At 36.7% G+C, this 72,089-nt stretch overlaps 3 protein-coding genes across 3 annotated transcripts; 1 reads left to right on the top strand and 2 right to left on the bottom strand.

The window, feature by feature from the left end:
* Positions 1-27,736: 27,736 nt before the first annotated feature.
* On the bottom strand, positions 27,737-31,021 carry LOC128863858 (protein sly1 homolog). The gene is made up of 5 exons (XM_054103231.1): positions 30,861-31,021; positions 30,540-30,699; positions 29,789-30,480; positions 29,021-29,730; positions 27,737-28,814 (listed from the first exon to the last, which is right to left on the bottom strand). Exons 1-5 carry the CDS (start codon positions 30,886-30,888, stop codon positions 28,485-28,487), a joined length of 1,920 nt encoding a protein of 639 aa, XP_053959206.1. The 5' UTR covers positions 30,889-31,021; the 3' UTR covers positions 27,737-28,484.
* Positions 31,022-33,661: 2,640 nt separating this feature from the next.
* LOC128863669 (out at first protein) lies at positions 33,662-54,665 on the top strand. The gene is made up of 4 exons (XM_054102936.1): positions 33,662-34,294; positions 48,408-48,521; positions 48,636-48,954; positions 53,158-54,665. Exons 1-4 carry the CDS (start codon positions 34,145-34,147, stop codon positions 53,433-53,435), a joined length of 861 nt encoding a protein of 286 aa, XP_053958911.1. The 5' UTR covers positions 33,662-34,144; the 3' UTR covers positions 53,436-54,665.
* A 9,552-nt stretch (positions 54,666-64,217) lies between these two features.
* LOC128864745 (E3 SUMO-protein ligase ZBED1-like) lies at positions 64,218-65,849 on the bottom strand. The gene is made up of 3 exons (XM_054104500.1): positions 65,755-65,849; positions 64,293-65,694; positions 64,218-64,236 (listed from the first exon to the last, which is right to left on the bottom strand). The coding sequence occupies exons 1-3, from the start codon at positions 65,777-65,779 to the stop codon at positions 64,218-64,220; spliced, it is 1,446 nt and encodes a 481-aa protein (XP_053960475.1). The 5' UTR covers positions 65,780-65,849.
* Positions 65,850-72,089: the final 6,240 nt, after the last annotated feature.

Below are 72,089 nucleotides of genomic sequence, written 5' to 3'. Positions count from 1 at the left end.
AAGCTGCAATATTTTGCAGCTACCTGATGGGGCTCGTAGGTAGGTAGGTTTGGCAGCCGCATCGCACATAGAGACAACGATGCCACTTAGACCACGGAATGGGTCCGTTGTGAGCCACGGGGGCTGGGCTACATTTCCCTCTCCATATTGAACCATCCTGAGCTTTTAACAAAGCGTAAAAGGTTGTTGATACCTAAAGTGTATAGATTATCTATATTCGTTAAGAAGTAGGATTTTAAAAATCGGTTCCTGCTTCTGGCTAGAGCTGGGCATGTGCAAAAAAGGTGTTGAATTGTTTCTCACTCCTTCTCATTTCTGCAGCTAGGACAGAAATCATGGGTGTACACGCCTAATTTCTTTGCATGATTTCCTATGAGACAATGTCCCGTGAGGGCCCCTCTTAAGATCCTGATTTGAAGTCTATTCCGTTTTATAATACTCTTGGACAGACGTATGTTTAGCCTTGGCCATGTTTGCCTTTCAATTTCACAGGTGTTAACGCTAATCCATCTTTCATTTGCAGAACTTATTAGTTCATCCTTTATAAGAAGCTTACAAGTTGCGAGAGGTATCTCCATAAAATTACTTATGTCTGGCATGCAAGTACCTTCTCTTGCAAGTTGGTGTGCCCTACAGTTCCCTGATATATCTCTGTGGCCTGGAACCCAGCGCGATATTGCTTGGCCATCTCATTTAGAGATTGGAGATCAATAGCGTTTATTTCCGCTTCAAAAACACTACAGTGATCCGGTAGTTTAAAGGATTCACTAATAAAAAGCTCTTCGCAAAATAACGCAAAATAACCACAAGAGCTTCCCCCTTGAGCATAATTGGACTTAACTGAGGGATTCTGTGTTTCCTAGAGAACAATATGAGTAGTGTTTTGAGTGGGTTGATTCCTAGACCACACTTTTCTGCCCACCTAGAAAATATATCTAGAGCATTTTGTATTAGCAATAACAACATCATCGGCGTAAGCTATCACCTTACAGCCCACCGATTCCAGTATTAACAGAAGTTTATTTACAACTGCGTTCCATAAAAACGGTGAGAGGACTCCACCTTGCGGTGTACTCTACTTACCAATCTCCTGAGCACCGATTCTCCTAGTTCCGCTTCAATGATTCTGCTATTTAGCATTTTGCCAATAAAGCCTATCAGTAATTGCCCCCCCTTCAACATTGTTAAAGGTCCCTTCAATATCAAGGAAAGCGGCTAAAGTAAATTCCTGTTTGTGCAGTGAACTCTCTGCCGTGTAAATAAGGTTATGTAGAGCTGTCACTACCGATTTCCCTTTCGTGTAGGCATGTTGTGACGTAGAGATAAGATTTCTATCTATAGTTAGGCTTAAGTGAAATTCTATCAACCTATCCAAAGTTTTCAATAGGAAGGAGGAAAGAGATATCGGTCTTAAGTCTTTTGGATGGTATGAGAGTTTCTACCAGGTTTTGGAATGAAAACAATTTTGACTTGTCTCCACTTAAGAGGCATATGACCGTAGGGAAAGCAACCTTTGAAGATTGCTAGTAGCCCGTGTGCTAGATATCCGGCGGCCTTTTGCAGTTCCACCGGGTAAATACCATCTGGGCCCGGTGATTTAAAAGGTTTGAAACTTTCGATCGCCCATAAGAGCCGATCCTCAGATATAGCATCTATTCTGACTTCACGACAGTGTACTGTATTTTCAATGTCATGCCCAGTAATGTCTGAGCAGCCTGGAAAATGAGTGTCGAGTAAAAGTGCTAGAGACTCTTTACTGGTTGTAGTGAAAGTACCATCACTTTTCTGTAGCAGCTCCCAATTTTGAGGGCTTCCCACTAAAATCTTACGAAGTCTGGAGGCCTCAGTTGCCCCCTCAACCTCTTCATAAAAGGACTCTTTACAAAAGGGCTCGTAACTTTTGTTAAAATTAAATAGAAATGGGTTGTAACCCGTAACGTGACTAAAACATGTGGAGCAATGTTTCTGTAGACCGCACATAGACCAGAAATTGATCCATAGTAGTGCCAAGTGTTTGTATGGAGAGTTTAAGAACTTTAAATTTTGTCTTTAATACACAGGTTTGATAATGTAAGTAGGCTGCTAATTTTTTTGATCTGCCACGCTTTCTAAGGATGAAATAAAAAGCAAAGAACAAAAACAAAATAAATTAAAATACTGAAAATATCTGCTCTTTTTAAACTGATGTCTGTATCTTAGATATATTTAAAGTAACTTATACGAATGGAAATTGGATTGGAAGTTCGCCTTCTATCTCAATCATACTCGAGTGCCGATCTATTGATGATTGATGTATTTCATCCAGAATGGAAAGAGGCCCCCTACCACGCACGTTTTACTACCCCATTTATACAGATAACCATTTAATATAATAATATATTAAAATTTAGATCTCAAAAATATTATCCAAATACGAATTACAAATATTGTTCAAAAAAGAGAGTTCTCTTCCTTTTACTACACTAACTTTTTCAGATAGTTTTGTGTTATATCGGGTGTTTTTTTTCAGAGCTTGAGAATATAAAATGATATAGGTTAGATTAGGTTAGCCAGGTTGCTTATCTAAGATAAGACCCTTGGTGGCTCTAAGACAAATTGTGATACCTGAATCTTCTTAAAAAGTGAGGAAACTAGCAAACTGCAAATTTCTCAGGTTTTCACAGAAATAACAAGCAAAATATTTGGCGTGGCCTTTTGAAGTCCAGGATATTCACAGAGGTGTTGTACCGACCCAATTTCTTCATTCAGTCAGTGCAATTTTTTACTACTTTTCCAATAAATCTGTATGATAAATCTAAAGAGTCTAATCAACAAAAATGCGACGCAAACCATGGTCACTTGGCTTCAATTCACTTGGATTCAATTTCCATGTCGAAGGGCAATAAGTTGAGAACGACGACGAATAGACCTTTCGGCGCTCTTCGCTCTATGAACTTCGCGAACAAATTTCTTTTCTAAGTGAATTTCCACAATGTGGATGCGTTGTTCTGGTGTTGAGCAATTCATGACGACTTGCCAAACCTTACTGAACAGAAGTGTCAATACAGTTTGCCAGTTGTCAAACAATAGTAATCGATATCGAATGTTCTCCTTCAGCTAAAAAAAAAACAAACTATATTAAAGCTTCACTAACAGCAACAAATGTTTTTCTTTCAGATTTAGAGTCAAATTACTTATAGTGAACGCTATCCTCGATATGTTACAATTTTTTTAAATAAGTATCTCGACTCTAAACGCCACCTACTGCGATCATTTTTTGCAAAAGAGCGATCCCATGTCAAGTGATCAAAGTACTTTGGACATTGTCGTCAATTCTTTTAAAAATTGGGTTGTTTGTAGGCAAGAGTTTAATAACTGAAAAATTAAGCGAAAAATGTAATAATTATGAAAAATTTTCATTTCATTTTTCAACATTTTCATAAACAAATTTTTTTGCTAAAACATTTTTTTTGTCAAAATTGTTTTCCTTAATTTTTCGAAGAAAAATATATTACAATATATTAAAAAAAATTGTTGGGCAAAGGATTATATTTTTTGTTAAAATTTTTTTTAGAAAAAAAATCGATTCCCGAAGCCTGGTGTTCAAACCGCAATAAAAATACAACGTCTAACTCTTAGAAATTTTGTATATTCACCCGGCAGAAGACTGTGGTACTATGAACGCGGAAGAGGCCCATACCCCTAGCTGGGTTTGCTATCAACCATCAATATACTCTTTATGTGGAATTATTCACTTATAACTATCCCTCACTATAACTATGCCCATATAATATTTACGCATTACAATCCAAAAAAATTCATTCGATTCACAAACATCAACAAAGAAAGCTAAAGCGGAAGTGGAAGCGATCCCAACCCTGTCTTCTGCAATGCAATTTCCCTCTAAATATACTCCATTGTTTGATTAGCCCTGTGGCACACTGCTCTGTGATGACACCTTATTTATTTAGTCCTGGGAGACATTTGGCTTTCCCTTGTCTAACCTTCGTCATAATGACGTTACGGTAGATCAAAAATAAATGTTTGTATAAAATTATCTACCTCAAATGTCACTTCAGTATCATCAATGTGTTCCAAAATTTCTTTAGGATCCTCGTCTTCCACCATTTCGGAATTCATACAATAAATGAAAAAATTATATTATATTTTTAATTTCCAAATAAGAAATGTATTAAAGCATGTTATTTTCAAGTCGGATGAAAGGCGAAGATCAAAGGGTTTTGAACATGAATTTATTCAATTATTTTTCGTGGTAAACGGCTGTAAAATCAACAAAGAAATAATGCATAATTATTCACTCTTCACTCCCTGGACTTAGCAATTAATATATGTATATGATATTCATCTGGTCGATCGTAGACTTACCATCTTACCGACGTGTTTATGGGGGTAACTCAGTACCTCAGCGGTGGACATTGCAATTTGCCTCAACGGCGCCTTTTGTATGTATGTATAATTGGCGCGTACACACTTTTTTGGGTGTTTGACCGAGCTCCTCCTCCTATTTGTGGTGTGCGTCTTGATGTTGTTCCACAAATGGAGGGACCTACAGTTTCAAGCCGACTCCGAACGACAGATATTTTTATGAGGAGCTTTTTCATGGCAGAAGTACAATCGGAGGTTTGCCATTGCCTGCCGAGGGGCGACCGCTATTAGAAAAATGTTTTTCTTAATTTTGGTGTTTCACCGAGATTCGAACCGACGTTCTCTCTGTGAATTCCGAATGGTAGTCTTTCACCAACCCATTCGGCTACGGCGGTCGCCTTTTACTATGCAATAAATATAATAGACAAATGACACGCTACATATTAGTATGGCGTTCCTTTTGGCTTGAGCAGGGCATTTAAATTTAAGTCCGCCGGCAAGAAGTCGTCCCATCACATTCCGTGTAGGAGTTAGCGCCAGCATCTTACCAAGTGCAAGTATTGTTGCCTCTCCTTCGTCATAATCGGGTAAAGAGTAATAGTAGAGTTTCAGTGTCTTCATCACTTACTCCCATCATCTTCACTATTTGTGTAGCAGAGCAGAAAAATGACTCATCCATAATTTAAGTATGCCCTGGATTTCAGATACTGATTCGTCCATAGTGCAGCGTGTTTGGTGGCGAAATTAGGATTTAAATTAAAAGTTTCTCCCAAACCGCTGAGCGTATAAATAAGGTGGGGGCCGCGTTAGCTTCCTTATTCGTGTGTGTTATTTAACAACGATGTAGCAATGGACGGGTGAACAACGTGCGTTCAGAATCGAAGCGTATTCAAGGCCAATCATTCTTGTGGTTTCTGTTCACATTAACATTTTCGAAGTTTAAGTGACGCCTTAAGTGAAGATTTGATTCGTGACGGAGCTGTTACGGACATCAATATTTGAATTTTTCCTCCAACTCGTCGCTACAAGTCTGCACTATAATTTGCGGCAGTCCATGTACAAGAGAGCGGCTTCCCTGGGACTTCCAAAATCTATTGTGCATGAACTATTGGGGAAGGATTTTACCCCTTTAATATTCAATACGTTAGCAACCTCATGGCTCCATAGTCATGAGAAATATATAGTTCTTGATCTTAAGTGGTTACCTCTAGCCTTTTGGAGATCAAAATAAAAACGTAAAAAATGTCAAGAATATTTTCTCATCACATTTGTTAAATATTAATACAGGGGTTTTAAAAATGTATTTATATTTGTAACACCGAAAGGTAGTAAGTATTAAGGTAGTAAGCAGTAAATGAAGCTTAGTTCATATACTCGAGAAATCCTCGCCGTACAGTTTATCTTAAGATTGGAAAGTCTTGTGTTTCATGTTAATTCAAAAAGATTCTTAAAGAGGAAGGTTTTTCAAAATCGGATTATATTTAATTCTACTATCAATTCTGAAGACTGCAACAAGTAGTGTTGCCACCTTATATCGAACATTTTGCTTATCAAGAAACATTTCTCAAAAAACGGAAAATACCTCACTATAAAAAACACCATACCATAATTTTCAATACTGAATAAATCACGAAATTGTAAAAAAACTTGTTCAGCTTACTTCTTATTATACTTAGGCCTATAAATAAACCAATTTTTAGGAAAATAGACACTATGCCCAAAATACTGGAACCACTTGACATAGAATCGCTCCATGGATTAATTTTGTGTGAGTTCAAAGATGCTACACTTCATGAAGTCAAACGCCCTTTAGTCTCATCCCCATCCTTTTTAATTTTCCTCTCAAACAACTACGAAAACGCCAATATACAAGCCATAGCGCTATCCAACATCATCCGAACACGGAGGAGATCGGCTTGAGCACCACTCGCACAATCTCATCAACAAAAGGCCAGCTAGCATCATTTTGTTTGGTGTTTTATTATTGTTGACCAGTCAGCGGGCGCAGCAGCGTCAACAACTACCACTTCGTCAATGGTGGCGTTGAGAACTCAGCGCCACAAAAACAAAATGAAACAGAAGTTATGAGATGTATGCTTGTGTGTACATAGATATGTATGTACTTATGTATGTGCATGTGCATATGCATAAAAAGAGCCACACAAATTGTTGTTGGAAGTGCTTTGAAATATAAAGGTTGCCCATGCGCAAACGATGCGGCAGGTGGGGGGACTGCATACTTGTATACATATGTACGAGTATGTATGTTTGGATCTGTGTTCGCTGCACTTCTCTGTGGCAACCATTGCGCGGCTCAAAGATTTGTTTATGCGTTTTGGTTGTTGTAGCTGAATTTTGGAATTCGTTCTGGCTTGTTAAGAGTTGTTAAGATTATGATATACAGCAGTCCGAGTCGATGATGTTATATACGCACACACGTATGACGCAAGGCACGGCGCATGCGGAGAGCGGCCATTATTGTGCACAGCAGGCTTGTGGGAAACCGTATTTGAGTTGGACATGGGAATGTGTTTTTTTTTTGTGGTTGCTGTTTCTGTTTTGAATATATTTTTTTCGAAATTTAATTCGAGTATGCTTTTTCACATTTGAATGAAGTGTATATGATTTGTATAACATTTGTATGTTTATCTGTATGCAACTTGTCCAATATTTACCCTTTCGACGCCCTGTTGCTGTTGCTCTGTATGCACATAGGTATGCTTCAGTTGCAACATATAATCGATTTATAATTTTTTTTCTGGTTATTGTTGCTATCGTCTCACCATCATTCTTTTTCCAAGCTTCGTTTATGCTGCGCGGGGTAAAAGGTGCTCTATGATTTGTTTGATCATTTCTTTTATTCATGTTTTTGTGTATTTTTTTTTTCTCTTCTACTTCCACTATTGGTTTTGGACCACCAGCGCTGCTGACCCCTTCAGCCCGCTTGCCATGTTTTATATTAAGCATTCTTTATTCCACTTTTGTTACCTTCATTATGTGTATGTGTATTTATATTTGTATTACTGCTATTGCACTTCTCGGCGTTGTTGTCTCCTCCCCTCACTCGGCACTGATTTTTATGGATTTTTTTGGCTTAAATTGCTCTTGTTTATGGTAACATTTAAATTGTGTGTAAGCGCCTGCGCCTGCTCTACCTATTATACGAATTGATAACCACGCAACTTTTATTTGTTGCTATATTTAAAAAAAAAATTTGTTTGGGGTTTTTGAAATTTATTTCCAGCTCCCTGGGTAGCCATTATTGAGTAAAAACATCTGTGGCATTAGTGTCGATGGCAGTAAAGTTGCTGCGCTGTTGCTTCTTCATCTTTGCGTTTTACTACTGTTGTTGTAGTTGTAGTCATTGCTGGTGGTTCATGAATAATCATTGGCCATCAACGGCATTTCATCGCCGCAATCACTCTTCACTGTTTCGTGCTTAAGTGTTAATTAAAAGTAATGTTGAAGTTGTACATTTTCCAGGAAATTTTTCATTTAGTTTTCTGAATGAGTGCTTTTTGGTTGATTTTGTGATGAGACTTTGTTGCTGTAAAAATTTAAGAGCTGCATAACAAAAGGACTCAATTCACATTCGTAAAAGCTATTGCGTCAGTGGGAACATGTTTTTTCCCACTACAAATTATGAGACAGCGATTTGGTGCAGTTTGAGAAGGTATGACAGGAAATAAACGGAATGTGTTTGATTGAGAGCATTTTAATTTAAGTTTTATATCTCAACCGAACGCCTTCGTTGCTAGCGCTGCTGAGCATTTATTCGTTGAACAATTTATTATTGTACAAATTTTTATGAAATAAAAAAATTAAAAATAACTTTATATTAGGTTAGGCACACCCATAGATGTGACAAGAACGATTTTGATCACCAAGAAAAAAATACATTTCTCCAGTTTGCCCCGCTTTTATTTATTTATTTGTTAATGACCTTTTAAGGCATAGAAAATACATATATTTAGTACCTTTTTATATTCAATCCGCCGATATGTTTACAGTTGTGATATAAAACATTTTTAAATTCATTGAAGCCATTATTCGTACGGCATTTTGCCTTATTGCGACAATTTGGTGGTTCAATAAGTAACTGAAAATAAAAGCAAATGATGCTGCTCCATGAAGCAATAATTAAAGGTAATGTAAGTTGCATAATTTTCACCCTGTGTCGACCACCTCGAGCTACTTAATAAATACGTGATGTCCTCTTGGAAAAGCTATTTTTTATTTCAGAGTAAACTCCAAATATAAAGTAATCAAAAACATAGAAATGAAAACTTTTTCTAAAAAATTATTTGGAAGGCAATACTCTTTTTATTGTGTCACAAAATATGGGCAAAAGAGTTTGTTCATATCGCGGCACTTCATTGTAACCAGGCGAAAAAAAAATATCACTTGCGACGGAGATTTTCAAATTCCCTTTCAAATGCAAGTGTACTCCAGTTTGCAATCAACATAGAAACGTTTTTCCTTGGCCAATTAAGTAGCGCCTTTAAGCGCCTGATATCCCATTTTGGCCAAATATTTTTTGTAGGAGACAGACTATCAATGCATTTGGTGTTGACTGAAGTGACAATGCAGCTTGTACCATGCAGTTTGTAGGTTAAGAGGGGTATACATACAATCTCCATGGCAATAGCGCGGCGAGTGGTATGTCACTGTGCCTTGGCACTCATGCAGAAATTGATGCAGAAATATTCCGCCATCCGTCAAGAGATGCCCGCCAGTTTTGAACATTGATGGAATTAATGGCAACCTCACCAAGAGATTTAATCCTCGCTTGACCATCGGATTGGTTGGACCCATAAAAAGTGTCCAACACCTAAATCGCGCCATTGATTAGTTGCGGCAAGCCGAGCAGCAGTGTTACCTGCATTATGTTTACCAACTAAATCTAGGGGAGGTAAAAAAAAAAGATAACTCAGAGCATAAGACGGTGTGGTTCTAAGAGCATCGCTGGTTCATATAAGCGTTATACGCCGAACTTTCTAGTCTCGTCGAGAGGCGTCCAGCAGACTATAATCCCATAAAAGATGATAGGTCTGATAACGGTCCTATACAATCAGTGAATATTCTTCGGAGAAAGAGCCCACCTGCGTTCTCTGACCTTTTTGCATGAAAATAGAGCTACAGTAGCTTTCCTTACTCTGTTCCCCACATTCCTATTCCAACTTAATTTCTGGTCGAGAATTACACCTAAATATTTAGCGCTATCGCCTTCTTCTAGCTTTACAACATATAATGTTGGCTTAAAAATTGTGGAATTTTGTATTTCCTTGAGAAGAGCACTAATTCTGTTTTCTGAGGGTTCACACCTAAACCGCTATTTAGAGGCCATCTATACAGCTTATTAAGAGCGGTATGTATTAGATCACTTAGAGTTGAATGATATTTAACACATTTGCCAACAACTATGTCGCCAGGTTCCACAAAAGAGGAGAAAGGACACCACCTTGAAGAGTTCCTCTGAAAACTGTGTGAGCGGTGCAAAAAGCAACTAATTTTAAAATCATTTTTCGGCTCCTAGTTGTCTAATTGGCATATCAATTCCAATCGATCAAACGTCCCAGAGTTTTTAGAAGGAATGATGACTAGTTGATTGGCCTAAAGTTATTCGGAAGTACACGCGAAATCTCCCTTGCTGTGGGAATAAAAACCACATTCATTTATCGGGGATATATGACAACCTAAAGCAACTTTTAAAAACGATCAGGGCCATGGTATCGCCAAATCAATCATTCACTGAAGCTCCACCGGAGCGATCCCGTCAGATTTATAAGGACTGAAACGATTAACCCACCATCACATCTTGGTTTCAGAAACGATTTCGTCGACCTTTCTATTATAATGTTCGTTATTGTACACCCCCTTATGATATAACGCTGAAGTGGCAGTTCCAGTAAGGAAGCCTGAACTACCAAGAATGTCAGTATCTAATAGGAGATCCAGAGATTCCCTACCGTCCACCGACCGGCCTGCCTTTTTATAAGACCTGGGACATATGTAGGTGTCTAAGCCAATATTTTCCTAAGCCCAGAGTTTCCGTACACCCATCAACAGAGGTACAAAAAAAAAACACATAATGCACACATAAATTTAAAGACTATGCTTGATAGCTGCGTAAGTGGATATTTATAAATATATGTATTATGCATATTTTAAAGTAATTCAAACACGACAAATAAATGTATTCTTTTTACCTTTTTTGTACAGAATGTTTTTGTTGGCCTAGTGCTACCACCTTTAATAAAGTCGCCTTGTATGCGTACTTGTATTCCAACATTCTATTGCATTTCGCTTATATGCAGTATACCAATTCTTCTACACACATATATAAACAAATGTATGTGAGGAAATCTGGCCTTAATGCATACACAGAATCCACCACCACCAGGCAGCCAGAGCTATGAAAATCTATTTGGCAGTTAGCCACCCCTAAATCACATTTCACATTTTCATTCAGATTCTTTCACTTCGTACACATTTTGCTGTAATTCACAGAAGCTTTTTCGCTATCTAATCAAATTTATAACATCTACGATATGAAAATAATTGGCGGTCCGTTGTCCCACGGTTGTAAGGGTTGACTGCACTCCCTCCCAAATTGCAGTGCGCAACAAATACAAAACTCAGTAAACAAAAATTCATAAGAATTAAAAACTATAAAATTTGAGAGAGGAAAGGAGAATTTCGGATTCTCACGCTCACTCTCACACTCTCGAAGAAATGTTATAATTTCTCATTACTTTGAAATCAATAACAGCAATGAGCAAAAATAATCAGTAAACCAAAAGAAGAGAGGGTGTATAGAAAGCGCTATAATTTCCAAAAGCCTTTGAACATCCTCAGTTAAAAACAAAAGCGTTATAAAATTACAACATACGCAATTTAGAATCAACTATGGAAAAGCCATTTCTCTCTCGCCATTGCTCATTTGACAATTTGTGTGTTTGTGGTCTATAGGCCGAGAGAAGTTACGCCACGCATAGTATTTGGTGTGAGCCTTGAGCAGCCATCTGGAGGACGGGTAGGAAAGGAAGGTGTATAGGAAAGGAAAGTGGCGATTCCGACCGACGCTCTGAGTACAACACCACCCTTTCTCAAACCGAGTCCCGGTGGTAGCGCAGAGGTATGCACTTGAAATCTTCGCGGGAATGTTGTGTGACATTATCCCCTAACTAACAACAACAACACAAACAACCACATAAATAATATCAGTGTCAAACGCGGCAGGCTTTCAGGCGCAGGAGAAAATGGCAGAAACATAACAACAAAAAACAACTTAAAAAAATGCAAAAAGCGTTTAAGATTAAAAATCAACAAACTGCAATAAAAAGCAAAAAAGCATCATAAAATAAGCGAGCTTACAAAATAAGCGAACAAAAACAAGTAAAAAAATTGATGAATGAAAAATTGTACTCCTCCTAGTAGAGAGAGATGAAAATAATTTCAAGAAATAAAAATCGAAGGCGATTTGCCATTAACCCGTAGGCAAGTTGCGCTCAAGTAATGAGAATTTCTAACGGTACCGATGGGAACAACAACGACGATGAAATGTGGTGACCGCTTTTTTGAAAAAAGTTTTAAAATTAATGTTAATTTTTTTCATCCAATTTTAATGAATTGATAATGAGAAAAAAATGTTCATTAAAAAAAAGGATTAACACTCAGTAACAGAATGACTCAATGTTTATTATTTAAATCATTCGAATAAAATGAAAAATCATATTGTAGATATCAAGTGAATGGCTTACCGACGGCATTGCACCCGAAAGATTTTTTAATTAAAGTAGCTTAAAACACGTTTTATTTGTTGGTCATATTAAGATATTTTACTTTATTTTTTAAATAGAACTACTCAACACTAAAATAAAATGATACAATTCATATTTCATCACGTGAAAGTTGGTTATACATATATGGGAACTTCCACAGAAAAGTCTACCTTAACCGAAAACCTAGACTATGATTAAACAAAAAAAATTGCTTGATTTATTAATGAAAACTATTTAAATATCATAAAAGTAATATTTTCAAAATTTTCCTTAATTGCGTTCTTGAGTTATCGGAACACAAATTTCATTTTCACTTGGTGATCAGTTTTTTTATTTACAAGAGCGTTTTCTCTTTGCTGCTTAAATTTCTAAGAGTAACTCTGCAATTCAACTCTAATAGCTACAATTTGGCAATAACAACAACTAGGCGTAAAACCAATGCAAAAGAACAGTGACGTTTCAATTAACGGTAAATTTTGCATTTACTTTTAAAAGATCAATAACGTCACGCCACACAGATGCTATTTAGTCCTATTATAACTGCGCTGGCGATTGTAGATGCAAATAATGATAAAGTTTACAAATTAAATTAAAAATTACGCCATTTAAGCAAGGAATTTCTGTCGTATTGAGCTTCAAAGTTTCGTAAAGTCACGCCATATTGTAAGTAATTTTCTCGATAGGTGAAGGCTTTTTCTGAATTATAATTCAATCGTGTCTTATGTAGATGGATTCTTCGAGTAACTGTAAAAAATACTCAAAGTGCTATAGGGAAAAACTAAAAACTGACCCACTGAGACTGGAGAGAAGCCGTTTAAAAGAGAGGGCATCAAAGTACAGAAAAAGGTTAGAATCCAGCAAGCATAAAAGTGATGCAATAAGAAAACAAAATTGTAAAAGACAACAAGCATTTCGCCTGAGAAAGAAAAATGAATGTGCCAAAGAATATAGCCCAGAAGCCAATCAGCCTTATAAATGCAGGCAAACAATAGGAAAGGCATTAAAAAAAGCCAAAACTGCTTTGCCGGCCGACCCACAGAAAAGAAGGTATATTGTTCATTTGTTATACAAAAAATATGGTACATTATCATTGAAGAACGAATCTAAATCGGCAATACAAAAAAAAAAAACACTTTGTCGTAGACTTTTACTCAAGAGATGATATTAGTGTCCAAGCCGCAGGTAGAAAGGACACATTGATTGTCGATGGGGAAATAGTGGCCAAGCGTTTTATGGTGTTATCTGTTGCTGAGTCGTACGAACTCTACAAATTGGAGAAAACTACTAACTTCGTTAGCAAGTCTGCATTTTACGAATTGCGACCAAAACATGTGCAACTATCATGCAAGATACCACATAATATGTGTGTTTGTAAGCATCACGCCAATTTTCATTTGTTTTGGAAAGCAGTGCGGATTTTATAAAATCATTTTCATCCAACTTTGAAAAATTTCTCGAATCTGCTTGTTGCAACATTAAAAACGAAAAATGTATGATGAACAAGTGCAAACATTGTGTTCAGGATGTAAGAAATGAATTAGTGCCTTTAAAATATTGGCCATAAATGGATGAATCTGTTAAATGGAAACATTAGCGCAAAGTTGAAGACCACATTGCTTTGACATACACCGAAGGATCTTTGTCTGATCCTTTGTACGAATTAGATGCCCAGTTACCTTTGTTTAAACGACACTTTTTTATTAAACGTTCCCAACAAAACTATTTCGAAAGCAAAAAAAATGACATTAGCTCGGACGATCTAATTCTTCAAATTGACTTCGCAGAGAATTATAGGTTAACTTGTCAAAATGAGGTGCAAAGCGCACATTTTAGCTACCGTCAAGTTACCATTTTCACTTGCGTTGCTGGGCTGGTTGGCGAAGTAAAATCGTACTCTATAATAAGTGACAAACTCACTCACAATAAATTCGATGTGTGCTGTTTTTTAACAAAACTTGTAGACATAATCAAAAAAGAACATGGGCAATTTCAAAATATTTATATTTTTTCGGATGGAAGTAGCTCCCAGTTTAAAAATAAGTATATAGCGCGAGGCCTGCCAGATTTTGTTTTTGAATTTGGTTGCAAAGTTTTAGAGTGGAATTATTTTGCAACTTCTCATGGTAAAGGTGCGGTCGATGGGGTAGGAGCAACGATAAAACGAAAAGTTTGGCAGGTAACAAAAACGAAAAATATAATTTTGGATACTGCAGTTTCTTTTTACCAATGTGCTCGAAATCATATATTTGGAGTTAACTTAGTTTACATTCCCACACAGCAAATAGACGAGTTTTCTGTTTTGCTAATAGAAAAGTGGAATGAGTTGCCGAAAATTTCTGGAATACATAAAATTCATCATTTATCAAGCAGCGAAGACAGGCAAATAAAAGCAGCCGAGACTGCGTTTTCACATAAAAGTGTTGCATAATAATAAAATTAACAAATAATATATTTAAATAAACAAAATCGTATTTTTGAAATAAAATTCATGTTTTATTTTTAAACGTCAAAAGTTATGTGCCTATTTATTTGGTTTATTTTCTCAAAACATCAAAATTACAGAGCTAACCCCAGTTGAATATCTACATACACCGCTTCTATTTGAAATTTCTACAAAAAATGTAAAAATTGGTATATCAACAAAAAAAATAATTTATATAAATTTCAGTAACATAACGTCAGGTAACGTCACGCCAGAGACTTTGTGTGGTAAAAAAAACCGAAACCATTTTTTTAACATAGGAAATTGGAATGTGAACCTTAAATATTTAAATATCCTGACAAAAAGTTTCACTCGAATAGTTCCACAAAATTCGAAGAATTATGCTTTTTCAAAATTCAAGATAAGGCGGACTTCCGTGTTTTGTAACGTCACGCCAGCCTATATATTAGCTTAAATTTTTTACAATAGTATTGTTAATAAATTTCGGTAACTTGTTTACTAAAATAAAGTCCCCTTTATTACAATGCAACTATTCATATAAAATGTTTCGAAATGTTAAGTAAAGCATTTTTTTTTTGACATTTTGTCATACAAATGTCACGTCACGCCAGTTTGGAAGGATGAGCGATATGAAGTGTTACCAACTTCACACTGCTTGTATCTGTAAAACAGCTCATGACATCAACGTCAAAATTGTTGTAATGACAGTTCAATATATTGTTTGCAAGCCATCAAAAGCATTTGCGTCTCAGTCTCAGGCGTAAATCCGATGGACTATTCCATCTGGTCCATTTTGGAAAGCAAGGTGGGGACTAAAAAATATGCCAGTATGGAGGCGCTGATAAAAGCGATTATACGAGAATGGGCCAAAATACCTCAAGATCACATTCGTGCAGCATGCAACTCATTTTTTGACCGTTTGAAGGCTATAGTCAAGGCAAAAGGTGGTCATATCGAGCTAATGTGAATATATCGCACCCTAAATACAAAAGGGTCACAACTCAAAATGTACCTTTTGCTCAAATATTAACGAGACGTTATCAATAAAACGGTCCGCGGATGACATATGGAAAAAATAATTTTTTTGTTTTTTGGTAGGACTGTTATAAGCTTACATGGCAAATTTCAGCGTGATATGTCACATAGTTTGTTTTCTGTGCTACTGTAAACAAGTCAAGCTCGAGTGTGGAAAATTTTGAGATGTGACCCTTTTGTATTTAGGGTGCGATATGTTAAAGTTGTAATCATTTTTGAACAATTTTGTCTTTGAAATCAATAAAAACTAAATAAAAAAAGTTATGGTGTTTTGAATAGGTAACACTTCATATCGTTCGCCCTGTATATGTATATATTATATATAATTGGCGCATACACTCTTTTTGGGTGTTTGGCCGAGTTTCTCCTCCTATTTGTGGTGTGCGTCTTGATGTTGCTGTACAAATGGATGGACCTACAGTTTCAAGCTGATTCCGAGCGGCATATATTATTTTATTTTATTTTTCATGAGGAGCTTTTTCATGACAGAAATACACTCGAAGCTTTGCCATTGCCTGCCGGGAAGTGACCCCTATTAGAAAAAATCTTTTCTTCATTTTGGTCTTTATCCGAGATTGGAGCCTACGTTCTCTCTGAATTCCGAATGGTAATCAGGCACCAACCCATTCGGCTACGGCGCTGCCGTATAAGTTTAAAGTAGCTTAAAAATCGCATTCATTTTTTAATTAATTTTTTTTTTTTTTGTCTATATTGTTGAGCATTTCCCTCCATAGAAAAAGGTACAGTCCTATTTGCAATGCAAAGTTCAAGTTGGTATAAACTTGTCGACGCTTCCAACCGATTTCAATTGAAGCATTTAGGACCGAGTGCCACAAAACTCCCTGCCAAAGACGATCAAGTAGAAGAAGAATAAATTATTTACTCACTAAACGTATGTTTTATAAGAATAAATTGTTTAATGACTCATTCAACCTACACCGAAAAATTATATTATGGTTTCTTAGTATCATTATTGTTGCCCACAATGTGCGCATTGCTTGAGCCTAAATGATTACACTTGAATTTTCCAATTAAGTGACTTGGAAAGGAAAAATTCTCATCACCGCAATTAACACAATGCCAATGATAACTAAAATGTAGACTGGCTAAAAAAATAACACAACAACCATACATATGTCAACCACGACTACAACAAACAACTGTGTCTAGTACACACACACAAAAACATATGTATCTGTGTATGTATAACTATGCGCCACTGAAATTTCACACTATTATTGCCTGCTAACGACCAAAAAAGGCACTTCGCTTACCGCATTCCATTTAAAGAGTTAATCACGCTTGTGGTATGTGGTAGCAACGCCATGGCATGAGGTGTTAAATGCTAGCCCCACACAGCCAAGCAAACTTATGCACCGGCACGTATGCATTCAACAACATGTTGCAACAACATTTAGAACACTGGTAACACAATTGAACGCAAAAAGCTGAGCTGCATACATACACACACAAAGAGAAACAATCTGGCTTGGATTTGATTGAGTGAGTGTTTAGCTATTTTAGACCATTGCACTTATGAATTATACTTACATATAGAACATACATACAGGCATATCTATACCACAATGACACAAATATCACTACTTAAGGGATTTGGCCGCGCATCTCCCTCAATTTGTCAAGGCGCAAAAACTTAATTTTATGCTAAAAATAGAGGTTTCTACAGTTTCGTGCCATTTCTAAAAGGTAGCTGGATTTTATGAGAAACTTTTTCATGACAAAATTGTACCTGAGATTGTCACTGTCTGCCGAAAAGCGACCGCTATAGTAAAAACTGAAATTAAAATTTAAAAAAGGCGAGTCAATAAGCACCGAGAGAGTAGAAAATCCTAAAACACTCAGACTAAAAATCCCATTGCATTCAAAGTTCTGGAAAGTAAAAGGGTAGATGGTCAAGGAAGAAAAGAAAGAAATGACAGAGATAGGATAGAACAGACACAGAGACATACATAGATAGCTAGTCCTGTGAGAATTTCCAGATTCTTTGGCCAATCTGAAGATAATTAGCCTCCAGTTTGACAGAAGGAATATTACTCATTCTCATGGCAACGGAAGCCAAAATTCGTGGCCTTGTTCTTGCACATGCCGGACACTCACAGAGAAAATGCTCAGTGTTATCCGGCTCCTCTAAGCAAGACAGGCAAATCGAGTCCTCAATGACTCCAATGGTGCTCATATTGTGTTGTGGCCTGTAATAATACCGACCATCAACCAAGCGTCTTTTCTACCAAGTCTTAGAAGAAAGTTCGTCAGTTTTCTGTTTGGGCTTGTCACAAAACACTTTGCAGTTCTGCAGCGTTCTAGTACCATCGTACTTTATGTAAACTGCATTCATAATCGCTGATCGAATTCATGATTCCTGAACTGATTCCGATTATTGCCTCTGGTCCTGGTGGGGTAACTGCTAATTCGCAGTTGGCCAATTCATTAGCAATTTCATTTACTTCAACACCGCGGAATCCTGGAGCCTATATAACTACGAGGGAGGTTCAATAAGTACCCGTGTTAGAAGTGAAGGCACCATTTTTTTCACACAAAAAATTTGATTTTTCGGCATAATCCCCTTTTAGAAAGATACATTTCTCCCACCGCTCCAGCAAGTTTTTAACTCCTCTAAAAAATAAGATTTATCAAACTCTCCAAAATACGCCTCTGTCTCGGCGATGCCTTCTTCGTATCAACTAAATTTTTTTCCCGCGAGCCATTTTTCCTATTAGGGAACAAGAAAAAGTCGCAGGGAGCCAGATCGGGTGAATCCGGGGCTGCGGCAGCAATTCGTAATGCAATTCATGGAGTTTGGCGGCGACAACTCCGAACGAATGTGCTGGTGCATTATCGAGGTGAAACAGCACCTTCACCTTTTGTGAAAGCGGTCCAATAACTCACAGTAGTATTGTTCAGTGATCGTTCTTCCTTTTTTAAAAAATCCATGAAAAAGACGTCGTTCGCATCCAAAAAAATCGTCGCCTCGATCTTTCCGGCCGATGAGACTGTGTTCGCCTACAAGTTTCACCGGAAGAAATCTATTGTTTTTTGATTGTTGCTTAGTTTCTGGTGTGTAATGATGAATCCAGGTTTCATAAACGGCAACAACTTGACGCAAAAATGTTTACGGATCTTAAATTGCTTCAAATACTGCTTCGAAGTTAACAGTCGTATCCGCTTGTTGTCCACCGTGAGCAATCGCGGCACACATCGAGCTGACAATTTTTTCATCGCCAACTTATCATGTAGGATATTAATTTCCGTCCCGGTCGACATACCTATGGCCTCTATTACGCGCACTTTCGTTCGTCGATCAACGATAATAATGTCGTAGACTTTTGAATGGTTTCCTCGGTAATCACGTCTGCCGGGCGTCCTGATCGCTCCTCATCAAAAACGGATGCTCGCTTGCATTTAAATTCGTTGAACCAATATCTAACTATGGTCATAGATGGAAGCGTCTCCATAGACAGCATACAACTTTGCTTTTATATTCTCACATTTTTCGCCTTCCAAAAACAAAAAACGAAAATCACGAAACACGGCTTACTCATATAGCTGCTAAATACAAAATGGCAGCCATTTTCCCTTAAGAACGCCCTCTGCTATCAAACATTGGTACTTATTGAACCGCACTCGTACAAGCGTATTCTGTCTTGCAACAGAATTAAGCTTCTTGAACAATCTTTGAGGTTTGCTTTGCATTTTCCAGGACCTTCAGTGCATCTTGACTCTCACTAACGACTCCAATTTGTTTCCCGCTCCATCTGCCCTCAATTATCCATTCTGCTACTTTCAGAATGGCAACAATTGGCGTTTTGAAAACAGTTGCCATTCCTCCCCTAGCGTAATGATATGTACTTAAGTACAAGTACGTTTAAGTACCATCCAGCCCCAGAACCTATTTCATTCTTGGATCCGTCGGCTCTCTATTGACATTCTCAATGTGCCCTTTTTCACCGCTGGTAGTGTGCTTCCTCCGGGTGTCAGTTCCGATCATAAGGGGATATGGCGTCGGGCCTGCACATTTGATGCCAGAGCCGCCGATTGCTCCATGACAGGATTTCCCAATTTCCCAAAGGAGGGTTACCTCGTGCAGAAATATCCTGGTTTCACCACCACATTTTTTTCGTGTTTTAACCATTTCTATAATTTGATATTTCATGTTCGCAGTGCGTATCGAACCGAAAACCAACTGAATGGCATTCACGCACAAGGCCAATCGACTATAATCGACTATGCTGGTCTGCAACACTGAGTTATACCTAAAAAAATGTCCATAGCGCGCACATAACTTAAAATCTCCCAAAGGATAAGCGAAAAGGAATGGCAGCTAGCTTATCCTAGCGCGGCATACATACAACAAGTACTCGTACATACATATACACATATGCCTGTGCATGCAAACATGTTTTTGTGTTTATAAAAATGTCCGCTATGGGAGAGTAAGGTTTGCTGCGTTTCATCGGGCTACGCTTGCGCTTACCTGGAACTTTAATGCATTAAAGTTCCAATTTCAATTGAAATGAAAAATTCCAAAACGATCCTATTTCATTTTTCCCCCACTCTGTCTACGACTGCCCCCGTCCATGTTTGCGCCACACACAAGCCATAAACAATTTGACATGTTCGTCTGATACCTGCTGCTAAGGAAGCTTAATGGTGCTACTTGCTGAGGAACAGCAGCAACAGCAACTTCGAGTCCTAAAAATGCGCACTTGATGTGACAGTGACAGTTTTCACATTTCAAATTATCTGACAATTATAGTAGGTTAATTTTTTATGACTCCAAGTGTTGCGAAACGAAATGGTGTGCTGCTGTTTGTATTGACCTGGCGTGTTAACAAATTGAAACACTGCTTAACGTGTTGACTTGAGTCGAACTGGAATTGATGAGCATGTGAATAGTGTGTAGATGTTTATTGAGTTGGTTGCAAATAAGATCGCTAGTTTATTAGTTGGGGACTTTAATGCGTTGCTAATCGAATGGTAGTGTTGGAGGGCGGGCAAGTATTTAAGGGGAAATTAAAAAACTTTCGATACAAAATCTGACGTCAGGTGAAAAAATTAAGAAATGTTATGAATCAGAAATGTGGAGGCAACTCAGAACTCTTCAGCATACAGGCGTGTGTTATAGGGTGAGTTTTATTAGATGTCTAAGATAGTCTAACAAATCTTATATATAGGGTGGGCCATGTAAAATTTTCTTTTTGAATCGGCTATAAAAAAAACTAATCAATATTTTTAAACTTTTTTTTATTTTGAAGATTGAACATTGTCATTTATGAATGAAATACCTATCATATCGTTCAAATGACTGCCACGACTGGCTTTACAGTAGGCCATTCGATCAACCCAATTTTTAGGCATATTTTCGATTGTTTGGGCTCCAATTTTATGAATGGCAACTTCGATTTCGTGTTTTAAAGCATCAATCGTCTCTGGATGGTTCGCATAGCATTTGTCCTTAACGGCTCCGCACAAAAAATTGTCCAACGGGCTTAAATCGCAGCTCCGAGGCGGCCAATTGATATCGGAATTTCGGCTGATTATTCGGTTTTCGAAAACGGTAGCCAAAAGTTCGAGTGTAACTTTGGCAGTGTGACAAATTGCACCGTCCTGTTGAAACCAAATGTCGTCCATGTCATCCTCTTCAATTTTTGGAAAAAACTCGTTGAGCATGTCACTGTAACGCTCGCCATTTACTGTAACCGCGGCTCCTCGCTCATTTTCGAAAAAAATAGGCCGATGATGCCGCCAGACCAAAAACCGCACCAAACAGTGACTCGTTGTGGATGCATTTGCTTCTCTACAGTAACGTGTGGATTTTCTGAGCCCCAAATCCGACCATTTTGCTTATTGACGTATCCACCGATGTGAAAATGAGCTTCATCAGAAAAGAAGAAGAAGACTCACCACTTTGGAAATAGGTTTTCAATATTTCCCAAACCATTTATTTACCATTCTCAAAAAAATAGGTGGTCCAAAAAGCAAACGCTATATGGCCCACCCTGTATAAATATACCTTCCTTTTACGGTTAAACCATTTCTAAGGTATAAAGAATTACGTATCACTCGAAAGGTATTTCGATGCTAAGGCGAAAAAAAGCAATCAAATTCCAAACTCATTTAATATAAAGCGAAAAAATCAATTCTAAAAGTATTTTAATATCATACAAAGGCCAAAAGATGTATGTGAACACAAGTATGCCTCCTAAATGTATGCTTTAGTATTGATACTGAATTAAAGAAACGTGTAAAGCAACGGTTGAAGGGGTTAGGTGAGTTTCAGAGGTTGAAAAAAAAAAGATTTTGACTACATATTTTTTTTTAGTATATAAAATCATATATTTTATTTAAACAATTCACCGTATCTAAGATACATATATAAACAGTATTTTGTGAAATTTTTATTTAATAATTTCAAAAACTCAGCCGTTGGTACCTCATCTTCCAACACGTCTCAAAAAAAATGATCTTGCCGTGGACAGCATGACTCATTATTGGTTCATCTAAAATCAAAAAACCAAACGGGTTTCGTTAGTACATAGATAAATCTTGTTGTTGTACGAAGGAAAAAAAAATCAAAATTTGAATTTTTAACAGGCTTTGAACCAAAAAACACATTTTTTAGTGAAATTTTCGACATACATTGGCTCAAAAAAAATAGTTGTATCTAAAAAAAAATCCTTCGTTCAATTACTAGATACTGTTATTTCAAAGAGTTTTTCAAACCCACCTAACCCCTTAAGGGGCCCCGGTGGTTTACAGCTCGAAAATTTAGGGTATTTTCAGTAATTTTTTTTACAATAAAAGAAATTAAATTTATTTTTTAAACGGGTTTTTATTTAACTTATTTTACATGCAAAAAGTTAAAAAAAACAATTAGTTAATTTTAATATCTGAAACACTAATACCATAAAAATTATTAATCAGTATGACTGTAGCTACTATGTCCCGTACTAGAATACAAAAAAAACGTTTGACAAAATGGCGTGGTTTTGAATTTGACACTCTAAGAATCGTTTTTTTTTTTTCAGTTAAAAAAAAATTAAAAACGAAATACTTGAAATAATAATATGATTTAAGTACGGGCGATAGCCATTGATGTTGTGAACAACTTTAAAATTTCAGACGATTCGGCTGAACTATTGTATTATTATTTTTTTTTTTTACAACACCAGACCGAAAAAAGTCGTTTCGTGATAAATGAGTTTAAAGTTTGAGATACAGGAGCGCGCGAACCGCTCTCTTCCGGTATAAGCTATAATATTGGGAATTTCCGCATGAAAATTTCACAGTATATTCTTAAAATACTATGCTTTCGAAATATCGAAAAAACAAAAAATCAATTTTTTGAATTTTATAGATCACCGGCTTTCCTTAATGTTACATTTTATAGCGTTTTGTGAGAACAGGTAAACTTGCCCTAAAAATTGGTCATAAGTAGTTTACACTAATTTTATTTCACATTTTAAGTAAGCAAATGTTTTTTCTAGAAGCTTCCCTGTTGCGAAATACCACACGCGAATTCTTCATTTTTCACGGTCCGAGTTGGACTTGAAAACTCGCGCTGAAGGATTCTCGAAACTCAGATTAAATTAAGAGGCATTAAAAAAGTCTACGCCAATTAGTACGCGCCAATTATATATAAAAAATATATACAATATATGCACAGGGTGGACGATATGAAGCGTTACAAACTTCACACTGCTTGTATCTGTGAAACAGCTAATGACATCAACGTCAAAATTGTTCTAATGACAGTTCAATATATTGTTTATAAGCCCTCAAAAGCATTTGCGTCTCAGTTTTGTTGAATTTTTTTTTCTGTGATGGAACTCAAACGTAATAATGTGATTGCGTTATATTTGGCTGGAGTTTCACAACCAGCCATTGTTCGGGAGCTCAGTCACCTCAAAGTGAATAAAATGTTTGTGTATCGCAGTATAAATCATTACAATGATAATGGGAGCATTGCAAAACGCTATGGAATGGTTCGGAAAGTGAGGGCTCGACTTGAACGAAATCCTCGTCGAAGTGGAAGAAAAATGGCCAAAGAACTGAAAATATCGCAAAACAGCATTCGACGCATATTGAAAAATGAGCTCAAGGATAAGGCTTACAAGTTCCAAAAAGCACACGATCTTTCACCCCAGCAAAAAAAGTTCGGTGCGAAAGAGCAAAGGAGTTGTTGCGCTTGCACGAACGTGGCGAATTTTCTAACATTGTGTTTTCTGATGAAAAAAATGTCCCAATTGAGCAGTTCATAAACACTCAAAACGATCGTGTTTACTTGACCGAACGCTCATACGAGAATTCGAGCCTACACGTGGCCACTCGAAGCAATTTCCCATCGCAAGTAATGGTTTGAGCCGCAGTGACCGCTGATGGACGCTCTCCAATCGTTTTTATCGAGCCCGGTGTCAAAGTGAATGCGACTTATTATCGGGAAAATGTTTTAGAAGCTGATCTAGAGCCGTGGACACCCAAACATTTCGGTCGTAGACCATGGACGTTCCAACAGGACTCGGCACCGTCTCATAAAGCTCGTGTGAACCAAGAATGGTTAAAAAATCATGTTCCACACTTCATTTCGTCCACACAATGGCTTTCGAATTCGCCAGGCGCAAATCCGATGGACTATTCCATCTGGTCCATTTTGGAGAGCAAGGTGAGGACTAAAAAATATGCCAGTATGGATGCGCTGAAAAAAGCGATTATACGAGAATGGGCCAAAATACCTCAAGATCACATTCGTGCAGCATGCAACTCATTTTTTGACCGTTTGAAGGCTATAGTCAAGGCAAAAGGTGGCCATATCGAGCTTAAGTAAATATATGTTAAAATTGTAATCATTTTTGAACAATTTGTCTTTGAAATCAATAAAAACTAAATAAAAAAAGTTATGGTGTTTTGAATAGGTAACACTTCATATCGTTCACCCTGTATATAAAAGCCTACAGGGACTTCGGATGATACTTTTTTCAAATTAATTTTCCTTCACAAGTATTCCGGTAGCTTTGCGGTTACCGAATCGCTGCAATTTATCGATAATTCGTAGAAATTCGTAACACTGAGAGTATTTCTTTTGATGAGGTAAAAAAAGTTATTTCTTTGCTCTGCGTTCGCAAACTTCCGATATTGTAAAAGATATTTTCTATTGTTTTTTTGTCGTATTCGAATATTTATGACTTCATCGGCGCCTGAAAGTATTCTTCACCGAGAACATCTTCGCCGCTCTTGCCGTCCGTGTTGATGTGCGCGTAGGCGAAGGCGCATTCCGCAAGCCGATCATCACTCCTGCGGCTCGCTTCATCCCAACTGGAAGGGTCCAGGACATACGTCCAAATTAGCAGCAGAATCAGCCGTTGTAGCAAGCAAGCGTGACCACCTACGCCAGGCCATTCTTACGACGTCTTTAAAAAGGAACCATGGGGAAACCAACTTCCACCTAACCCAATTTCTTTTAGGGCACGGAGTATTTGGAAAATACCTCCATAGATTCGGCCATGACCGTCCCCCAAACGACCCAATCTGCACGGATAGGGAAGAAGACGCTGATCACATCTTGTTCCACGCTATGCACCCGAAACTTGTGGTATATTAAACAGAGAAAATATTATAGATTTTATGCTAAAATCGAGCGATAACTGGAAGCAAATCTGCGCGCATGGAAAATATATCCACAGTTTTCTAAGACGCGCGGAGGTTCGTAGACGAAATAACTAGCAGCCTATGAGCTAACCAACCCCGTTACGTAATTCCTTTTTGGACAGTTCCGCGGGGAGAGTGGTAGATAGTGGAGAGGTGTTTAGCACGTAGGTGTAGCTGTGAGGCTACAAGTCGTGCATACTGCTCTGCCGGTATAGGAGTACTCATGAGAGTGCCCTCTTCATGGGCGTCATCCCGCAGAACAAAACCTACGCCAGGCAGATCCTTAAATAAAGGATCTCAATTTGGAGATTTACAAACTGGTTACCCATCATAAGCGGACTAAATGGGCTGAAAAGCTGCTACTTCACCTCTGGTGTGAGTAAGCTTTGGTCCAACGTAAGCCCGATGAAGCACAACGACTGGGGGGAAATCACTTTCGGTGGTTGTACCTCATCGGACCCGAAGAGACGTGCAAGCTTTTAAAGCCGGCAATTTATTTTGCATTCCCCGGTCGATGGATTTAGGCGTCGTGCCACTACACGGCTACACAAACTGCCGAACAACTATGCATCGGTTGCTTTGCCCAACGATGAAGTGCAACAAAGCAAAAACTCCCAAACCCAAGGCCCCGACGGGGTTAACATATTTATGCTGAAAAACTTGTGTTTATTGGGTGTAGAATACCTCACAGGGGTCCTCAAACTGTCATTAGCCATGACCTGGGAAACCAGCCAACCAACATGAGTCTTATAGTCCGATAACTCTCCTTTCCTCAATAGTGAAGGCACTTGAGGTGCTGCTATTCCCACTATTCACGAAACACCTGACTCCAGCTACACATCAACATAGTTTCCGAAGACTGAGCAGTACCACTACAGCATTCACCGCCATAAACATTCAGATTAATCGCGGCCTTAAACAAAACCGCTCCTGCGAGAGGAATGCCCTAGTAGCGTTGGAACTGTCGAGGGCTTTCGATACAATCAGCAGTTCGACCCTACTAGACGTGGCTACAACAGTCAACCCTCCCGTCGATTCTGAAGAGGTGGTCCCTGAACTACTTGTGTGGTCGTGTCATCTTTCGAGGCCACAGATAAAAACAGAGGAGCATAAAGTAAGAAGTGCCACAGGGTGGTGATCCTTCTACCTTGCTTTAGAAACATCTATATTTGAAAGCTGCGCAACCACCAGCGCGAGTTTCACTGCTCTCCTAGGTTGACGATTATTCGATAATGGCGTCGGGCATTGAAATTGATGACTTGTGTTCGTAAAGTAAATGTTTACCTCGCCAATCTTCCCCCTTTTTCACTGCCAGGAATCACCAGCTTTCCCCCACTAAATACACAGCGACCTTTTTTACCACCTGGACGAAGGAGGTGAAATTGAAACTCACATCAGTACGGACCGTTAACAAGCTCAAAATTTTGGGTGTCACATTCGACAGTTTGCTCTTATTATCCGGGCATACAGCCGCAATTGCCACTAATGTCCAAAATCGCGACAAGGTCCTCAAATCGCTAGCCGACAACACTTCGGACAAAGATGAAAAAATGGTACTGGCGACATTAAAGCCGGTCGGTACTAAATTACACTAGTCCGCCTGCCTGGCCGTCTGATACTATGTAGTATAGTAAGTCGCAGTGGGCAAAGCTCCAGCACTGCCAAAATACTGCTATCAGGACAGCCCCGAGATGCCTCCTAATGTTTCCCCGGCAGCACCCTCACAATGAGGCTTCCATGCGCACGGTCAAGGAGTACAGTAAAACGCTCAACAAGCAATTCCTGATAGAGTGTTACCGCAAGGATCTCCCTTGCAGATACTTGCTCGACCTTGGGCCACCTCCCAGGCGAGTCAGGAGACAATTGTTCGTCTACACCGACGAGTTCCAGGACCAAACACAACTGCATCTACTGGAACGGATGGCGTGTATAGATAGAGAGCTCCAGCTACCCCGAAAGACCCACCTAATTTTGGTCCAACTACCTTCTGGATATTGTAGCAGGTTAAACTCCTACCAATCCAGAATCCAATTCAAAATCCACCATACTCACTATACGTCCAGCATGTAAAGGTACTCCGCACGTTACTAACCACCTACTCACATGCCTTCTCAACCCCAATCACCTAACACCACCCTTGCTGCTGTTGTTGTTGTTGTAGCAGCATAAACATTCCCCATACTTACATACGGGGAATGCTTCTGGAGTGACAGTCCTTGGCCGGATATAAATCCGGGTCGTTTCGGTAACGTAGAACCGACTGTCGTGGAAACGACCACCCTTGCTCTGGACCTATGCTTCATGAAACCCTTCCCACGGGCCGATCTCATTCGCGAACTCTGTAGTATTCGTGCAAGTAAATGTTGCATGATTGTGACACGACCAAAATGCGTATGCCATTTTTAAATTACAAAATAAAAGATACAAATTTCAGTATTTTTTATCAATTTGTGTATCCATATATATATTTTATATCAAGATGAAATCAAGACACCGAGAAACACATCAGTTATCTTAAGAAACATCAGGGCTAAATCTTTGGGCACATAATCACCATCTGCCTAGACCTGAGAACTGAAGTCGATAATGAGCTGTTCGTTGATGTAACAGTTGCGATCCCCACAACTATCTGCTTCACAGGAAGTGCTTCCTAAATAGATATACTACGCGAATACTTTAACTCCAACCTAGGAAATTTGTATTCAATTCCATTTGTATTTTTTTCACCTTCACTCTTACGATACCCACACTCCGCCTTTACAAATATGCCAGAGCCATTCTTTTTTATTATAGTTTTGCTAAATGTATTTACTTCCTTTCTATTATTGGAAAATAAACAATGATTTTTATCAAGCTACATAGTCGAATAAGGCGTGGTTTTTAAAATAATTACGATAAACTTTAATGCTTTAAATGTATCAACTCATATAGACACTTGTCTCCCCTCAACAATAAGGTATATGTATATATGTAAATGTATTTATATTACTGGAAGTTGTACAAAACGAAAAACTATGTTTATAGATAAACACAAAGCCGCAAAAATAACTAAAGTCCTATCTTCAGCTGCCATTCATTTAAATTAAAGCATAGTAAGAATTAAACAAATGGTCAACACTCCACTTTTTTGTTACTTTCACCGTTCAACAGCATTTCAATTTGGCATGAACCTTGTCATATTTGCTTTGCCGTTCCTAACTCAGGACGGGCGCTTGTATTTCACGCCCCAATGCTGACAGCTCCTTGAGGAATAGTTTCGCATTGCTTAGTGTTGATGAACCGTAGATGATGCGTTTATTCACATTGGCCGTTTGTTTTTGTTTGATGTAATCGACTAAATTTTGGTATTCAATATAATTACCGCCACCCACTATAAAAACAACCGCATCCTGGAATGGTGCTCGATTCTTTGGCAATACATCTCCACCTTTTAATAGTTTTGGATCTAAGTAAAGATAGTCATCGGTTTCGGAATTACTACGGCATTCCATCACCTGTTCGGTGATTTTTGTAACCGGGAGGCTCTGAAATGGAAAAAATTGGCGAGTAATTAATAACACAAATATTTCAAGGGAAATTAAGTGGTATTAAAGCGTAAACTTGAAAGACATTTACAGCATCGCGCATTTAATCTCTTTACTTATATTATCTGTGCCATTTCGAGAGTGCGTCAAATAATTGACATTGACGATCTAACAAAGATTTGCAACAACATTTTCTCACCACTTACATGCCTCTTGACGACTAAATTCTTAACACCTTCCATCACAAACGACGAACCTTGTGACACTAATTTTGAGAACATAGATACAGTGCGAGTACCGCCACCTTCATATTGTACAGCCTGATTCATTGCCGGCGAACGGTTTATGATGCCCTTCCAACGCTGCACATACGCAAGTGGCGAGAGATCACAGCCAGCCTCTTGCAGAGCTTCTTTCATACGTTCAAATTCGTATTCGGGCACATTTTGCGCACAAATATAGTAGATGATGTATAGACGAATTTTATCTTCTGGCAGTCCAAATTCTGGATCTTTCAGCAATTCCAAGAGCGGTCGATCGAGTGTTTGCTTCGACATAATTTTCTCTTCTAATTCAAAAAAGGAATCCAAACGACGTGCTTTTATGTAATTTAATATCGATGTGGCGATTTTTGTGTGCATGTCAATGAGACGCTTCTTTTCCATTAATTGTGGTAACGAATTTACAGCGTTCGTGAGACGTGCAGTGGTATCATTTACCATAGAAAAAGCCACTTCGGTTTCGCCATCTATTCCCATGGATGTTTTAAGGCGCTTGATTTCCTCTTCTGAATTCCGATAAGATTCCAACTCCTCTTGTATAGCTTCGGCGACCGTGGGAAACGGGCTGCCTTTATGTGTCATCCAGAAGCGATCATTGCGATCTAGATCACAGGCTTTTGGTTTCTTTCTTGTGCCTGGAATGCCGCAATGTTTGAGTACAATAATTTAACGCTGTAAAAGAGCTTCACATACCTGTATTCGTTGAGCCATCATCCTCTACATATACCAAGTTCAGACCCAATTCCAACACGTCATGCACCAACGCTTGATACGACCATGTGTGGTGTAATGGGGTCGCTAAATCTAAGTTTCTATCCAACAGTAGCAGCACAGGGCGCTGGAAACTAAATACACCACCACCAGCTTGTGTGGCATCCATATGGAAAAGATTGGAGCGAGAGTCCCATAGGTTTTCACGCAATTTCTTCTCCAATTTACGTGCTACCATCTCTGCAGCACTATTGCGTGGACAACGTATAATTGGCACATTTCCTAATGTGACAAATACAGCAAATAGCGAGTCTACTATGGAGTCCATCAATGCTTCCATCTCCTCATCACGCGTATTAGCACGATTTATTGAATAGTAGGACAACTGCTCGCTCTTTTGATGTTTCAATATAAAAAAGTCATCCTCTAAACTAATGAAATTTACGTATTGATCGTATACACGATGTATATTAGCGACGCAACCGGCTTGGAGTGCCGCAGCCGCTAAGTCTTCAATCTTTTGACGTGTAATGGGCGCTAAAAAATTTAAGTGATACACATCGTACAGGCCATTTCCAAAATCCTGTTGAATACGATCCAAATTCTCATCGGTGGGCAAACAAAAGTAAATGGCAGGCACATCTGGTATTGAATCTCGGTCGGAATGTAGTTGACTAGAATGGAATTATAATATGTTGTCAAATTCAAAAGTACTGTTCCTAAATATACTCACACGTGTAAAGTCACACCTAACTCGCGTAATTCTTTGATGGAAATAATAGGCGAAATTATGTCCTGTCCCACCCTATCGAAAATTAGTATTTTCCAAACGGGCTCTGCAGCTAGCGCTTTCGGCTGTTGGGCATTTAAATTCAGCATCTGCTTGATAGCATCTGTAATTGCGAATATTTAGTTATAATTATATTTATTAAATTATATGTGATATGAATGAACTATTTTGCAGTTTAAGGGTCATGAACAATCGGGGGCGCTACTGAAAATACGTCCATTTGTCGATAATGGATATTCTTCGCTTGTATCCGGTTTAACTTACTTATTTGTCTATCGCGTAGCGTTAACATATTGTGTTTGAAATAAAATTCAATTTTTAATTAAAATTATATGTACTTTTGTCAAAAAAACAATCACAATTCTCCGAATAATTTCTACTACAAATCACTTTTTCACATATTTGCCACAGCTGTGAGCTGTCAAAATAACCATACCACGTATTCATTCTAACAAAGCGCAGGGTTGCAAGACACAAAATAAATATGCTTTTAAAGCTAAAGGGTCCGTCCAATTCAAAGCACAAGGTTTAGAAATTTCCAAATCCAGTTTTTCAGTTCTAGTTTAAACTCTAGTTACACTAAGTTTACTTAATCGCGGTTTAAATTTAAACTAGGTTTAAAAAGCAGAGCTATTTCAGCTTATTTTTACTTACACTTTCGATGCCATTTTATACAAAACGTTTCAATTAAATTAATAATAATATTCATGTAATACAACAATTCTTCAAAAATAAATTTAGCATTTTGCTAGGAAAGACAGGCGTTTTTCTACATTTAGTGCAGACAGCAACTGTTTCTTGCATGCTGATCTCTATGAATAGAGGTGAATATTTGTAGCGCATGGTTTGACGCGCTGCTTCATGAGAGAAAACAATACCATACTCCTCGTTAAAGTCCTTTGCAAGTGTTTTCAAGAAAATTCTCGGATTCAATTTACGGATCATCAAGCGTTCTGCATGTACAGTAATTTTAGTTTTAGGCCCACCTGCACGCTTTTACTCTAATCTACCCTCTTTTTCCGCTCGATTTGTAACATTATAAACTATCTGACGTTTTACTGAAAACATTTTAGACAATTCCTGAACACTTTTACCCAGGTGGCAATTATAATATAATATTTGCGTAATAGCAAAGGATAGTCTTTTGTCAGGCCTTTAAAAAACACAGTATTCAAATTTTTCACTGAATGATAAAACGAAAGCCACAAATTGATCACTGCGAAGCAGAGTTAAATCGAGTTTAAATGCAGTTAATAACCTTGAATCAGTACATAAAAGAGGTCAATAATTTTTTGCTATTGAGGTCGAAAAATTGAATTTATTTTCTACTAGCAAACCCGGCCCCCTTCGCTGGGCACACTAAAATAGAATAGATATAGTTTAGAACAGAAAATAAATGGTTTTCATATTATTTATTTCTTTATTCTTTATTCAAGCGCTTTGGCATAAACAATATTTTTTGTTTTTCTATGATCATCCATGAATTTTTCGTTTCAATTTATATATTTTATTAAGCATTGGAGCTTTTTTAACCATTATCCATTTATATTTTTCAAAAAAAAAAAAACGAACAAAATTGTTTTTTCCACGAACGCATAATTTCATTCGGATTTCACATTAAATTCTCAAATTTCGTAAGAAATTATTCACTGTTCCAAAATCCACTCCAAAAAAATTCATATTTTCTATGTCAAAACTTATTCTTGACATACTGTATGTATATACTGTTATATAATTTGCCTAGTTTCTTAATTTCTGAAGTGTGTCTTGATATTGGGGTTGTAAATAAAGGCTTTCACAATTTGATGTTAATGCATTTATCAGCTAGCAAACTTGTTTAAATTAATATTGTGTAAATTGTAAGCAATAAATATTTTAATAGCCAGCATGATTGAATTGATTTCCCACATGGGAACATTTTGTCTGTATCTATATCTACTCTCTTTGGATGTTCCATACATCTGTTATGTGAAAAATGATGTAATATTCGAGTATAAAAATATGAAATAAATTATAATATTGCACGATTCTTCCTCCACGGGATACTTTTTCAAACTTAGGCCAACTGTTGTAAATTTTGACACAAGTTTAAGACTAAAAGTTGACCTTAAGGTTAAATGTTTCCAGTTGCATTGAGCAAAATGTCAATTTTATAGGCTTAACCTAGTTTACAAATTTCATCACACTTAAACTAGCACTGGAAAATCAATCTATTTATATAACGGGGTGTTGTGCTTATTTGGCGTTTAAACGGGACAGTTTGGAAAGACAATAGTAATTTATTCACACTTCTTCACTAATACATTCATATTGTATATATCTTATTGTATTCGTCCCTGTCAATGAGTTTTCGAAGATAGTAAATTTTGCGAATGATTTGGCGTAACTGGCAAATTTCGGGACGTTTCGTTGTAATTTGTTAAAGAAAGCAAAACCTTATCACAAAATAGCTTGCAATTCGGAGAACTCTATTCAACTCTATTTTATTTTCAGGATTTTGTTAGCTATTATTAAAATTTTATTTTAATTAACGCTTCACTCATATGTAAGTCTCAACAAATCGAGGTCAGAGCGAGTAATTTGAACGAAATGACGACACTAACGGCGGTTGCTTAAAAGATAATTGTTTTTGAAACTGTTTGATCGTCTAGGTTACACAAACGAGTTTTCTCTATTTTGCCAGCCAAAACGTATTTTAAATTGTCTTCAGAGCATTTACTTGTGGAAGCCCAATATTATGTTTAAGATTTATTGGAATGCGATTTCTGTTGCGCTGCAGACGAATATCATATGAAAATTCGAGCTGATATTGTGGGCCACTCAGGCTACTACTACAACCAGATCCAACTTATTGGAATTAGTGCACCACAAATTGTAATTTTAGCAATGTTCTTAAAACCGTTCAACTAATAAAATAAATTGAGGAGCCTTTCCAAGCATATGCGGTAATATTTTTAAATGAAACTCTGTGGCAGCATGAAATTACAACATTGGCACTGAAACAGAGTCAATTCGCTGGTGGAGACTTTTGGTAAAAGATTTTGCATTTTGCTTGCCCTGCAACTTTCTGTCAGTCTTTTGAAACATGGCGGATTAAATGGACGTAAAATTATTGTGTTGTGCTTCTCAGTTCTAATGAAAGTGATATAGTATAAAAATGGATGCAAAATAATTAAAGTACGAATTTTAATAAATATATCCACGCACTTTTTAAGAGCTGATTAAAATAACCAGGAAAGGTATGCGTGTTTTCGATAAAACAATTGAATTATACGGCCGACGCGTATTACGAGACTCGTGTTAAATCGTGATTCGTGTATCAAAGGAGTATAATCATTGAAAGTGCACTAAACGACAATAGTTCGGGAAAATGTATTTTTAAATATGTATTGCGGAATTACAAGTGCTTTCTACAATTATACGATATAAAATAAAATCATAGTTTTCACAGTGAGTTGAAGTTGAAGGCATCTGTTAAAGAAATAGTACAAAAGCCTACGTTACGATTCGTAGTTTAGTGTGGTATTTGTGCAAATCGTGAATAAAAAATGTGTCTGAGTATAACCAATCGCAGCATCAATCCATTGTCCATTGTGCCATGCATGCGAAATGGAGTTAAATTTAACTTGATACTAATACTGTTCTTGAATCTGTTGCTGAATTCACGCAGTCAATTGCTGATAAACGTACAAAATCAAGTAGGTTGAAATGTTTTTTATTGAATATATTAGTTTTAAGTGTTTTCAAAAAAGCTTTAATTAACATAAACTATAATCATCTAATATTAATAACTGCATTTATGAACATCAACTGCCTGCTAGGGGCGGATCGCACACAATAAAACTCATTACTTCGGTATATGTTTGCAGTGGCGATGGGGCTCAAGATCGCCCTTTATGGAATTCGAGCACATTTGGGCACTATAGTAACCGGTATACGATATAAATAAAAACCGGCTGAATGAACGCAGTTGCCTTCAATGAAATCTTCCGTTCTAAATGGTTTCAATATGCTCTTACAAATTAACAGCCGTGCATTGCACACCATCCCTGTTTTTTGAAATCTGCCGCCATTAATTTGCACATACATACATTTAACGCCATAAGTACGTTTGTTTATATAAAATTCCAGTGCGCTTTTGATGTTGTGAAAAAACAAATAAGAAGATATAGCATACAAAAAAAAAAAAAACACAGCTGACTGCGGCAACAGCAAAACATCCGCTCTCCAACACATTTAAAAGTCTCCACCAATTCGCCGTGCAACGAATGAGAGGGCAAAGCAATTTGAGGAGAATACTATCGACGATAGCCAGACAAAATATTCTTATTCAATTTGCTATAATCCCGTATACAATTTTTAATTTATAAATGCTTTGAATATTTTCTGTTAGTGCTACAAACATTTCGCTCCTGTACTCTGCGTACCATAAGTGAATATACTTCATTTTCACAGCCTTCGATACCGGCAAAAGGATGCTAGTTCCGTCGTTCTACTTTCATATTTTGCACAAGTGGCAGCTATCAGAATAATCTTTGTAGTGCTACATTTGCGTACAAGGGCAAATAACGTGAGAGAATATCTAAATAGAATATGTTGTCCTTGAACTTATGCCATTTGCAAATGAGTTCTTCATTAGTATGCTCAAATCTTATTTTTATTTAATCATTTCTCCTTGTAAGAATGCCATGACAGATGTATGCATGTAGGATCTTGTTTGTTTACTTATTGTGTAAAACAGGCGGTGTTATTGTTTTACACTTTCCAAATTTAGAAATCGAACGAATCCGATTATTATTCACTTGTGTATTTCAAAGATTCCTTTTGACTTAAAATTCTTTAGTATGCTTTGGTTTTTTTTCGTTCTCACCTGCTGAAAGATGTCTTTTAAAGTGTATTCACACCACCGTGGGGGATTCTACGTAACCGGAATGACCCGGATTTATATAAGGCCAAGACTGTCACTTTATCACTTTCGAGCATGATTCAATGATAAAAGGTTTGCTCAGTAAGCAGCTTTCTCGTTGTCTCTTGACAAATCGGCTCCCTTAGCAAGACACTGGGTTGCTGGCTCTAAAAATTTTGAGTGAAAGTGGAGGAAGAGTAAAATTTGTAGAAATGGTTTACTTACGAGCAACAAATCGCTAAAGAGTTTTCAACATTCAGGGCTATGGTAGTATGACATGAAATACATACTGCTTAAGTCAGGACATGATAGAGTAATTGAGGCAATCCGAGATCGATGAGTGGAGAATTTACAAAGCTTTTTTTCTTATGATGTGGTGATTTAGACAGAGTTCATGTTTTGCAAAAAGCTAGCATTTCCCAAAGAGTTACGACAGGGAGAATAATTGGATAGTCCCGACGCAATCGATAAAATTTCAGACTTCATTATAAAAGAGTTGGGATTGACGGAACTTGTTTCCAATGAGTCCCCCTTCCCATGGATGGATGAACTGTCCAGAGGAGGCTTAGCAAGGCACAGTACCAGCATGAAAAAGCTCTACATAAAACTGTAGGTCTTTCCATTTATGGAATACCATCAAGACGCGCGTTACAAATAGGAGGAGGATCTCGGCTAAACACTTAACAGAATTGTACGAGCCAATTATTTTTTTTTTATTTTTAACAAAAAAGTTTCATATTGGCGAAACTTCGCTGGTACAAACGCGAGGGTTTTAAATTTAAAAGTTAGTTCAAAAAATAAAATATTGTATTAAGTGAAATAATTTCTTTATTTAATATTAGACTTGGCGTATATTAGGCTAATAACTCCTATTTGTACCATTATTTACATCTAAATATCAATTAAAATTTATTTTTTAAATCGTTCGCAGTTTCTTTCAATTTAAGTAAGAAAATACTTTTTTGCTACCATTTTTACCAAAAAGTATTTAATATTTTCCACTTTATTCACCTTCTTAAATACCACCTTTTGTAAGGGAGTGTCAAAAATCGAATGTCACTAGTGAGCAAACCTTTAATAATTGAATCATGACTTTCGAGCACATGAGCAAGTTTTTCCTACGTATTGTTGGGCTAAACCAATGGAATTCATTTTACGTGCTTGTATAATATATATTATGATCAAGTTCGATAGTTGAAAATGTATCAGTTTTGAGTGGCGGCTTATAGAGGTCACTTATGAGATCAAATCATTATTTGAGCCGCGAAATTCAACAGGAAAATGTGGAAATGAAAAGATTGGAGGTGTCTTTTAATATTCGCGGTAGTGAGTAAAATAAAAAATAAGTGTAAGAAAAGAAGGAAGTGGCTAAATCTTTTGGCTAAATTGGTAACTGTGAGCCAGTGGACTTCAAAAACTATTTTAGAGTGTCTAATGAAAACTTTATTTATTTACTTAACCTCAGAGCTTCATTTATAAGAAAGGAGGGTACGAAAATGTATTACATTTAACAATTTTTCATCTTAATTAATTTTTCTGTCCCGCAAAAAAGCTTAAAAAATATTGACAATACTTGAATATATACTGTTTTTATGAATTTTCTTTCACAAAATTTTTTTGGGCCGGCTACTATTTGGCTTCACTGAAATTTTTGCTACACACTATCAGTCCACATCGCCACAACCACAAGCTTTTGTGCTGACTGACGCAAATAAGCGGCCACACTGTCAAGAAAGCGAAATTTGCGCAAAACTGTCGCATTTGATCAGTAATATGTGCAACACATTAAGATTGCAAGCTATTTTTACATGATTTAATTCATGTAGCAAAAAAATTCTACTGCTTTAATTTTGATAATTTAATTTGAGTTTTAATATTTTACATACAATTTTTTTATTTCAAAAATACTACGTATTTTTCGTTATATTTTCTTAATACAAAATTAATAAGCATTATTTGAATTTCTATAAGGGCATTATTGGCCAATACTGTAAACTCAACACAATATTCTTATTGCCATGGTGAAGAAAATACCGAAAATAATCTACTTGGTACACAAAGGTATATTATTACAGTGTATCTTGTTTAACAATGCTAAGACAAACCTCTTATAACGCTTCATTTTCTTTCCACACATATGCACATACACATTTACATATATACCGTTCCCCATTCTTGGCGTAAAATGCACTCAAGGTCATATAGCATATTTCCCTACTGTTGAAAACTTGAGATTTGTTTGCCTTGTGGCCGTTTTGCAGTTGTATAAATATTTGTATTTTATAAATCTTATAGTAAGAAAACGAGCAGCCATGAACTCTGCTTTGTTTCACCTTTTAGCAGTTCATTTTGTTACATTTGCTTATCTGGCAACGCCTAGCATACACGGCCTACCGCACGCCCAACCCATTAGTTTCATTCAACACACGTCGGCTAGTATTCGCTGTCGCTGGTTGCCTTAATGAGCTGCAGTACTCACCCTTCATCCTTTTCTCTATTTACGTCCTTAAATGTTTTCGCATGCAGTATTGTTGTGTACCGGTCTTTTTATTGTTGCGACCTAGTATTTTCGCTGCGGACAGCTTAAATTAAGCTATTGTGTTCATATTAAAGTGACAATATTTACACATATGGCTAAAATATTAAGTTGACATGCATACGATGATAATTTTTTGCACCACGTTTATTCAAGTTTTAATAGAAAATATTCCTCAAACATATGCAAATTAGCTTTATTCTCACACTCTCTAACTCATATTGTTTAACAAACTAACTAATTCAAGTTTCGTATATGTTGTTATACTTAAACCGTTGCTTTTTAAATATCAGACTTAAAACATTTTGATTTAAACACATCTGAATAAGGAAGTCGAAAAAATTTAAGTTAATAGAAAATAACTGTTTTTTGCGTTAAATTGATAATTGCAAATTTTTTTAACAATTCAAGTGCATAATTCTTTTAATAATATGATTTTTAAGAAAATATCTTAATCATTCTGAAAAGGTCCAAATCAACCTGTACCACAGGGGGCACTATTAAGGCTATCAATCGACAGATTGGGCGAAGAATCGGAAGATTAGAGGCAGTGATGGGCCATTTAAAACAAAAAAAAGTAAAATTATGGAAGGCCTATGAACGGCAATAAAAACAGACTCACCGTCAAATAAACTAAATTAAAAAGGAAGCCACGAAAAGTTTTTTTTTAATTCGACCCAAATAAAAAAGAAACGGGTCTTCCAGTAACAACCAGACACATCGCGCACATTTTACGCAACACAGATTATGCAAAATGAAGAAAAAAAAAGCCGGTGTGGAAGCCTGTGTTGAAAATGCCTCACAGAAAAGCGCGTTTAGACTTTACTTAAAAAACACTTGCCCTGGGAAACTAAGTAAGATAATGTTATGTTCTCCAATGAAAGAAGCTTCATCCTAGATGGCCTAGACTCGTACAGTTGTTATTGGTATGATTTGCGTAACAAAGACGTACTTATTCCAAAAAAAAAAGCTGTTGGTGGCAGCGTTATGGTATGTATTGTACAAAATGATTTCCAAAATATACACGGACCTGTTGGACGATGCTTACATCTCATTTTTGGTGGTTAATGTGGATGAAGACAGTATTTTCCAACAATATTCTGCTTTGAATCCAGTGGAGAACCTCTGGGACTGCATGTCGTACAAAAAGTATAAACAAAAAGCGCAAGGATACCAGTGTAAGACTCTACTAAAGCTCAAATTGGTCACTATGTAAGCTTGAGAAGATTTGGAGCGTCCTTTAGTGCAAAATTTAATGAAATCATTCTTCTTCTTCTTAATTGGCGCGATAACCGCTTACGCGATTTTGGCCGAGATTAACAAAGCGCGCCAGTCGTTTCTCTCTCGTGCTAACCGGCGCCAATTGGACACACCAAGTGAAGCCAAGTCCTTCTCCACCTGATCTTTCCAACGCAGAGGAGGCCTTCCTCTTCCTCTGCTACCACCAGCTGGTACCGCATCGAATACTTTCAAAGCCGGAACGTTTGTATCCATTCGGACGACATGACCCAGCCAACGAAGCCGCTGGATCTTTATTCGCTGCGCTATGTCTATGTCGTCGTAAAGCTCATACAGCTCATCGTTCCATCGTCTACGATATTCGCCATTGCCAACGTGCAAAGGTCCAAAAATCTTACGCAGAATCTTTCTCTCGAACACTCCAAGCGTCGCTTCATCGGATGTTGTCATCGTCCAAGCTTCTGCGCCATACGTTAGGACGGGCATGATGAGAGTCTTGTAGAGAGTTAGTTTTGTTCGTCGAGAGAGGACTTTACTGCTCAATTGCCTACTTAGTCCAAAGTAGCACTTGTTGGCAAGAGAGATTCTACGTTGGATTTCAAGGCTGACATTGTTATAGGTGTTAATGCTGGTTCCTAAATACACGAAGTCTTTTACAACCTCAAAATTATAACTGTCAACAGTGACGTGGGTGCCGATACGCGAGTGCGCCGACTGTTTGTTTGAAGACAGGAGGTACTTCGTTTTGTCCTCGTTCACCACCAAACCCATTCGCTTTGCCTGAAATCATTGCCAGGATGTATTTAAAGTTAGTAATAAAAATACAGAACCAATTAATCATTACACATTCTAAATATTATTACGCAAATTTAAGTTGATGGGTTTATACGGAGATGATCTTATTTTTGATGTTTAAAATGCAACTATTAAAGTATAACAAAAACAACAAAACTTGGATTGTACATGCAATCTATATTTCTGTCAGTTTGACAAACAATATGAGTGCATGGAGAGAAGAGAGAAAAGTTAGTAAAGCTAAAATTAACCTTCTAACATCTCGAAAAATATAGCGTTAGCTGCATTTTAGGAACGCCGATTATACTCTTCAAATTCATGCAGTAAGTCCTCACTAGTTGGAGCGTACCGAATTTATGCAGATCTAAAAAAGTGATGCGGTGAAATTTACCGCATTATGTAGTTCGCCTAGTTTTTTTTGCATATACAGCCAACGTCAAAAGAAAGTGTACACCATATATTGATAAGTCTAGGCCGCTATCATCACCATCAAAATCCTTTTTCCATCATTCAAATCCGATAAAAAATTGTTCACCTCACTTTCTTTTAGAGACCGAGTTCTCGACCACATAGCTATTATCTCTCGAAAAGAAAATCACTCCTTATAGAAATGGCGGCCGCCGTAGCCGAATGGGTTGGTGCGTGATTACCATTCGGAATTCACAGAGAGAACGTTGGTTCGAATCTCGGTGAAACCAAAATTAATAACAACATTTTTCTAATAGCGATCGCCCCTCAGCAGGTAATGGCAAACCACCGAGTGTATTTCTGCCATGAAACTAACTAGTAATTCACTAACTAAGTTTTATGAATTTTCTATTTTCTTGTGATCTTACTACTTTATTTTTAGTTTATATAGTTTGCTAAAGTTCGAGATTGTTTTCCGAGTTTTTTTTTTTTTTTTAATTAAAAACTTTCTTTATGTGAATAAAATCAAACCATGTTATATTATTATATTACATTATATCCACGACAGTCGGTTCTACGTTACCGAAACGACCCGGATTTATATCCGCCCAAGGACTGTCACTCCAGCAGCATTCCCCGTATGTAAGTATGGGGAATGTTTATGCTGCTACAACAATAACAACAACAACATTATCTAATATCATAGAATAAATTAAATTAAGCAATTACAATAATTTTATCTAAATACTTACAAAAAGAAGGTGTAAATAAAAACTTTAACTCTGTTTGTGGAAGAAAGTTTATGACTTGTGGTGAAATTTAATCAATGGAAATTGCCGCTTCGATGGTTGTTTCAACACGATGATCCGAAAAACATCATCAAAGCAGAAAAAATGATGGTTCCAAGAAAATAATCTCAATAGTTGCCAAACTTAAATTCTATCGGGTTATAAGAGTTAGAAATGTCTCTAGCTCACCGCTGGTTGCATGTGTTCAAAAGTAAGTTCATCTCTCTCCTCTAAGTATTTAGGCAAAGTTCATGATGACTCTAGTCAACCTTTTCTGGCTTATAGCTAACGTCTTGAGTTTCCAAGTAGCTTCCTAAAATTTAATTTTTTCGAGTTATAACCTTTTAAAAAGGATCCTCCAACAGGACAAAAAAAGGCCAGACCTGGGTGCTCAACCGAAGATTTTAAAAAAGATGTTCAATGGAAGATTAAACCTGAACAAATACAAAATAAGAATAAAAACGCCTTTCCTTTTGTAAAATCGGTTGAATAAGATTGCGGTATCAGTATATTTTCCTTAGTGTATATTATTTTGGCTGTAGGTGTAAATATAGGGTTTTTTAATAGGTGCACTTCAACTTTTTTCCGATAGGGAGAGCGAACGACGCAATATTTTTTATTTTTCGCTTGTCATTTGTAAACTTCATTAGTATACATTTCATCATGGAACGCTACACACTTGAGCAACGATTGCAAATCGTGCAAATTTTGTATGAAAATAATCGTTCTGTTGCTGCTACTTTAAGAGCATTACGGCCATTTTACGGTCCATTTAACAAGCCGTCCCGTTTTGGGGTTATGTGAAGTCATTGGTCTACAATAACAAGCCGGCGACGATTTGTGAGCTCAGAGCCAATATTGAACGCAAAATTGCTGGAATTTCGGCCAATTTATGCAAAAGAGTGGTCGAAAATTGGGTTCAACGATTGGACTTCGTAAAACGTGCACGCGGTGGTCATGCAAAAGACATCGAATTTCATACTTAAATGTATATGTTCAAACTCGATAATAAAAAAAAAATTAGTTAAAAAAGTCAAACCGTTTGTGTTTTATTCAAAAAAGTTCAAAAGTTGAAGTGCTCTTACTGAAAAACCCTATATAAGTATATAAATGCTAGTAAATTTTGCTCACCCTTTGTTTGCTTGCTCTGTTGGCTTGAATTAAGACTTAAATACCTTCTTTCGTTTCGCTTTTGATTTACCTTCCATTTGTTGGAATTTTTTTAGATTTGGTTCATGGACACTGCTTTTGTTTTGTGTAATCTTTGTGTTTTGGTGCTTCTTTGTGTTTTAGGTAGTTTAACTTTTCTCGCCAATTACATAAGTACTTGCTATTTGACCTTTAACGCTGCGGTTGTAGGAAAAGGATGTAGTGTTTATTTAAATTTAATCTCAGTGGCCCACTTCAGTTTTAATTTTAATTTCATATACGCGAAATAATTAAATCTACATAGGGCGAAATTAAGGAGATTTTTTTGACGGGAAAGAGTATTTAAATTTTACGATATATACAAGTAAGAAAGAAAAGCAACAAAAAATGTGTGTTGCATTATTTTAACTGCGAATACGAATATTGAATGATTTAGTGTTTAGTGTGTTTTAAAAATTGTGTTCCATCGAGGAAATTGTATTTAATTTAAAGTTAAGATACTATTATCTGCGCACCCGATGAAACAAAAAGCTTATGTGAGCCGATATGTGAGACGTTTCCACGGCAGTCGGTTCTACGTTACCGAAACGACCCGGATTTATATCCGGCCAAGGATTGCCACTCCAGCAGCATTCTCCGTATGTAAGTATGGGGAATGTTTATGCTGCTACAACAACAACAACATCTCCTAATGTCTTCGGCGCACAGTGAGCATGTTTTGACACATTTTGCTCAAAAATGGCTACAGGATCCAATTTGGATGATTTTTTTTTTTTTTTTTTTTTTTTAAATCGTCGTTAATGGTTTTGGAAGAGATGGCTTGAGCCTGTATTACATTTTTTTATTATATTAAAACACACCCTTGAATAGGCGTACTTTTATAAAAAATTCAGAAAAACTTTAAAAGCAAAAAATGCTTGGTATTCAAATTCGGTTTGGCATTTTTTATTGTACATAGTTCTAATCAACGCTAATACCACTCGTTAAGTACGCAAATTTCCAAACCTCCTTAAGGGGTTAGGCCACTCTAGGATTTTCAAAATATCGAAATTTTTTTTTTTTTGCTTAAAAGATGCTTTAAACTCTTTAGAATATAAAACAAAAAGTCCTATGCGTGAAAAAAATGTTTATCTCTAATATTTCGCACTTTTGCGCGAGCGCCTCTGACGTCTCTGACACGACTATTTCAAATTTAAACCGTGTTTATCTCAAAACGTGATTTTTCAAAACTGCACGCAGCATAACACAAACAATTTTTAATATTTTCACTTGTAATTGTACAAGGATCTTTAGAACATTATTCCGCACTGAAATACGTACGGATTTTTTTATTAATTAATTAGAAAAATTTTTATAAACAATTAACGGTTCCATTTTAGATGAAAAATTCTACTTTTGACTTCAAACATCTGCAAAATACACAAATTTCAATATTTCTAAAATCCCGTACGTATTTCTACAGCTATACTCACGTCGATTGAGAAGAATTTTTTTAATTTGGTTTAGGTGGACATTTACGTCAGTTGTACTGCGTGCCGTGAAGTGCCTTTTTCGCAGGGCGCGTTCAGAGATTCACTCCAAAGGCGCCATTTTGTAATATTTTTCAATAAAAATATTTGTAATTACACTTAAATACATGCTTAAGGCAGTAGTCTGCTTTAGAAGCCGAAAAAAAGCGTTTTTTTAGCAATTTTTTTTGAAAGGGAAGGAAATGATTGCGGTAAACGGAATTTTAAGACGATAGTGTACTATATTTAAGGTTTAAAAAACAATATTTATTTTTAAAAAATATTGAAATTTTTTAAAGTTGTAAGTATTTTTCTGGAGCGCCTGGAGTCTGCACTTGTAAATCGGTGCCGGTGATGGAGGTCGTGCGATGCATCTGAAACAGTCGAACCAAATTTTTTTTTAATTTTTATAAGTTTCTTTTCTTTATGAACTAAAAAAATACCGAAGAAGTTATAAAATTCCAAATTTTTTTGAAGTTTGAAAAAAAAATTCACTTTTTTAAGAAAAAAAATTGACTTTAAGTTGCAAAACAAGTAGTTTAAATAATACTTTTGTCCAACTTTTTTAGTTCAAATAGAAGATAATTTAATACTGAAGCTAGATCACTTTGGTTTTTTTCGATCGGACATATATTCTTTTTGCTATCGCCGGCACCGTTTTCTAACACTTGTGAAAATGAAAACTCGAGAAAACGCGCTTTAAAGTCTGCCTGAGCATTCGCACCTGCTCGACGCTCGGCCACCAAAACTGCTCTAGCTTCGAAAATATGTCGAATTGGCCTCTGGAATTTTAAAGACATATTCTTGGATAGTTTTGGAAGAGATTTAAAACAAAACAAAAAAATCGATTTTTTGAAGCCTGTAAAGCAGACTACTGCCTTAATAATATACTTAAAAAGTTTTTTCCTAGCCCCTTTCTTTCAATGTAAAAAAAATCCTTAAAAAACTGCTTTTTTTACAGTAGCTAGAGTGGCGTAACCCCTTAAGAGGTGAAATCATCCCCTAACTACTCAAAATTACTAAAAACTAATTTTTTTCAAGGGCAAACCTAGAATATTCACCGGGAAATTTTCAAATACTTATATACACGTTTTTGGGGTTGCTGAGTCCGAATTCGTTATCCATTTTTCCTTGTGGAGTCAAATTGAAGGTCAGTTCAAGGTCAAACACAGAATATTCACCGGAAATATTAAACAAATAATTATATGTTTTTGAGGCTGCTGAATCAAAATTCGTTGTCAGTTTGTCCTTACGGGGTCAATCCTAACTCAACATATGTATATGCAATCCACCACTCCATGTAGGTAATAAATTATGAAGAACACATCACTCTCGCTCCACTTCTTATTTGGCTTTTGCCTATTCTTTTTGGCTGGTGGGACTCCTCTTCCCTCATTGACATTTAAAAATTATAAATAAAGCTTTTTAAATATAAGGAAATGCACACAACTTACCTCTCCCAACAAATTTTCACCAAAGAACAGTAAAACGACAGTTGGCACAGTTGGCATAAGGTTGCTTTAATTTGCTACACTTCATTGCAAGAATATCATGAGGTTAGGTGTATAATATTTTGCAGCAATTCTTCTTCTGATGGGCGCGATAACCGCTTACCCGATTTTGACCGAGTTTAACAAAGCGCCAAGCCAAGTCCTTCTCCACCTAATCTTCCCAACGCAGAGGAGGCCTTCCTCTTCCTCTGCTACCACCAGCTGATACTACATCGAATACTTTCAGATCCGGAGCGTTTGGATCTTTATTCGCTGCGCTATGTCTATGCCGTCATAAAGCTCGTCGATATTCGCCGTTGCCAACATTCAAAGGTCCAAAAATCTGGCGCAGAATCTTTTTCTCAAACACTCCAAGCGTCGCTTCAGCGGATGTTGTCATCGTCCACGCTTCTGCGCCATACGTTAGGACGAACATGATGAGAGCCTTGTGTTAGAGTGTTAGCTTTGTTCGTCGAGAGAGGATTTTACTGCTCAGTTGCCTACTTAGTCCAAAGTAGCACTTGTTGGCAAGAGAGATTCTACGTTGGATTTCAAGGCTGACATTGTTATCGGTGTTAATGCTGGTTCCTAAATAAACGAAGTCTTTTACAACCTCGAAATCATAACTGTCTACAGTGACGTGAGTGCCGATACGCGAGTGCGCCGACTGTTTGTTTGAAGACAGGAGGTACTTCGTTTTGTCCTCGTTCACCACCAAACCCATTCGCTTTGCCTCTTTATCCAGTTTGGAGAAGGCAGAACTAACATCGCGGTTGTTAAGGCCGATGATATCGATATCATCGGCATACGCCAACAATTGTACGCTCTTATAAAATATTGTGCCTGAGCGATTAAGTTCTGCGGCTCGTACGATGTTCTCCAACATCAGGTTAAATACGTCACACGACAGCGAGTCACCCTGTCTGAAACCTCGTTTGGTATCAAATAGCTCCGAGAGGCCCTTCTCAATTCTGACGGCGCTGCTGGTATTGAGCAACGCCATCTTGCATAGCCGTATTAGTTTTGCGGGGATACCAAATTCAGACATCGCGGCATACAGGAAACTCCTTTTCGTACTGTCGAATGCAGTACCAGGAACGATACGGTTCAAAAAACTTTAATTTTCAAGCCGTTGCAGCAGCTCTGAACGCACATTCACTCTCTGCTGAAGGTTAGCGACGGAAAGTCTATGCGGAACCCATTTTCCCAAGCTTTGAAACATTTGCCAACTGAACCAGGTGCCTGTAAACTGTTCCATGCGATGAATTTACCTTCTCAGCTATCATATCGACTGTACTGTCAAATTTAGCTCAGCTTCCACGAGTTCGAGCAAGGCGTCGGAGTTGAAGACTTCAGGACGACCAGCGCGCGGGGCATCCTCCACGTCGCAGTTACGACTCGGAATTTTGAAAACCACTTTTGCGCAGTCCTTACACTCACGGTATCCTCTTCGTGAACAGTGTTTATTTCTGCAGCAGTAGTTGTTGCATTTTTACCACTTTTATAAAAAAATACAAAATATGTCTCTTAAACGCGTTCGAAGATTCCATTTTATTTTTTAACAACACGTGCTTCTATCCGCGATTAATATCACTTGCTGAGTGCACAATATATCAAAGAAAATATAAATAGTTCCGTTATATTCCGCGAATAATTTTTTGTATGCAAAAATCGTACAGAAGTGAAATTATGGGTAAAATACGCACGAACTTATGGACTGCCCTGATACTTATTTGAATGATAACCTCGACGAATATAACCTTTGACTATACAGGTATCCCTCGTATAACGCGATAGTTACGTTCCAGAAGAATTGCGCGTTATGTAATTCCGCGTTATCTAAAACATAGTTTTCATATAAATTTGGGGGTTATGTTCCAATAGGTTTTTTTTTAAATAAAATATATACAAAATAACAGATGCACATATATTTCAACTCAATACTAAAGTTCAGACTTTCTTATACAATTAAAAACACAAAATATGAATAATAATACATGTGTACATACATATTTCAAAATTCAAAAAACAAAATTTAAATAATTATGTGCACATTAAAAAATTTAAAAACAAACTAAAACAAATTAAAGGTTTATTAAATTCATATGGTAATTAATCTGTTTCACTGTCTTCAAAGATCTTTGCACGTGGGCGTTTTGGGGGAGCAATAGCTTCATCAGAAGATATTTCTTCAACATAATTTTCGCTATTGGATAAGAAACTAGTTGTGGGACCTTGTGGTTCTTCTACTGGTTTTATAATTGCAAAATCTGTTATCAGTTTTATCAGGTTTTCTTAAGCTCCTTTTCAATTTCGTAATAAGGTGCTAGATTAATATCTCTTTCCCTTATTATTTTGCTGGATCTCTCCAGCGAAGGATCATTAGTTGTAAAGAAAGATTCCATTTTCTCAACCAAACTTAAACCCTCTCGTATGCGCTGTAGAGTGAAACTGGAAATTGATTCACAGATATCTTCTACCGAAGTGACGTCATCTTGTGCGAGATTTGAGACGGATGGTATACTCACACATGTTGTGAAGGCAAAAAAGGGTAATTCCCGGTTTACATTAAAAATACATTACATATTATAAATATGTGGTACGCAAATTAGTGTTACCAGATTTTATAATTATGTATTTTCCCCTTCGCGTTATATAAGTCTAAATTTCGCGTTGTACTGAAACCTAATTTTTCCAAATCGCGTTATATCGAAACCGCGTTGTATAAGACCGCGTTATACAAGGGATACCTGTATTTATTATTTGTTCTGGTTTTAAGCTTACGATCACAACCACAAGCTAATTGCGCTGATTATTTCATATACCTAGCATAAGCATATGCTCGTTTTTTCATTAAGTTTTATTGTCACAATGTTTCTAAGTATTCGTAATTGTGCCTTAGTTGTTCATTACCAAAATGTTTCTGTCATTTTTAATTTAATTAATTTTTAATAAATTTTTTTATTTCATTTTCATGTTTCCCTCTCAAAAGGGTGGCGAGGTCATTCAAGAAAGCATCACCTCCAATGTCAGCGAGGACATAATTACTTTAGAATTTCAAAAAACGGATGGTACACTTATCACACAAGTCATTGATTTTCGAAATGTAAGTATTGAAAAAAAAAAATATCTAAGCGTATTTGAATATTATTTTTTATCTTTGTTTACTTAACTTCCTATGATTAAAACCCACCTTATTTTTTTATCTTTTCTTTTGCAGGAAGTCAAAATCGTCAAAGCTCTCGTGCTGGGTGAAGAGGAACGTGGCCAAAGTCAATATCAAGTCATGTGCTTTGTGACGAAATTCAATAAAGGCGATTTTATCTCTTCCGACGCAATGGCCAAATTACGTCAGAAGAATCCCAGCACGATACGTACACCGGAGGAGGATAAGGGGCGGGAGTCGTTTACGATGACATCGTGGGTTCATCTAAATCGCTCTTTACCAATAACGCGCCATCTGCAAACTTTGTGTGCTGAGGCCGCTGATGCGACATATGTGCGCAGTGCCGATTTGAAGGCGTGGGCTGAATTGCCAGGTTTGTATTTTTATTAAACACTGAAAAGGTTTTACATATTGGATATAGAAGAATCTTTACTCCTTGGTCCACAGTTTTATTACGTCTCTGCCTTACATAGGTTAGGTTAGGGTGACCTTGGTGGCGGAAAGCCAACTCATAGACGTATTGGTCCTTAGTGGTACCAGATGGTATAATTTATTAAGCCTACGTTCTTTTGCGAATCTAAGCTCTGGAGCTCTAACCCCGACAGGCATTCTAACCTAATATTACGTTGTCCAATTGCGGACGACAGAGCAACGGTTTTTTCAAAGTGCTCCGGAATCTGAGATCTTCTGCAAGTAAACGTCCTCCAATCGTGTATCTGGATCCATTAACATTACTTTTCCTTAAAACTGCTTCAGCTTCACGCAACGATAAGTTCGGTTTTGTCACAAATAAAACAACGATCTTCTGATCTTTGATTTGGAGAGGTGCTATTTTATAACGGAACTGTAAAGTTGAATTTTGCCGGTCCCGCTTCCATTAGACAGACTGCATATCATTTTCCAATCATATTGATTTTATTGTCTCCAAAGCATTCGAAATGGTCGCTTTATATTGCCTTGGTGAGAAATCATCTCGAATTTTGCCCGTTAATTTAGAATCTATTCTTCGAAATCCATTCCAAAAAAATCGAAAAAGCACAAAAAGTTTTTAACGAATTCGCTTTGAATAAGATTAATTGGTCAAACGATCCTTCCCATTATATCGACAGATGAAATTTGCTAGGCCTACAATAATTGTCTGATAAAATAATTTATATCTCATTAGTTTCTGTTTACAATCTTATCTGTCTTCCAAGTTCATAGCTCGCTCCATAGCCTTAGAAATAATCACTGTTTGTTCATTCAACTAACAAAACCAAATTTCAATGTTAATATTCAAAAATTGAAACTTAATCTTTTTGTAACATGCAGTTGGGTGTCTGCTTATTTGATGCAAGAAAATTATCAGAGATTTAGGTACAACAGTTTATTAACTTAATGTTATTTGTCAAAAATAAAGACACAGTTCTGAAGAATTCTAGTATTGGGTATGGGGATAAGTTTCTGCCCTCGTAAAAGAACTGTCGCTGCTGATACTATTTTTGTGTTCGCTCTAGTAATATACAGGGGTTTGAAGGTGTATATGTGAGGTAGTTGACATTCATCACAACTTGTAAAGAGTGGTTTCGACGCTTCCAAAGTGGCAATTTCGACGTGAGTGATAAAGATCGCGAAGGGGCACCGAAAAAAATTGAAGATACTCAACTACAACAACTATTGGATGAAGACGTTGCACGCGATGGGAATGGTCCAGAAATCAGGTAACAGGGTAATGTGGGTGCTACATCAATTGAAGGAGAAGGATATCGAGAGACGTTTGGTATCGTGTGAGCTGCTTCTTGAACGGCAGAAAGGAAAAGGTTTGCATCATTCCCATGACAGCCGGTTCTACGTTACCGGAAAGACTCGGGTTGTTCCCGACCAAGGGCTGCCGTCCCAGTAAGCTAGCCCTGTCTAGTGTACCGTATCCCACCCCCAATCTTTCGTCACAGGGGCAATCCCTTGCAGCAGGCTTCCTCCAAATATCAGGTCTGTCCATAAGTTCGTGCGTTTTTTAAAGGTGGTTTTAAAATTAAATAAAAAAGATGTTTAAAGTGTGTATTAATCAATAACATATTTTCCTACATTATTTACAATGTCTTCCCAACGTTTAGGACAATTTTTAATTCACTGCTCAAAAAATTGTTTGTCCTTGGAGTCAAAATACGCTTCGATATCCCTTTTTACAGCTTCTTTTGAGGAATAGTTTTGTTACTCATATGGGATTGAAGTCCACGGAAATGGTGATAATCACAAGGTGCAATATCTGGAGAGTAAGGTGAATACGGCACTAGCTTCCATCCGAGCTCGTTCAGCTTGCCTAATGTTTGCCTTGCGGTATGAGGTCTTGCGTTGTCGTGGTGAAACAAAGCTTTGCGTCTATTCACTAAAGATCGTCGATTTTTGTTAAGTGCCTCATTCAGGTTTGATAGCTGATGGGAATAATAATCAGCAGTTATCGCCTGGTTTGGTTGCAGAAGTTCATAATAAACAATACCGGCCATATCCCACCAAATAGACAGGAGAATCTTCTTGGGGTGAAGGTCATCTCTAGGGGTCGGTTCTGGTGTTTCATCTTTATCTAACCATTGGCGTTTGCGAGCAGGATTATTGTAAAGGACCCATTTTCCATCACCAGCAACGATACGGTTAAAAAAACTTTAATTTTTAAGCCGTTGCAGCAGCTGAGAACACACATTCACTCTCTGCTGAAGGTTGGCGACAGAAAGTCTATGCGAAACCCGTCTTCTCAGCTTTGAAACCTTTCCCAACTGAACCAGGTGCCTGTGAATTGTTCCATGCGATGAATTTAACGTCTGAGCTATCATATCGACTGTCAAATTTAGCTCAGCTTCCACGGGTTCGAGCAAGGCGTCGGAGTTAAAGGCCTCAGAACGATCAGCGCGCGGGGCATCCTCCACGTCGCAGTTACCACTTCAAAATTTTGAAAACCACTTTTGCTCAGTCCTTACACTCACGGTATCTTCTCCGTGAACAGTGTTTATTTCTGCAGCAGCAGTTGTTGCATTTTTACCACTTTTATAAAAAAAATACAAAATATGCCTCTAATACGCGTTCGAATATTCCATTTTAGTTTTTAACAACACGTGCTTCTATCCGCGATTAAAATCACTTGCTGTATGCACAATATATCAAAGAAAATATAAATAGTTCCGTTATATTCCGCCAATCATGTATGCAAAAATCGTACAGAAGTGAAATTATGGGTAAAATACGCACGAACTTAAGGACTGATACTTCTCTTCAGGGCTGGCGTCGAACCCAACACTGGACTACAGGTATTTTACTGCTGCATCTGCCACAAACGGCTGCACCCGAACTCCACCTCGGTTAGGTGCCCTTCACAGGGGCGTTAGAGAATTAGAAAGGTTGAATTTGCATATCTAAAAGTCTCCTATTCAAAATAGAATAACTTTTTTTATATTAATCGTAAACATATTTTTAAAAAAGGACCTTAAAGCTAAAGAGTAGTACTTTGCGATGCCGTTGTGGAAAAGTAAAAAAAAACTTTACCTTGCTAAAAAAAAAAAAATTAAAAAAATGGCCAAAATCTGCATTTTTGACTATTTAACCGCAAATTGCCAAAAATCCTGACGTGCTGGATCATTTTCAAGGTCATATTCGTTTTCAGCATAAAAAAACCTTCAGGAAACACCCATAGCCGTTTTAGAAACTGTACCTCGTAGGACTGTGTAATTTAAAGTATGAGTCGGTGTAACACAACAGAACAACGCGAATTGGTCATTCACCGTTATAAAACAGGCAAAATGCAGCGTTCAATAGCTGAAATAGTGAAAGCACCATCATCTACAGTGCAGCATATAATAGAACGTTTTGTGAAAGAAAACAGATTAAAGAACAAAGCAGAAACGCCCCAAACAAAATCCTTACTGGAAGTGACGATAGGTGCATGTACTGCATCGACAATATCCCGTCTCTTCTGGTCACATTATTTTCATGGTCGAGTGCCACTCCTTGAAACCGTACATAAGCCAAAAAATATAGAGTTTCCCGTTTAAATTTCGCAAAGATGCACATTTCCACGGGCTCAGAGTTTCAGAATACCCTAATTTTCTCGATTAGTCCAAATTTGGGTCAGATGGCAGATCTGTTAGAGCTAAAATATCTGTATGTGACTGTAAAACACGGTAGTGGAGGTTTAATAGTTTGGTCTTGCATGGCAGTTGGGATTATGGACCAGAACATGTATCTGGGAATACTAAGAGCGAGCGGAAAAGCTGTTTCTACGACGAAACTTCAGGTTTTATCAAGTCGCATAAGTCGGGAATAGTGCAGACCTGGCTTATATGAAAATGCTAGCCCAGTCTCCCTACTTAAATGCAATAGAAAATTTATAGGCATTATTGGAATTGGGCTATTATAATTTTTTTATTGCTTTGAATAGATATTGAAATTTCTTTAAGCAATTATTCAATTAAATGTGCCGTTTTAAATAATATTCGGATTGTGGCATATTCAGTGGCAGAGTTTATGAAGGCAGTCGTTCGACAAAAAATTTTACTTTTATATTTTTGTTTTGTATTAACTATTTTCCTTCTTATTTTTCTACTTCTAGGCTCATCTATATCCAGCCTAGAGGCAGCCACAGAGAAATTTCCCGATACACTTTTCTCGCGTTGCAATGAGGTTAGCGGCTTATGGGCACCATGCCTATGCACACTAGAAACCTGCATCGGCTGGTATCCTTGCGGCCTCAAATATTGCAAAGCTAAGAATGGTGGCGACTCGTCGGCGGCACAGCCCAACTATCGTTGCGGCATTAAGACGTGTCGCAAGTGCAGTCAATTTACCTATTATGTGCGACAGAAACAACAATGTCTATGGGATGAATGACGAGGGCTGCATATGGGCATTAACAGTTACTGCAACCATAAAACTTGCTCAGTGAATAAATGGCCAACAACAACAGCAGCCAGCAATCGTTATCGTTCGTCATCACCGCCACATCGACGTTGGTATGCGAATAAGAATATATTTTGTGGTAGCAATAAACTCTGCGTTTCATACAACAATCGAGACTTTGCCACGGCGGTGGCAGTCAATCACGAACAAATGTTTCTGTTACAATTGCCATTGCTCTTCGTAGTATCATCGTCATCAGATGCGGTAGCAGCGACACCAATAAACTATTGAAGCCGTTATAACCAAGTAATCTTTTTTGATTTACTAATATATTTTTGTTCAAGTTTAGTATAGTGTATATACTAATATATATAAATTAATATAAGAAAAATTTTGATTATTTGTGGTTTACCTTATGTCATCAAAAGTCGAACTTTAGTTCTTTGTATTTATGCGTATTTTTTGAAACATCTTCTTGTTTGAACTCGTTTTGCTATTTCAAAGAAAGACATTTCTATTAAAGACTGCTAGATATGTTAGTGTTAACAAAAATATAATGAAAGTTATGAGTACATATTGAATGTTGTGAATATTGTTTTGCGTTTTTTGCTGCACACTAGTTGAATATCTGCGTTGCAAGAGATGTTTTACTTCCCAGTAGACAATTTCAGTTAACCCTAGAACGTCATCCTTATTTATTGTACACTAACGTCATCCTTCGTCATTTTGACTACGATGTATTTTAAAAAGCTGTAAAAAAAGTTGTCAACAAAAATAGGTATCAAAATTGATTTGTTATTTTTATTTAGATACTTTAAAATTAATATTTAACGAAACTCATAAAATCATTTTGGCGTAAAATTAACATTGAATAGCCTTCTTTCAATTGGCATGGGTTTTTAAACAACTTATTATATAACATTTCAAATAAAAAATAAATCACATTTTTATCCATTAAGTCTTATAGTTTCTTATAAATAGTACATTAAACTAAAAAAGGAACATTAGTTTTAAGATAAATTATTTCATATAAAGCATGAGTCACAAACTTCTATTTTGTGCTCGCCGCACAGCCTTTTCTTGCACTTTGCACAAACGACGTTTGTCATTCTTCGTTTAGCAGAAGGACAAACGGCGCATATTTTTCTTTTTCCAGTTGAACTTTTTGGTATTTTGTTTTCAGATTCTGTAGATTTATTTATTTGAAGCTGATTCTCGATATCATTTCTCACAGTGGATGTTATTGTTGGCATAACAAGCCTGTCCTTTAGTTGCTCTTTTATGAGTTCCGCAAAAAGTTTTTTCATAAAATTAACGCGATTTAGTGGCTTTTGACCACCTTGAAACACATTATGGGTATAAATTATATATGAATTAATGAAAGCTATGTTTAAAATTCCGAAAAATTGACATAATGGCCATCTGTTAGTTTTTCTTGAACAGCTCATAACACTGCACATCTGATCGAATGTATCAACTCCTCCTTTGGTACTATTATAAAACTCCACCATGTTGGGTTTATTTGTATTGGAATTGATAGTGCCCTGTTCGTTACATGAGGATAAAAGATAAACCATTTTGTTTGGCTTCGGCTTATACGATAACAATGTTAAGTTGCTGTCGTTGCAAAACATGGCCGAACCGCACTTACGACCCTTTTTTTCTTTTAGCTGAACTGGAATTTCTCTTTTATTTGACCGAAGAGTGCCGACAATTGTCAAATTGTATGGGCTCTGCCCTAATGATTTTGCCAGAGGTATTGAAGTGAACCAATTGTCCATTGTAATATTTCGGTTTGAGCCATGTACAGTTTTCGTAAGCTCTTTCACATAGAACTCTCCAAGAGGCATTGTAGTATTGTTCGAATTTTTGCCCAAATATGGAATTGCGTCCACCATATACTTGGTTCCACTATCACATAACATCACCATTTTAATTCCATATTTGGCAGGCTTATTCGGGATATACATCTTGAAACTGCACTTGCCTCGGAAAGCCAAAAGCTGTTCGTCCACCGTAAGGTATGGACCAGGACTGTAATTTTCCCTGCATTTTTTTACAAACATTTCCCATATTTTTCTGATGGGTGCGAATTTATCACCCACTAATTGCAGGTGCAGAGATTTATCGTCGAACCGCAGGCAGGACATAAGAAATTGAAATCTGGCTTTGGTAAGAACGCTTGCGTAGATGGATCCAGAATAACACCTGTCAAATAATTCCTCCACAGATAAATGATGATCTTTTTTAACAGCGGTCAACACCAATATACCCATAACTGCATATATTTCATTTGCATTTGTGTTACGTCGTTGTATCTGATCCGTATTTGCTAGTAAGATTGATTGGCGTTGATTTATTTCAACATTTGTCCACTTTCCAACTTCGTCGACGATATCTCCTGTTATGAACAGTTTGAAACAGTCGAACGGATCAATTATGTTTTTACACTGACGGGTAGGCCCTCGACTTTTATGTACGATATTTAGCCCATAATGATGAGTTGTACCTTTAACTGATGACCATTTATGACCATTTTTCCCTCGAAGTATAGTTTTCTCACATGTAATAACGTTATCTTCATCCTCATCAGTTGCTTCATCTGATGAGCTGGTGTTTGCAACGAAATCCATCCTCTTCCTCAACTTCTGTGTCAACCTATTTCACTGTCATCGCTTTCAAATTCATCGTTGCTATCACAACAAGAGAGAAATTTCTCAATTTGTTTATCTGTTAGTGATTGTTGATTAGCCATTTTAGAGTTACGATAAAATTATTCGTACTAAAAAAGTACCCCGTCAAAACTGGAAGTTACACAAACGTCATCTTTCGTCATTTTGACTACGGCAAAAAATTATAAGCGAAAAAAAAAATACTTACAATGTGCGTTGTTTGCTGTACGTCTTCGTCCACCAACAGCTTCTAACCAACTAACGCTATCAGAAAAATCAGACCAAACCAATCTAAAAAAACCGGTTTTAATTTTAAAATAAATTTGACGAAGGATGACGGAGCAGGGTTAAAAGCTTTTCCAAAATACCTTCCCTCTTCTTTTTTTTTGCGGCACAAATTGAAAGGCCCTCAGCAGGGCTTCCAGAGGGTCTTTGTATGACGTACCATAGGAGGCCTTCTTCGCTACCTACAGAAGTGCTGTGCTGTCAAAAGGACTAGACATACTTAACGATGCCTTTTGAAACAGTTCTTCTAGAGTTGATTATTTAATTCATAAAAATCATACTTACCTCAAATCTTCAACACAGTTGTAATTGAAAATATACCCTTAAACTATTTTGTAACGCTAAGTCTTATTGCCTAAATAATATTGACTTAAACAAGGAAACCTTTTAAAATAAAAATTTAGGTATTGTTTTCGGCAGCACCTGGAATATTGATGATAAAAAGAAAAAATGATTTTAAAACCTTAATAACGCTATCAATCGCTTTCATCATCGTCATTAGAAGTTTAGTTTTCTCTTTAATTATTACCTTCGTATCGTACAACAAAGAAGTATTAAATTATTCTTTACTTTTTCACTTTATTTCATTTATATAAAATAACTTCTTCTGAAGTTAACGCTGTTTTTTATTCCTGAAGACAGTTAGGGCGTGACTATTGAACGCAATTAGCTTTTTGCTGGAGGCATTTTTACACTCGTCCATCTTCCCCTCTCAAAAGCGAGGTCAGAGGTTTTGCTAGCTTGGCATAATCTCTGATAAAGCGCCGATAATAGCCTGATAGTCCGAAGAAAGATCTAAGGTCTTTCAATGTTTTTGGACATGGAAAATTTTGAATTGCACTCACTTGGACGGGATTGGTTTTTATACCTTGCGGGGATATGATGAATCCTAAAAATTCGACTTCGTTTCGAAAAAACTCACACTTTCATATTCGCTTTTTCTAGCGTGTGAAACATTTTTTCGACATTTTGGAGGTGGCTCTGTTCGTCTTTGCCAAACACTGTTATGTCGTCTATATAGACATAACATGTTTTACCGATATGTTCCTTCAAAATGTCGTCTAAAGCTCGCTGAAATATAGCGGGTGTATTCTTTAGACCGAATGGGAGTCTAGTAAATTCATATTTTCCGTTATTAATTGAAAAGGCTGTCTTCTCAATGTCGGATTCCTTTAATGGAATCTGATGGAAGCCACTTTTCAGGTCAAGAACGGAAAAGTATTTGTTATTTCCTAGTTGTTTGATGCCTTCGTTAATTTCTGGGATTGGGTATTTGGCGGCTATAGTCAATGTATTTAATTTCCTGTAATCTATTATTAACCTGTATTTCTTTTTGCCTGATGCATCTAGTTTTTTTGGGTACAACCCAAACGGATGAGTTATACGGTGAGCGGGACGTAGTTCCGTCCTTTAACAAATTTTTTATTTCTTGCGTAACGAAGTCTCTCATCGCGAGAGGGTATGGATAGTACTTTGTGTAAACTGGGGTATCTGAAGAAGTCCTGATTTCTCCAACTACCGTAGTGGTGTAAGTAAGTTTTTCGTCCAGTTCGGTAAAAAGGTGTGGGTGCCTTTTTGTTAAGTTATTTATATGTTGTTTTTGTGTTGTTGTCATATGGTCAGTTCTAACATCTTTTTTATTAACTGTAGGGGAAAGGCTCTGTTTAATTTCAATTCTAATGCCATTACCCAATGTCAGGGTGTCGTCATGTATGTTAATTGTAGCACGAAGTTCTTTTAGACTGTCGTTTCCTATAATACCGTCTGTTTCGAGGAGGAGCTGTTTTGCACCACCTATGTATGCAATTAATTTCGAATAAAAAATAAGCGCTAACGAATGATTTACAACTTTATTGTTTCACGATCGCGGTAGAAGTGAGTTTTTAAGTTGTCACAATAAAAATTTATGCTACACTTATGTATGTTGGTACATACTCGTATATATGTATATAAGAATGAAATAAGAAGGAAATACGAAGAATTTTAGTACATTGAAAGAATTACAGTTGTAGTTATGATCACGCCATTTAGTGATGCGAATATCGAAAATACCAATTAGTACTGCTGCGAACACCGTCAAAGGATTTTAATGTGGGAAGTATGAACAATTTTAAGCTTGTGGCATTTTTGCCGAAAAGTTTGACAATTGTATGATGAGTGATTTGGATTTGTCCTGCAATGGAGTTTGCAAAAAATGTTTCATCATTAGGTATATGTGTTGGGACATGGCAGGGTTGGATATCATTTTTGCTTGACCCTGTATCGATAAGCATTTTGAGGATTTTTCCGTTCTCCGTTTTGCATTCTACGTATGGCAACGAAGAACTGTTCATTCTAAAAAATGAATGTCGATGTGGTCCTGGGTTTCAGGGAGTGAATTTCCTTCAGCGTATGTCTGAGTTGATTGTCCGTTTTCTTCAGCTGTTAGTGCGGCTTCATGGTTGGTTGGTTGGTTTAAGGGTGACCCCGCATCGGAGTGCCACATAGACCGCAAGTTGGGTCCGTTGTGTTGCCCTCGAGCTCATTATGTTATATGATTTCCCCACCTTTTTTGTTTTTTTTTTTCCCTAGGTGTAGTTTTAAATTTTTATATTTAATTTGTAAATGGAGGGTACTTCCAGATATTTTAAAGCCGGATGGCTCACGATTAAATTCTGATAGAAATAAAACGACTGGCTATTTTTACGATCCAAGCGGAAGTGACTTCCATTTTATTCTTTCTTCCATTTGTCATTTAGGGTTGCCTTATTTTACTTAATACTACATCTCTTCTTAGCATTACTCTACGTTTACATTATTGGGTGTATCTTATACTATGCCTACACTTACATTAACATACATTCCATCAATAGGCGACCTTAAGGGTTTTACAAATTATTAATATCTTATATTTCTAATTTGATTATCTTACGTCTAATCGTTAGTAATACATATATATATATATATTAAATGTCTATTTACACAATAATTATGTGCTAAATAGTCTGAGCGATGAATTTGTGTACCCTCGATCCTGCTAGGCGTGGCCCCCGATTCACTTTGCTCTTTCGCTTAAGTACGTGGTACATAGTTTGGCGCTGGCGTGGAGCCTTCTACATTATATAATGTAGTTGCGCCGCTAGTAGTCACTTTTACTTTAGCGTGTTTTCCATTTCTCTTAATGACAAATGGTTCTTGCAACTTTGCTGTCTTCTTTTCGAGTGTCTCGAGAAGAGCGCGTTGCTTTGGACTGAAATATTTGGCCGAAACCCTAATCAGTTTTCCTTCTTCTTCGTATTTAAAGAAAAAGTTTTCTACCAACCACGTCGTTACTCGACATTTTGTATGGTAGACCACATCATCGATTTGCAGTTGCGTTTTACAATGCGGACACTGTGCTTCTCCAGTTTTAATATCTATGAAGATAACTGAAAGAATTTCACTTTGTGTCATTTCTGCCTCTGACAATGCTTGCGCGAGTACCTTAGTACTTTTGCGCTTGATATCAGTAATGATATCAGATTTAACTTTTGAGAACAAGTTTAGCTTAGCAGCTGCTCGCTCTCTTGGTTTTGGAGAAAATGCTAGAGCTATTAACATTTGCACTTGATGGTCATCTAACTTGTACTTTGAATATAATGGCTTTGATCTGGAAGCGATAATATCACCTCTATCCGTACAGTTTTCGATCCATAAACCGCCTGTCAATTCGTCTATTTGCATGGTTTCATCTCCATATAACTTCTTATTCCGTTGGATTAAGGTGTCTCTTACTTTCTCCCAGCATAGTGCTTGAATCATAAGACTCACAACATGCTTGAGATACTCGCTGAGAGTAAAATGTCTCATCGATCTTTTTGTCTCAACAATGATCGAATTAGCCGTTTTATACACGTTATATTCGGTGTTGAATAGTAACGAGTGTAGCGAAATCACGGACTCTTGAGTCCTTTTGATTACGCCTGTGAAGCACCGTATATATTCCTGAGCTGCGTGCTCTTTAGGTATATACACTGTGAAATCTCCAAATGAAGTGTTCACTTTGGTGCGTGCTTCTATGTTGGATTTTGCTAATATTTTCGAAATGCACGAAGTGCTTTCGCTATTAACAATTTGCTTGATTTGCAGATTTTTGTCTCGCTCCATGTTGTCATGAATTTCAACGATATCAGCTTGAGTTTTGTACTCATTCTCATACTTCTTCAATCTCTGTGAGAGACTGTCTAAGTACAAGTCAATGGATACACTTGAACTGGTCGTCGGTTCTTCCAACTCTTGAATTTCGAGGCCCGCAAACAGCATTTCCTCTCCAAATAAGTCAGACTCATTTGGTTTAGAAGCTTCATCTTTGTCGCTATCGAGAAAAGATGATGATTGGTTAATATTGAATGTATTAGCCATTTTGATGTTATTTTGTTAGTTATTACTCTTTTAGCTTACCGCGTAGAAATAACTGGAAGTGCGGCTTCATACTCCTGAGGAGTTGGAGTCCAGTCTTGTTGGTAGTACTGATCTGTATTGTCTGTCTTGCTGATAGTCTTGTTGTTCGCCTGCTTCTATGTGGAAGCTTCGCTGTTGTTTAAAAGGAACTTGTTGTGAAAAATTTGATGTTCTTTTCATTTGGTTATTTATCTGTGGTCTGTTCATATAGTTAACAGCTCTTGAATGAAGGGACTTATCGACGTCCATTGGTTCTGGCCGAGGGAGTTGAGATTTAGTAAGAGGTTGATTTAAGGTTGGTTATTGCGGTAGTTATTAATGGGGGCCTGATGATAGTTATTCATAAGAGCCTGAGGGCGGTATTGATTTGGAGGGTTTTGTTGGTGCATTTGGGGTCTTGGCATATATGCCAATTGGGGATAAAATTCGTTAGTCAATTTTTTGGGTGGGAGAGGTGGTCGGAAGTCGTGAGGCTTCCTATTTTGACTACTGCTGTTCAACGCGTAATGAGAACGGAAGTTTTGGTTCTCTAGCTTTAGGCAAAGGTGAAGCGCTTGAGGAAGATCTACTGGTTCTCTCATAGCAAGAAATCTTGGCAAGTCACCTTTAGTCCTCGTATGAAGGTGTCGAGGGCTTTGTCCCGATATGTCCGTGTTAGTAGATGCATGGATTCTGAACCCATTTCCATGCAACCCAGCTTATTTAGAATGAGGGACGGGTTGGAATAAACACGCTGGTAGAATTCCTGGATAGTGAGGTTGCCCTGCACTAACAAAGTCATTTGGTACTCAAGGGTACCTATATCTCGCTTATCAGCGTAATGAAGGGTAAGGCACCTTGAAATGGCCTTTCAGTCTAACGGAGTGTTATAGGATTCGAGGGCAATGTCGGCGTTGCCCACAACTTTATTCCTTATAACGTTCAGGATGCCGTAGCATTTGGGCGTTCCATTAAGAGGTTCGTAGATCTGAAAGATGCGATCTACACTTTCCTTCCAAGAGTTATACTCTCCTGGATTACCGGAAAATTCGCGGAGGCATCTAACTACGTCTGGTATTTTGTCAAGCTCTGTGATATTATTTAAGTGACTTGCGTCAATAGTTACGTCCGTTATATTTGCAAAATTTGCATAGGGATTTAGGGCTGCCTGGACTAAATTCCGTTCTTCTTGTCTTATAATATTGTTCACTAGTCCTGTCACTAAGTTAGTCAGTTGGTCCATGTTAAATAAATTGGAGTTGGAATTGGAAACATCTGGTTGTAGGGGTGCGTTAAGAACAGGGGGTCGGACAAGATTATTGGGGTTTGCCATTGTTAAAAATTTACTTAATTTTGGCTTCTAAAAATTAAACTGAAAATGTATTTAATTTTTGTTTTAAAAATTTGAATTGGAAATTTTAATTTCTTTATTTTAAATTTTTACTAAATTTGGTGGATTTTTTTTTTGCTTTCTTAAGGTATTTTTTATTATGCTTTCCTTTATACTTCTCTGGAGGATCCCTTGGGTGGTGAATCGCAGAGAGTTTATTTTTTATTATAAGCTGGAGGGTCCCCCGTTAGGTGGTGAATCGCAGCTTTAAATTATATTGTATTTGTTTAATTCTCTGGTAAATGCTGCCTTGTTCCTAATGAACGAGGGTGCAAATTCATCGCGATTGTTGGCGTCAAGTTCATTAGGGTCTTCATCTTCCAGTTGAGATTGCGTTGACTCGAAGTGATCTTGAATACGATCTAGCTGCTCCAATTTCACTGATAGCTCTGCATGATCCATGGCGTGCAGTTCCGCTACACTAGGTTGATTCAAATTAAGTTGGCGTAGTAAGGCTACGCTTTTCCGTTTTAAGAACGACATTTTTTAAAAGTTAGTCCGCTTCTCTATTAAAAACTCCCAAAGTTTTTTGTTGATTCAAAAATGATTTGTACGCGGCAACTGTTTGCATGGCAAACATCGAAAAAAAAAATGCGACTATTCAACTCAGGTAACTGTTGAGTCGCGAGATTTTTGTACTGTGCTTATGTAAGTTAAGAACTTGTAAAATATAAGTTCTAAAAAAATATAAATTTTTTTATTACCGGTCCAACTGACCGCACTTTATTCACTAACTTCCATAAACCAAAAAGCCGCTTAAACAAGTAAACTACTTAATTTATATTAATAAAAATTGTGGCGTGACTTAATTCTAGGAACTTAAATAAGCAACTTTATAATACTTGCATTATTGCAGAAATCAATATGAAAATTGAGTAAGCAATTTTATTAAAAAGAATATAAGGAGTAAAGAGTTCGTTAACTTGGTTTGGGTTAACTTGTACAAGCTAGAGCTGGGAATCCATCGATGGTTGCTCCACTCGATATTTTTTCCATCGATGGAAAAAACCATCGATACTATCGATGGTTCCATCGAAAATTTAGACGAGTTATTCAACATATATATTTTGGTGTCGTTTTTCAATATTACAAAGTTTCAAATATTCAAAAAGGGTCAACCAAAAGTATCAGAACTCATGACCTTGTCTATAATCATCGGTACGAATTATCTAGCGTATAATTTAACTACTATAAGTTAGCCCTTTATAAATTAATTCCATCGAAAATATATTAAAATGATTTTAGCTTGTAATTTGTGAATGTTCTTTAATATAAAAACAAAATTTATTGTTTCAAGTTAAACTTGAAGATAAAAAAAAGGGTGACTTCTCGTCCTAAGTCCAAAAAACGAAAACAAAAATCTCTCTAAGCAAAAACAAAACAAAAGGCGATTTCCAAACTTAATGCTAATGAGAGGTCCTTATTGTACTATGCAGCGGATAGCTGCTACTCTTAAATACTACAAAACAAAAGGCGATTTCCGAACTTAATGCTAATGAGAGGTCCTTATTGTACTATGCAGCGGATAGCTGCTACTCTTAAATACTACAAAACAAAAGGTGATTTCCAAACTTAATGCTAATGAGAGGTTCTTATTTAAAAAAAAAAAAACAATTCGTTCCAATATCACAGTTATTTTAAAGAAGCCATTGATTTTTGTTAATAAAAACCAATGTGTTCACTTGTTTAGGTTTTAAACATGCTCTCCGTTCCGTCACAATAGCTCCTGTTTTACTAAATGTGCGCTCTGATTCAGCTGAACTTGCTGGTATACACAAGAATTTTATTGCGCATTGTCCAAGTGCAAATAAATGTTCCTTGTTAATCTGTATTGTAGAAAGTACAATTATGAAAGTTGTTAAAAAAAACTACACTTAACTTACCTGCCAATATTGGAGCGGATCGCTGTCATGAAGAGCATTGCGCTGCTCCATATATTGGCGAATGGTAATAATTGAGCCCGCCCGTGAACTTTTGTTTTTTTCTTTTATTTTTCCTGCCATGCATTTAAATAAAAATGGAGTCTCCTCATTCCTTGGCAGTTCCTCTGTGGAATTTTTAGATCTCACGTCCTGTATTATATTATGAACCTCTCCCTCCAACATCAACATGGCCTGCTGGGCATTTGACGGATTTTGGAAACCCTCCTTTTTGAAGCGTGGGTCAAGAAGAGTTCCAAGGCGTGGTGCTGATCTATTCTCATATGAGAAGAGCCTTTTTTTTACGTTGCTCTGTAAAAACTCGCAAGTTTCTCTCCCTACAGGTGTTAACATCTGCTCATGGAGCTCTTCCAAACTTTGCGATAAGGCGAAAATTGCAGGAGCAATTAATGAAATTGTAACACCCTTTGCAGCAGACGCATGTTTTGTGGCTTTTTCGAATGGTTCCAAAAGCGAGCACAAGTCCTTCAAAATCCGAAATTGATCCTCTGACAGTGGAATCGGAGCATTATGGCATCTTAAAAGGGTGCCAGTTAGGGGCTCTCTTGTCCGCAACACTCTCTGAATCATTTGTAATGCGCTGTTCCAGCGAGTAGGGACCTCTTGCAATAGAGAGCAAGGATTTTCGGTGCCTTGGGCATCTTTGAACTTTGCATAAGCAATAGCGCTACTCTTAAAATAGGACACTATTCTTTTTGTGATTTTTAAAACGTTTTGCACATTTTCCAGATTTAAAGCATCTTGCACAACAAGATTAAGAGTGTGCGCAAAACACGGTAAGTGTTTCTTTTTCAATAATTCGCACGCTTTAATCATAGATGCTGCGTTGTCGGTCACAATGGTGTGCAGTTTGTCGAACACTTTCCACTCATCGCATATTTCACGCAATGTGTTGGCAATATTTAGACTTGAATGGTTTGTCTCATCCATTAGTGGCTTTGTAGATAGCACTGCCGTCTTAAGCTCGAAATTTAAAATAAAGTGACACGTTACAGTTAGATAACTAACATTTGCACGAGATGTCCATGCATCTGTTGTGATAGCGCACGAGTCAACGGAGTCAAGAATGCCCTTCAATTTCTCCGTCATCCTCTCGTTCATATTTTTAATATGCGTGTCCCGCAGAGTTTTTCGACAGGGCATGACGTATCTATGGTCCACCACCCTCATCAAGTTTCTAAGTCCAATATCTTCGACAACGCTAAATGGTTGCAAATCCGTTGCGACCATTGCAGCAATGGCTTTGTCAATTGCTTCCTTTTTGGAAGATGTTGGACCGTAAACGTCTGTCCGTGTAAAATATCGCTCTAACTGAGAAGACGTAGTTTCGTTATTAACTTGCTGGGCAAGAGGGTGGGCCCGTTTTAAGTGCTCTAACAAGTTGGACGTGTTTCCGCTTGTCTTATATTCTTTGCCACAATAATGACATTTTGCAAGTTGTTTGGTTTGCAATTTGTCAAAATGTGTCCACACTGCGGAAATACACTTTTTGCGCTTAGGCTCCGGTTCAGATTTTGAACAAGATGGTTCATTTGATGATGTTGGAGAGGTATCATGATCTTTTTCTAAAAAAAAAAAAAATTCTTAAAAATTGTCCTGTAATTGTTTCTTTTTAAAATGCTTACGGGATGAGGTCAAAAACTTGTCCATTTTACCAGAGGAACTGCCAGGGTACTCTAATAGAATAAAAGTAGACCTCTATGTAAAGAAAGGCAGAAAAAATTAATAACAAAATCTTACTATATATTGCAATTTACTTACACACGTGTTGGAACCAAAAAGAAATTCGATATATCGACATCGAAAAATTTCCATCGATTTATCGCACTCCATCGGTTCCATCGATAATATCGATGGTGCCATCGATGGTTTTCCCAGCTCTAGTACAAGCAGTACGGTGCTTATGTGCAATATACAGCAAATTCACATCGGCAAATAGCGGTGCCTATGTGATCACGTCGGGGTCACCAAAAATGTCGTCGCGCAAGAATTTTTGCGCTCGATCGAGTAGCAAAGAATAGCAAAAACAAAGACAAACAAGAAATGATACGCAGATGTGCAGGTGTTCACAGAATGAAATCCAAAATCAAAGTATATTTTGTTTTACAGCTTTGATATAAAGTTAAATAAAATGTAACATAGGGTTTCGGTGTGCAAAGCTAAAAAATGTAGTAGGTGATGGCACTTAATTATGCTATGGCGCTCTGAACAGTATTATTGGCTGTACAAGCCCGATATTATATTTGTGAGTATTATTAGTTGATGAGAAAAGAAAAGAAATCTCGTTAAATAAGCGTTTTTTTTCTTTTTTCCCCTTTATATATTTAACCAATATTTTTGGTTGCACAATTTCCGATGGTTCTATATTTCTAAATAAGTTTTTACTTTTACTTTTTATTACACAAAATTTTAATCTCAAATGTGCAGTTAATGTTATCCTTGTTTAAAATTTAATGTTACAATTTGTTCACTATTTTGGTTAGCTTAATAACCTTCTTGGTTTAAATCTTCCTTTTTAGTTTGTTCAAATACATTTTTTACACTTTTTCTCCATTTGTTAAATATTTTCTTAATTTATATACTTAAAATAACTTACTTAAGTCCTCCTGGTGTTGCGGTATAATTTCCCTTTTGCTGCAGCTACTCGTGGTACCACCAAACACTCTTTGAAGAGGAGTGCGTTTCTGTCCTACAGGAATTTAACGCTGCTGTCTTCTGGACCGGCTCTTTTGTTCACGTTCCTTGTGGTATACCTACTTCGCATGCGTGGTCCTTTTGGAATTATTCCACTTCTTTTGCACGCAGACCAATGTCCTTGTTGCAACCTATTCCACTTTATATGCGTGATGTGAATTTCCTTTTGTGAGTGTCCGCGCGTTGATTTTCGGCTGTTTTTTTTATTTTATTTTTTCTCACAGGCGTTTTATCGTCACTTATTAATTTTAAGAATTTCGCGCGTAGATACTTCGGCTGTTTTTTTTTCTTACAGGCGTTATTATTTTTTTTCCACTCACTACCGATACGCGAACTTTAACCGGTCCCTGCTCGGGCGCCAGTTAATGTTTTACATTTCGATTTTAATTTTTAAAAAAGACAATCGGACTATTGTCCGATTCATTTGTCTTTATTCGTTTACGCTCAACTTAAGATTAATTACATAATGTTTCTTACTTCTACATTACACCTATTTCGACCATCAATATGCTGACTGTTGTTGACTCATTACACCGGCACACAAAAAAAAAAAAGTGGGGAGTACTTTTGACTAGACCCATATATCCCTATGTATTTTGACGCGCTGAATCCGAATTCGGTGTCCGTTTTGCCCGTTAACCCCCAAAATTTTAAGTAAATAGCGAAAAACCGTGAAACCCCATGAAAAATCGCTGAAAATCGCATTTATAGACGTTTGTCAATTTTAAAAACTTTTCTTATGAGTGTATTATACCAGATTTCAGTGTATTTTGACGCACTGAATCCGAATCCGGGGTTTGTTTTGCCCGTACACCCCCAAAATTTTTTTCATTTATTTTTCATTGAGTGCTTATGATAGAGATGGAAAAATATGTGAGAAATGCTGCTCTTACACTGTTCTTCTTCTTTTGTAACGTACTCTTTTTTCTTCAAACGATCTATGTAATGGATTTCTATTTCTCTTCTTGTTCTTCTTTTTGTCGTCTCTCTGTAACATCTAGCAAAAATCCGCCATCATGTTGACATCCCATCTTCCCTGATACCGATTCTCCATTTCACTTATGTCTTGATGGAATCGTTCACCTTGTTCTTCACTGTAATCTCCTAGATTTTCAGGAAAGTAGTCGAGGTGAGAGTGTAAGAAGTGCAATTTTAAGTTCATTAAACACCCCAAGTTTTTGTAATTTTCTAGTAACCCGTTAACTATATTCTCGTAATCCTTACTTTTCGAATTTCCTAAAAAGTTTTGAGAAACATTTTTCAAACTTCGCCAAGCTGCTTCTTCAGTGTTGTCCATGCTTGTAATAAAATTGGCATCTTCAAAAAGTCGGCGAATTTGTGGACCATCAAAAATACCCTCTTTCAACTTAGCATCACTTATTGCGGGAAACTTTTCTTGCAAGTATCGAAAACAGTCTTTCTCTTTATCCAAAGCTTTAACATACTGTTTCATAAGTCCTAGTTTAATATGCAGTGGTGGTAGCAGATATTTTGAAGGTTCTATCAATGGTTTGTGTAGAATGTTCTTCGATCCCGGAATAAAGTTAGTTCTCTTTTCCCATTCTTTCTTTACATAGTGATTTATCCTGTCTCTACTATCCCATAAACACAAAAAGCAGGGATTTTTGGTATAACCAGATTGTTGGCCTAGAAGCAGAGTAGCAATTTTCAGATCACCACAAACTTGCTATTGGTGTTCTGAATACTTTATCTTATCCAATACTATCTTTAAGTTTTCGTAAGTCTCTTTTAACTTTGTTGAGTGGGCTATGATAAAATGATCTTTGTACGTTTTGTCTGAATTAACAAATGTTTCATTATCAATATTTATTTTACAATCATGAAATGTAAATAGATAGTTTTTGCTAACTGAAAGATTTCTTTCGTCACAATTACTTGTAACAATGCTTCCATTTGAATTTTTTAAAAGGAGTAAGCCTGGTTCTATTTCAATAATTTCTTTTTTGTATTCTCTTATTTTCTTACAATTATTTTTATAAATGCACAAATTAGATTTTTTTGTTTCTTTTATGTTAGGGTTTTGCTTATATTCATAAACTTCTCCATTATAGTGTATAACTTCTTGTGGTTTAAAGTTTAGCTGTGTGAAATTTGTGTCTGGGATTGGTGTACTGAGGGATCTCTTAACAGTAAATGTATCTTTTGGAAATTTGATGACAAATATTATCTTGTCTTCTTTGTACTTTGCGACCCCTAGTTGCATGTACTGAAGTTTATAAAAATCTATTTTAAAATCGTTAATTTCTTTGTTCGTTAAAATGTTGCTAGTCATTACGTTAATTTTTGCGGAAACTATATTATTTTGAATGTGTTCTAAATTGTCCGATAGAATCTTTAATTTGAGCAAAATGTCTAAGTGATTTACCTGATTCAGTATTTCGTCATTGTGTTTCCTTATCTTATTAAAGTGCTCTGAAATAGTTTTTCTGTCTACGTCTATTGTTGATTTAAGTCTGTTTAATGTCTGATTAAAATAGTCATTTATGTATATATGTTTATTTTTGGGGTGTGCGAATCCCATTCTATTCGATATTCGAGTCGAATATCGAATAGTTCGAAATATTCGAATAATTCGAAATATTCGAATAGTTCGAAATACTCGAATAATTCGAAATATTCGAATAGTTCGGAATTTCCGAATAGTTTGAAATATTCGAATAATTCGAGCGATTTGAATTATCCGAAGAAATAAAATCCTAAACAGGTTATTCTATTATAGTAATTCTACATAATAAAAATAAAATAAATTTTCTATCATTTATTTATCGTTGAATATAACATTTATCAATAACATTTTGAACAATATAAATAATTATAAGCTAATAAACTTTTCTAAAAATAGAATAGCGTTATTTTATTTAAAATTTCGATATAATATAATATTCAATCAAACATAACGAGTTATATTTTTATTTAAAAATAACAACCGAGCAACATTATCAGGTGATAATGAATTGCGCTTTTCAGTCACAATGTCTCCAGCAGTAGAAAACAGCCTCTCACTCTCAACAGACGTAGATGGAATTGGCAAATAACGTCGAGCCAGCATTGATAACAGAGGATATTTAACTGATTCTTTTTTCCACCAATGAATAGGATCATCCCAAGGATCAATATCTGCTGAATACAAATATTGAATAAGTTCTAGATCAATGTCTTTCTCAAGGCGCAAGGTTACTGTTTCTTCTCTATTAGCTCGTCGCTGTTTCATGAAGTCCCAAAACTTGGTGGGTTTGATTACAGGAGGTTCAGCAACAGTTTCATGTTCGTTTTCAAAAACACTATTAAAATACTATTCACAGACTTGATAATTCTAGTCCTTGGAGTCCGGGACAAAGTTAGGACTCCAAGTATAGTTGCCATCAACCACCAAATAGTTCGTTGATAGTGGCTGTAGATACACTTGTCATGTAAAATAATACTATATGTTTGGAAAAGCCAATTGCATTCGGCATTTTTTTGATATGAAATTAATGGTATTTTATTCATGAACTTTAGTATTATTTTTTCCTTTCCTAAGCAGATATATGTAGCTTCCAAGTATAAACTTGAATGTACACTCATTAAAATTAGAAAACAGGTTTAAGAACAATACTGTAGTGGAGAATTGTAATATGCATAAGAGATTAGTGATTAACCATTCATCTAAGATAGAAATCATTTCATGTGTCGATCGATACGTACGATTAGAAGAATCGATATCATTTAAAAACCTATATCAAATTATTTAAAACTACTAATTCTATAAAAATAATGATATCCTAACCGAAGATTAAACAATGAACTTTAAGCCATGTTAATTTTGGTTTTATTAGACCTGAAATCTTCAGAAAAATCGTTTAAAAAAATAAAAAAAAGCATGCACTCAATTAAATATTCGAATTATCTGAATTATTTAAACTATTCGAATTATTCGAATAGTTCGAACTGTTTTAACCATTCGAATAATTCGAATAGTTCGAACTATTCGAATAGTTCAAACCATTCGAATATTTCGAACTATTCGATATTCGACTTGAATATCGAATCGAACCCTAGGATTCGATTCGCTTCGAATAGTTCGAAATTTCGAATATTCGCACACCCCTAGTTTATTTAGGTTGTTTATTGTCTTGTGATTATTTTCGTCTATCAGTTTTAGATGTTCCTCAATATCTATTCGGTCGTCATCATTCATTGTTCCTGCAATCCACTTTAGTCCTGAGCCTATTGCATTAAATAATCCTCTTTTATTCCTGTTGTTATGTAAAGTTTGTGCCCTTGCTTTAATTTTTTCTAGCTCATGTTCGAGAAGTATTTTGTTTTTAGTAGGGTGCAATTGTTTTATCTCTGTTTCTAAATTATTAACTATTTCCATTATTTCTTTAATATCAATTATATGAATAATTTTGTTATAATTTAATATTATTTGTGTTTCTTCTAATTTAATTTCTGCGAAGCCATTAGAATTGCTAATTGGTTGGATTGTCAAGGATGCCATTGTCATTGGTAGTAAAATTTTTAGTATAACGGTTAATGTCCATTTGACATTGTAATTTTTTGTTGAAAGGGCTTGATGGTATAGTTGGTAGTAAGTTTCCCTAACGCCAAAGTTCGCGATTAACTCCTTTTTGATTTGTAGCCAGGATGGATCGGGTCCCAGTGTTCGTATGACGTCTAATGCTGCTCCTTGAATTTTGTTAACAATACACCGTTGAAATACGTATTCTTGTAGCCTGGTAATTTCAAATATTGGGATGAAAAGTTCGACTTCTCTTATGAATGATGATAATGCATATCCCTTGTTTCCTGTGTACTCCTTTATCCTCGATGCTTCCTTTAAAACTTCGGATATGGCTATTGGTGACTCATTAGCTGCTGATTCGTTAGCTGAACTATTTCTTGGAGTTCGTTCCGTTGAGTTTGCTGCTTCCATTGTTGTTTAATTAAAATTTTATTTGTTTAACCCTCATCGGTTGTTAGAATTCGTATTACATATACGTTGTTTGGTATGCGCACGAATACAGGATTAAAATCCAATTAAAGAAAAAGCATACCCATACATTTTTTGCACGACTTTTATTGTTTATTCATTCCTCATTAATACAATGATTTTTAATTTCAAAACGATGTTAAATGAAAACAAAAATGCGAAAAAAGAATAAATATTTATGAAACGTAAAAATTCAATTTGAAACTATTCGACAGGCACAATTATGGCAAATTGAATATTTATGACTAGCACAGATAAATCTCGCACACTTTT

The sequence above is a fragment of the Anastrepha ludens genome, chromosome 5 (assembly GCF_028408465.1).
Source record: "Anastrepha ludens isolate Willacy chromosome 5, idAnaLude1.1, whole genome shotgun sequence".
In the NCBI taxonomy this organism is placed as follows: Eukaryota; Metazoa; Arthropoda; class Insecta; order Diptera; family Tephritidae; genus Anastrepha; species Anastrepha ludens.
The sequence above is the reverse complement of the archived record's forward strand: the minus strand, read 5'-3'. Positions and strand labels throughout refer to the sequence as shown.

What these genes read in the sequence shown, in the direction of transcription:
- LOC128863858 (XM_054103231.1), bottom strand. Translation starts at nt 30,888, where the DNA reads ATGTTAACGCTACGCGATAGACAAATAA. An exon ending in TGATGGCTCAACGAATACAG is followed by an intron (nt 29,731 to 29,788) that starts GTATGTGAAGCT and finishes GCGGCATTCCAG; the next exon opens with GCACAAGAAAGAAACCAAAA. An exon ending in ATTTAGTCGTCAAGAGGCAT is followed by an intron (nt 28,815 to 29,020) that starts GTAAGTGGTGAG and finishes TTTCCATTTCAG; the next exon opens with AGCCTCCCGGTTACAAAAAT.
- LOC128863669 (XM_054102936.1), top strand. Translation starts at nt 34,145, where the DNA reads ATGTGTCTGAGTATAACCAATCGCAGCATCAATCCATTGTCCATTGTG. An exon ending in TGATAAACGTACAAAATCAA is followed by an intron (nt 34,295 to 48,407) that starts GTAGGTTGAAAT and finishes CCCTCTCAAAAG; the next exon opens with GGTGGCGAGGTCATTCAAGA. An exon ending in AAGTCATTGATTTTCGAAAT is followed by an intron (nt 48,522 to 48,635) that starts GTAAGTATTGAA and finishes TTTCTTTTGCAG; the next exon opens with GAAGTCAAAATCGTCAAAGC.
- LOC128864745 (XM_054104500.1), bottom strand. Translation starts at nt 65,779, where the DNA reads ATGGACAAGTTTTTGACCTCATCCC. An exon ending in CAAGTTTTTGACCTCATCCC is followed by an intron (nt 65,695 to 65,754) that starts GTAAGCATTTTA and finishes TTTTTTTTTTAG; the next exon opens with AAAAAGATCATGATACCTCT.